General features: G+C 35.5%; 1 protein-coding gene and 1 pseudogene across 1 annotated transcript; both read right to left on the bottom strand.

Annotated features, from left to right (window-relative positions):
• Window positions 1-28696: 28696 nt before the first annotated feature.
• On the bottom strand, window positions 28697-35255 carry LOC121100810 (annotated as a pseudogene).
• An 11006-nt stretch (window positions 35256-46261) lies between these two features.
• Window positions 46262-47257, bottom strand: LOC103680798 (olfactory receptor 2T8-like). Its single transcript, XM_008710279.1, has one exon. The coding sequence runs from the start codon at window positions 47255-47257 to the stop codon at window positions 46262-46264; it is 996 nt and encodes a 331-aa protein (XP_008708501.1).
• Between the last annotated feature and the right edge of the window lie 16901 nt (window positions 47258-64158).

The raw sequence follows: 64158 nt of genomic DNA, 5'->3' as shown, positions 1-64158 counted from the left end.
AAGAAAGAAAGAAAGAAAGAAAGAAAGAAATATCCCAGACGCACAAGCTAACCTTATATCTAAAGGAGCTGGATAAAGAACAGTAAATAAAACCTAAACCAAGCAGGAGAAGAGAAATAATGACGATTAGAGCAGAAATCAATGAAATAGAAACCAGAAAAAACAGTGGAACAGATCAATGAAACCAGAAGTTGGTTCTTCGAAAGAGTTAATAAGATTGATAAACCTTTGGCCAGACTTACCCAAAAGAGAATGAAAAGGACCCAAATTAATAAAATCATGAATGAAAGGGAAGAGATCATAACTAACACCAAGGAAATAGAAACAATTATTAGAAATTATTACCAATAATATATGCCAACAAATTAAACAACCTGGAAGAAATGCATGCTTTCCTAGAAACTTACAAACTACCAAGACTGAAACAGGAAGGTACAGACAATCTGAACAGACCAATAACCAGCAAGGAAATTGAAAGAGTAATCCAAAGCCCCCCAAAACCAGAGTCCAGGGTTTGATGTCTTCCCAGGGGAATTTTACTAAACATTTAAAGAAGAAATCATACCTATTCTACTGAAGCTGTTCCAAAAAATAGTAATAGAATGCAAAATTCCAAACTCATTCTATGAGGTCAACATTATCCTGATCCCCAAACCAGGCAAATAACCCATCAAAAGGAAGAATTACAGACCAATATCCCTGATGAACATGGATGACAAAATACTCACCAAATCATAGCCAATAGGATCCAACAGTACATTAAAAGGTGATTCACCATGACTAGGTGGGGTTTATCCCTGGGATGCAAGAGTTCAACATTCACAAATCAAACAACATGATAGAACACATTAATAAAAGAAAAGACACAAACCATATCATCCTCTCAATTGATGCATAAAGAGCATTAGACAAAATACAGCATCATTTCCTAATTAAAACTCTTCAAAGTACAGGGAAAGAGGAACACACATCAATATCATAAAAGTCCATCCATGAAAAGCCCACAGAGAATATCATTTTCAATGGGGAAAAACTGAGAGCTTTTCTAATAAGGTCAGGAAGGCGACAAGGATGCCAACTCTCACCATTATTGTTCAACATAGTACTAGAAGTCCTAGCCTCAGCAATCAGAAAACAAAAAGAAATAAAAGGCATTCGAGTGGGCAAAGAAGTCAAACTCTCTCTTCACAGATGATGTGATACTTTATGTGGAAAACCCAAAAGAACCCACCCCAAAATTCCTAGAACTCATATAGCAATTCAACAACATGGCAGGATACAAAATCAATGCACAGAAGTCAGTTGCATTTCTATACACTAACAATGTAACTGAAGAAAGAGAAATTAAGGAATTGATTCCATTTACAATAGCACCAAAAACCATATGATACCTAGGACAAACTTAACAAAGAGGTAAAGGATCTATACTCTAGAAACCACAGAACACTTATGAAAGAAATGGAAGACACAAAGAGAAGGAAAAACAATCCATATTCATGGATTAGGAGAATAAACATTGTGAAAATGTCTATGCTGCCCAGAGCAATCTACACTTTCAATGCAATCACTATCAAAATACCATTGACATTATTCACAGAGCTGGAACCAAAAATCCTAAGATTTCTATGGAACCAGAAAAGACCCTGAATCACCAGGGGAATGTTGAAAAAGAAAACCAAAGCTGGGGGCACCACAATGCCTGACTTCAAGCTATATTGCAAAGCTGTGATCATTAAAACAGCATGGTATTGGCACAAAAGCAGACACATAGATCAATGGAACAGAATAGAGTACCCAGAAATGGATCCTCAACTCTGTGGTCATCTAATCTTTGACAAAGCAGAAAAGAACATCCAATGGATAAAAGTCTCTTCAATACATATTGCATGGTGCACTGGGTGTTATACACAAGTAATGAATCATGGAACTTCACATCAAAAACTAGGGATATACTGTATGGTTACTAACATAACATAGTAGAAAATTATTATAAAAAAGTCTCTTCAATAAATGGTGCTGGGAAAATTGGACAGCTATGTGCAGAGGAATGAAACTGGGCCGTTCTATTACACCATACACAAAGATAAAATCAAAATTGATGAAAACCTCATTGTGAGAGGAATGCATAAAAATCCTTGAAAATAACTTAGGTAGTAACCACTTCAACACCGCCCACAGCAACTGCTTTCAAGACACATCACTAAAGGCAAGGGAAACAAAAGTAAAAATCATCTTTTGGGACTTCATCAAGATAAAATGCTTCTGCACAGCAAAGGAGACAGTCAATAAAACAAAGAGGTAACCCATGGAATGGGAGTAGATATTTGCAAATGACATTTCAAATAAGTGGCTGGTTATCAAGATCTATAAAGAACTTCCCAAACTCAACACCCAAGAAACAAATAATCCAGTCAATAAATAGGCTGAAGACATGAACAGACATTCTCCAAAGAAGACAAGCACATGGCTAACAGACACATGAAAAAATGCTCCACATCACTAGCTATCAGGGAAATACAAATCAAAACCACAATGAGATACCACCTTACACCAGTTAGAATGGCCAAAATTAACAAGACAGGAAATAACAAGTGTTGGCAAGGATGTGGAGAAAGGAGAACCCTCCTTACACTGTTAGTGGGAATGCATGTTGGTAAAGCCACTCTGGGAAACAGTATGGAATGTTCTTCAAGACATTAAAAATAGAGCTACCTTATGATCCAACAATTGCAATACTGTGTATTTACCCAAAAGACACAGACATAGTGAAGAAAAGGGCCATATGCACCTCAATGTTCATAGCAGCAATGTCCACAATAGCCAAACTGTGGAAGGTGTTGCAATGCCCTTCAACAGATGAATGGATAAAGAAGAAGTGGTACATATATGCAATGGAATATTACTCAGCCATCAGAAGGGATGAATTCTCACATTCACATCAACATGGATGGAACTAGAGGGGTTTATGCTAAGTGAAATAAGTCAAGCAGAGAATTAGAATGATCAAATAGTTTCACTCATATGTGGACTATAAGGAATAGAGTGGAGGCCTAAAGGGGAAGGGAGGGAATACTGAACGGAAGAAATCAGATAGGTAGACAAAGCATGAGAGTCTCTAGACTCTGGGAAACAAACTGAGGGTTAGAAGGCAGGGGGGTGGGAAGATGGGGAGTGAGGTGATGGGTATTAAGTAGGGAACACTTTGTGATGAGCACTGGGTGTTATATACAACTAATGAATTCACTGAACACTACATCAAAAACTTTCTATGTACTATATGCTGGCAAACATAAAAAAATAAGAATTGTAACGAAAGATATCTACTTGTATTAGTGATAAAAGTATAAACTACTTAAAATTAACAATACTGCAGGACTTATATGAAGAAAAGTATTAGTAATTTATTGAGAGGAAAAGTGTCTCAATAAACAAACAAAAAAAGTTGTATAAAAAGACAATGGAATATTAGTCAGCCATCACAATTGCCATTTTCAATGACATGGATTGAACTACAGTGTATTATGCTAAGAAAAATAAGTCAGTCAGATATAGACAAAGACCATATGATTCCACTCATATGTGCAATTTAATAAATGAAACATGTACATAGGGGAATGGAAAAAGAAAAGAGAAAAGACACAAGTATAGAAAACAAACTGAGTATTGATGGAGCAGTGATGGGTGGAGCACGGGCTGAATGGGTGATGAGTATTAAGAAAGGCACTTGTTATGATGATAATTGGGTGTTATCTATAAATGACAAATCACTAAATTCTACTCCTGGAACCAATATTACATTACATGTTAACTAACTAGAATGTAAATAAAAATTTGTAACAAAATAAAAATAAAAATATACTTGGCAAGGGACTGTCATTTTCAACTTTGTCTGTTGTTACCCTTTCATGGGACAGATGTATATATGTGTTTGCTTGTTTATTTGGGTTTTTTTTTTCAATTTTTTATTTGGTATTCTTACCAAGTCACATCCTTGGCTGCCCATCTATCTTGCTTTTATGAATACTGTGGTCTATTTTTTTCACTAAAGTTTCCTGTAGGCCTGGATTTGTCAGTTATCATTCAGTCCTTAATTCTCATTATGCTAACCATATCTACATTCCAATTGCCAAATACTCTGACATCCTAGAATACCATCATTCCTACAGACACCATGACAGCCCCTCCCACTGTTAACTCTGGCTGCAGAAAACAGCCACATTTTTTTTTCAAAGTTGTATCATCTTTTCACTAGAGTCTCCCTTAAGGTCATAGTAAAGGGGAGTGGTGATCAAGGCTCTCCTAAGATACACAGTCAGTTGTGGGTGCTTGGGTCTCACACAACTTATCTGATTTAATGTTTCCAACAACCGAAGGTTTCTGAGCCTCCCTTAGTGCACTCCTACAGCAGTTCTGGCATCTCTGATATTTACACTGGATACATTTGTCTCCAAACTTCTATTACATTCCAGGTTTACACCAAAATTTTATATCCTGAGTCAAGAAGAGTGCTTGTATAATAAGTAATTGTCCCCTCAGGGCACCTGAGTAGCACAGTCCATAGGCGGCTGCCTTCGGCTCAGGGTGTGATCCTGGCATTCTGGGATCGAGTTCCACATCGGGCTCCTCCGCTGGGAGCCTGCTTCTTCCTCTCCCACTTCCCCTGCTTGTGTTCCTTCCCTCGCTGGCTGTCTCTCTGTCACATAAATAAATAAAATCTTAAAAAAAAGTAATTGTCCCCTAAACAGACATATGATATGATTACTCCCAGGCCAGCACACTCAAGAAACAATCTCATATGCAGCACACAGGTTTTGGATAATATTGTCTATCCAGATCTTGATACCTTCCCTCAGAGCAAATATTGTATTCTGATGCCACCTGTCCGTCTAGACCTATGAGGAATAATGGGGAGAGATCATCAGAGAGAGTTATCGGTATTTGAAACACCTGCTTCAGGTTAGGTATTAGATAAGTGTCCAAGCAAAAGAAAAAATTTTCATTTGCCAAAGGTGGTCGGACTCCCCTGGTTTTGTACATTTCTAAAAAAAAAAAAAAAAAAAAAAAAAAAAAAACCCACAAAAAAAACAAAAAACAAACAAAAAAAAATTGTAAAGGTTTTCAGACTTGTCTCCTTCATGGGTACTGATGAGGGACACAGGTCTTATTTTCTACCAGGATTGTGATTTTGACATAGGAGATTAGTTGAGAATGTAAATACAGCATCCAGTGAAGTTCTTCATTCTTATAGTTAAATCTTGCAACCTCTTTGAAATGGGCCACAGCAACTTTTTTCATGACACATCTCCAAAGACAAGAGAAACAAAAGAAAAAAAATGAACTTTTGGGACTTCATCAAAATAAAAAGCTTCTGCCCAGCAAAGGAAACAATCAAAAAAACTAGGAGGCAGCCCATGGAATGGGAGAAGATATTTGCAAATGACACTACAGATAAAAGACTAGTATCCAAGATCTACAAAGAACTTCTCAAACTCAATACATGTGAAACAAATAATCAAATCAAAGAATGGGTGGAAGATATGAACAGACACTTTTCCAATGAAGACATACAAATGGCTAAGAGACACATGAAAAAATGTTCAAAATCATTAGCCAACAGGTGACAGTGTGGAGGTCCCTTAAAAAGTTAAAAATTGAGCTACCCTATGATCCAGCAATTGCATTACTGGGTATTTACCCCAATGATACAGATGTAGTGAAGAGAAGGGTCATATGCACCCCAATGTTCATAGCAGCATTGTCCACAATAGCTAAATCATGGAAGGAGCCGAGATGCCCTTCCACAGATGAATGGATAAAGAAGATATGGTCCATATATACGATGTAATTTTTTTTTAAAGATTTTATTTATTTATTCGACAGAGAGAGACAGCCAGCGAGAGAGGGAACACAAGCAGGGGGAGTGGGAGAGGAAGAAGCAGGCTCATAGCGGAAGAGCCTGATGTGGGACTCGATCCCGTAACGCCGGGATCACGCCCTGAGCCGAAGGCAGACGATTAACCGCTGTGCCACCCAGGCGCCCCTATACGATGTAATATTACTCAGCCATCAGAAAGAATGATTATCCAACATTTGCAGCAACATGGACAGGACTGGAGGAGATTATGCTAAGTGAAATAAGTCAAGCAGAGAAAGACAATTTTCATATGATTTCACTCATTTATGGAACATACAAAATAGGAAGATCAGTAGGAGAAGGAAGGGAATAATGAAGGGGAGGTAAACAGAAGGGGGAATGAACCATGAGAGACTGTGGACTCTGGGAAACAGACTGAGGGCTTCAGAGGGAAGAGGGGGTGGGCGATTGGAATAGGCTGGTGATGGGTATTAAGGATGGCACATATTGCATGGTGCACTGGGTATTTTACGCAAATAATGAATCATGGAACATTGCATCAAAAACTGGGGATGTACTGTATGGTGACTAACATAACAAAATAAAATTATTATAAAAAATAAATCTTGCATTTGATTTTTGTCATATTTTCCCTTTTGCTTGACAATGAGGATCTCTCCACAGCTGACACAGTCACACTCTGCCTTTTTTAGAATGTCTTAAATTAGCAATTCAATTCTTTGAACTTCACATTTTGTCTTTTCAATATTCAATCATTTTTAACAAGAACTAAGTTACTGCAAAATTCTTATAATTTTTATTGCCCCACCTTATTCAAGTGCAACAACTACCATATACCCAAAATTCTAATATTTCAGCTATGTCTCATCTAGTTTAGCTACAGGGTAATTGTTCCTTCATCCATGGGCATCAGCACCAAACTCATCACCAACAGTGATGTCTTTATCCCAATTCAAGTGTCTTTATTCAGTGTCCCTCTTTCTAAAAATTCCCTTGTCCCAAAATCCCCACAAACAAAGCCTGAGGAGAAGGCTTGTATCCTACTATTTCCTTGGAAACAACCATCCTAGGACTCAATAGCAAAAAGGAGAAGAGGAATGAGCAGGAACAAAAGCGGCATCAGTAAGGATGTATATTCCCAGCCAGCTACCAACAGATGTCATTAATGATTCAATTTCATAGGACACTTTCTCTAAATCCATAGAAAATTCATGTAGAAAAGTCAAGAACTGGGGATGTACTGTATGGTGACTAATATAACATACTAAATATTATTTTAAAAAAGTATTTCTAGAAAGAATAAAAGAGGAGTTATGCATAGAATTTCATCTCATGAATCCATATTTCAGTTTTGCATATGCATGGGCACCAAGCTTGTATTGTGATATTTGTGACTTTGGTATAACGAAGGAAGCTTGAGGAAGGTAACAACAGGAGTACAGTCCAAGTATGTGGTGAGGTAATATTGGATTGAACTTGCATGGAAATTTATTCTCCTGAAAACATAGGTAACTTTGATAAATCAATAAGGTAGCTTGAAGATAGCTTAGAACTCAGTTCTCCTCTGGCTTTTCATTTTAACAAAAAGGAAGAGCAGCAGGTTGGCTTACTTAAATAAATAAGTTGGGCCAAGAATGTAAAAATATATCTTTAGGATATATCAGAGAAAGCAGGTAAATTCTTTCAATATCATCTCTGCCATTTTAGATTATGTTTCCAAATGATGAGAATTATCAGTGCAGGAGATAAGCCAGGGTATTTTGTTTTAGGAAATTGCTTGCCTGAGAATGCATGAGGTAGCTAGATATTTATGATTAATGCATTGCTATAGGAAAAATACATTTCACTTTGCCTCTTATCCTAAAACATGATTGCATGGGTATATTTGCCTAGACGGTCCCTCATATTTTGTATTCTACCATGAGTATAAAATACAACTGTGACATGATACATTGATTTAATGACTCAACTAATGTTTGATATCCAAGTTTCGAAAAAAGAAAAAAAATATTTTAATTTTTATGGAAAAAACTTTCATTTACTTTAGAGTCTGTGTGTGCTCCTGAGGTCATGTTTTTTCACTCTCAGAGGGGAATCTATACAATTTCAAGTTTGCTTGTGAATTTTGGAAGAAAGGAAATAGATGAAACTCAGCATAATTAAAGAAACTACACAGTCAGGTTTAGATCTTCAAGCAACTAAATGGGTTTTGGAAAAGAAAAACAAGCCCCCCAAATCATAGTAGTTACAAAGGGTCTTTTTGCCTAGCATTCAGCATGGTGTCTATTTCTATCAGAGAGGTCATCTATGTGAGTAGCTATGGGTAATCAAAGAGGGAAGTCCTTGGATCCCCAGTTCATGACTTAAACAAATGTGCAATGCCTTAACACTTTGATGCCTATCATTGTAAGTGAATATATCAGTAATATAGTACAGCACTTAAGAGATGAAAAGGATCTCAAAAGTCAACTGGTTTGATAATCTTTCTTTTCTTCCTTCCTTTCTTTCTTTCTCTTTCTTTCTTTCTTTCTTTCTTTCTTCTTTCTTTCTTTCTTCCTTCCTTCCTTCCTTCCTTCCTTCCTTCCTTCCTTCCTTCCTTCCTTTCTTTCTTTCTTTCTTTCTTCTTTCTTTCTTTCTTCTTTCTCTTCAAATATAGTGCAACTGAATTAAATGACTCACTAAGATTGTCTGAGAGATTCTTGTTTCATTTCTTTAAATGTTCACATATTAAATTATTAAGAAGCAAAACAGACGAATAGCATTTCTCCAACATTCTGGATATGGGAGATTACCACAGAAGCCCTCCTAATCACTACTGGGTTTGTTGGACCTACAATATAATCTAATACACGTGTGTAATTTTATTTAGATACATTTTAAAACGTGTTGAGAGGGGTTGTGGAGTATTCTGCTACTCAATATATCTTTATAAAATTGGTAAACAGAAGTTTAAAAGCATTTCCAACTTCCTGGAAATCTAGATAAGTTATGATAATTTTTTATTTTTTTTTCTCTCACATTACTGGGGAAGGGATGTTCACTAACAAAGATAACAAGGCATTAATCATACACATTTATGTGCTCTAAGCATGAAAGAGAAATGTCTTAATTGAAAGAACAGTGTTCAGGGGCTTATTAAATCAGGCCTCTGGGATAGAGGTGAAAAACTTTTAATGAGTTTGTCTAATCTGAGCACCCACAGAGCCTTGTTAAATAACCTCCCAATTAGCAAGAGTTAAAACTTTATATTTCCCCTTAGAAATTGTGGTTAATTGGATCTTTGATTTATTAGGGGAATTGAGGATAATTCTCTAGGATCTGTAGGAACCCTTAATTAGCAAATTCATCGGACAAAGCTGTGTGGTTGCCATGGTAACACTTGCAGAGGACTAAGTCTCTTAGTAACAAAGTGTCCTCTTTCTGAATTGTACACCAAACCAGTCAACTAACCAGCCTCTGCTTGATACATAATCATTACCAGTTACATAATAAGTTTTTAACAGTATAGCAATGTATCCTGCTGTCTGAATATAAAAACATGAGGCCCAAATGGGTTCATTCAACCTCACAAATAAAAATTAGACTGATTTATCAGTATTAAATAAAAGTCCAAATTTCTACTTCAAAATACAATCACTATACCATTCATTGTAATGAATTGATATATGTGTAAAGGAAATATCATAAAAACGTGCTTCCTAACAACATAAGGAAAATTTTTTAAAAATATGCTTCACAGAAATATGCTGAGAGAATGTACTTCATATCATATATCATATCCATGAAATGATAGTGGATGAGTTTCTGTCTGTGATGAGAGATTTCTTCCAGAAAATCATCAAGATTACTAAAGATCCAAATAGATAATTATACCTAAGTTTATACCATCTTATCAATTTTATCAATAGAAACGACGTATTTGTATCAAATTCAGAATACTTTCATGGAAGAGATAATAATTAATATAAATTGGAATATTTGCAATATACAGAAAAGAGTAGAAATAAAACACATTTAGAAAACTAACACCTAGGTTAATCTCACATAAATTTGTATTTGTTTATGATAATTTTAAACATAAATATAAAAAAATAGAAATGAGGACCATTGGTGCTCTTTCAAATCCTTTCTTTGTTTTTTTTTTTATTTTAATGTTTTTTTATTATATTATGTTAGTCACCATACAGTACATCCCTGGTTTCTGATGTAAAGTTCGATGATTGATTAGTTGCGTATAACAACCAGTGCACCATGCAATACGTGCCCTCCTTACTACCCATCACCAGTCTATCCCATTCCCCCACCCCCTCCCCTCTGAAGCCCTCAGTTTGTTTCTCAGAATCCATAGTCTCTCATGCTGCATTCCCCATTCTGATTACCCCTCCTTTCTTCATCCCTTTCTTCCCCTACCGATCATCCTAGTTCTTATGTTCCATAGATGAGAGAAATCATATGAGAATTGTCTTTCTCTGCTTGACTTATTTCACTTAGCATTATCTCAACCAGTGCCATCCATGTTGTAGCAAATGTTGAGAACTCGTTCTTTCTGATAGCGAGTAATATCCCATTGTATATATAGACCACAACTTCTTAATCCAGTCATCTGTTGAAGGGCATCTTGGCTCCTTCCACAATTTAGCTATTGTGGACAATGCTGCTATGAACATTGGGGTGCATATTGCCCTTCTCTTCACTACATCTGTATTTTTGGGGTAAATACACAGTAGTGCAATGGCTGGGTCATTGGGTAGCTCAATTTTTAACTTTTTAAGGGACCGCCACACTGTTTTCCAGAGTGGCCATACCAACTTGCATTCCCCCCAACAATGTAGGAGGGATCAGTCTCTCCAGCAACAGTTGTTTCTTGCCTTGTCAATTTTTGCCATTCTAACTGGCGTAAGGTGGTATCTCAGTGTGGTTTTGATTTGAATTTCCCTGATGGCTAATGATTTTGAACATTTTTTCATGTGTCTCTTAGCCATTTGTATGTCATCATTGGAGAAGTGTCTGTTCATATCTTCTGCCCATTTTATGATCTCTTTATTTGTTTCTCACATATTGAGTTTGAGAAGTTCTTTGTAGATCTTGGATACCAGTCTTTTATCTGTAGCATCATTTGCAAATATCTTCTCCCATTCCATGGGCTGCCTCTTAGTTTTTTTACTGTTTCCATGGCTGTGCAGAAGCTTTTTATTTTGATGAAGTCCCACAAGTTCATTTTATCTTTTGTTTCTCTTGCCTTTGGAGATGTATCATGAAAAAGGTTGCTTTGGCCAATGTCGTAGAGGTTGCTGCCTATGTTCTCCTCTAGGATTTTGATGGATTCCTGTCTCACATCAAGGTCTTTCATCCATTTGGAGTTTATCTTTGTGTATGGTGTGAGAGAGTGGTCATGTTTCATTCTTTTGCATGTAGCTGTCCAATTTTCCCAGCACCATTTACTGAAGAGACTGTCTTTTTTCCACTGGATGTTTTCTCCTGCTTTATCAAAGATTAGTTGCCCAAAGAGCTGAGGGCCCATTTCTGGGTTCTCTATTCTGTTCCATTGGTCTATGTGTCTGTTTTTGTGCCAGTACCAAGCTGTCTTTGTGATCACAGCTTTTAGAACAGCTCAAAATCTGGCATTGTGATGCCCCCAGCTTTGTTTGTCCTTTTCAACAGTTCCCTGGTGATTCAGGGCCTTTTCTGGTTCCATAGAAATTTAAGAACTATTTGTTCCAGTTCTTTGAAAAATGTCAATGATATTTTGATCGGGATAGCATTGAAAGTGTCGATTTCTCTGGGTAGCATTGACATTTTAACTATGTTAATTCTTCTGATCCATGAGCATGGAATATTTTTCTATCTTTTTGTGTTTTCCTCAATGTCTTTCAAGAGTGATTTATAGTTTTTAGAATATTGATCTTTTACGTCTCTTGTTAATTCCAAGGTAACATATGGTTTTTGGTTCTATTGTAAATGGGATGGATTCCCTAATTTCTCTTTCTTCAGTCTTGTTATTCGTGTATAGAAATGCAACTGATTTCTGAGCATTGATTTTCTATCCCGCCACATTAGTGAATTGCTCTGTAACATCTAATAGTTTGGGAGTGGTTTCTTTTGGGTTTTCAATACAGGGTATCATGTCATCTGTGAAGAGAGACATTTTGACTTCTTCTTTTCTGGTTTGGATACCTTTTATCCCTTTTTGTTGTCTGGTTGCTGTTGCAAGGACTTCTAGTACTATGTTGAATAGTAATGGCGAGAGTGGGCATCCTTGTAGTGTTCCTGATCTTAAGGGAAAGGCTTCCAGCTTTTCCCCATTGAGAATGATATTTGCTGTAGGCTTTTCATAGATGGTTTTTATGAGTTTGAGGAATGTACCCTCTAACCCTATATTCTGAAGGGTTTTAATCAGGAAAGGATGCTGTATTTTGTCAAATGCTTTTTCTGCATCAATTGAAAGGATCATATGTTTCCTGAGAGCGGCCAGGGCAATGAAATTTCTCACATACCAAGGCAAAGGTGTCAGAATTACATCAGACCTGTCTACACAGACCTGGAATGAGAGAACAGGTTGGGGGGGGGATTTTTAAAGCTCTTTCAGACAAAAACATGCAGCCAAGGATCCTTTATCCAGCAAGGCTGTCGTTCAGAATTGATGGAGAAATAAAGACCTTCCAGAATCGCCAGTCACTGACCAATTTTGTAAACACAAAACCAGCCCTACAGGAGATATTAAGGGGGGTTCTATAAAAGTAAAAAGGCCCCAAGAGTGATACAGAACAGAAAGTCACAATCTATGGATACAAAGACTTTACTGGCAACATGGCATCATTAAAATCATATCTCTCAATAATCAGTCTCATTGTAAATGGCCTAATTGCTCCCATAATGACACCAGGTTGCAGATTGGATAAAATGACATGACCCATCCATTTGCTGTCTACAAGAAACTCATTTTGAACCTAAAGATACATTCAGATTGACAGTAAACGGATGGAATACCATCTTTCACACCAATGGACCCCAAAAGAAAGCTGGGGTAGCAATTCTCATATCAGACAGATTGGATTTTAAACTAAAGACTATAGTTAGAGTTACAGAAGGGCACTATATTATTCTTAAAGGATGTGTCCAACAAGTGGATATGACAATTATAAATATATATGCTCCCAACAGTGGAGCAGCAAGATACAGAAGCCAACTCTTAACCAGAATAAAGAGACATATAGATAAAAATACATTAATAGTAGGAGACCTCAACACTCCACTATCAGCAATACACATATCACCTAAGCAAGAAATCAGCAAAGAAATGAGAGCTTTGAATGCCATACTCGAGGAGTTGGACCTCATAGTTATATATAGAACACTACACCCCAGAACCAAAGAATACTCATTCTATTCTAATGCCCATGAAACATTTTCAAAATAGACCATATTCTGGGTCACAAAACAGGTCTCAACTGATACCAAAAGACTGAAATTATTCCCTGCATATTCTCAGACCACAATGCTCTGAAATTGGAACTCAACCACAAGGAAAAATTTGGAAGAAACTCAAACACTTGGAGACTAAGAACCATCCTGCTCAGGAATGACTTGATAAACCAGGAAATCAAAAATCAATTTAAACAATTTATGGAGACCAAAGAGAATGAAAACACAATGGTCCAAAACCTATGGGATACTGAAAGGCAGTCCTAAGGGGGAAATACAGAGCCATCTAAGCCTCACTCAAAAGAATAGAAAAATATAAAATGCAGTTTTTATATTCTCACCTCTAGAAGCTGGAACAGCAACAGAGGGACAGGCTTAACCCATGCACAAAGAAGCAGTTTACAAAGATTAGAGCAGAAATCAATGAATTGGAAACCAGGAGTACAGTAGAGCAGATCAACAGGACTAGAAGCTGGTTCATTGAGAGAATCAATAAAATTGACATACCACTGACAAGACTTATCCAAATAATAGAGACAAGACCCAAATTAATAAAATTATGAATGAAAAGGGAGAGGTCACAACCAACACCAATGCAATTGGAAGGATTATTAGAAATTTTTATCAACAACTTTATGCCAATAAATTAAGCAATCTGGAAGTGATGGAGGCCTTCCTGGAAACCTATAAACTACCAAGACTGAAACAGGAAGAAATTGATTTTTTAAACAGGCCAATTAATTATGAAGAGATTGAGTCAGTGATAAACAACCTTCCAAATAACAAAACTCCAGGCCTGGATGGTTTTCCTGGGGAATTCTACCAAACATTCAAAGAAGAAATAATACCTATTCTCCTAAAGCTATTTCAAAAAATAGAAACAGAAGGAAAGCTACCAAACTCATTCTATGAGGCCAATATTACCTTGATCCCCAAACCAGGCAAAGACCCCAACAAAATGGAGAATTATAGACCGATTTCCCTAATGAATATGGACGCCAAAATCCTCAACGAGGTCCTGGCTAATAGAATCCAACTGTACATTAAATGATTATCCATCATGACCAAGTGGGATTCATCCCTGGGATGCAAGGGTGGTCCAACATTCGCAAATCAATCAATGTGATACATCATACCTTTCTTCATTTTTAACCTCTTTCTAATGGTATTACAGTAACCATTAGCAGAAAATTGGTATTAGTCAACCCCTGTGTGTGGTAAATACTACAAGTTTTCTTTTTCTTTCCTGTACTTTCCTTTTCTCCCTTCCCTTCCCTTCCCTTCCCTTCCCTTCCCTTTTCTTTTCTTTTCTTTTCTTTTCTTTTCTTTTCTTTTCTTTTTTTCTTTTCTTTCTTGAGTTATTTTAAAAATTTTTAATATATTTTTTTTATTTTTTAAATTTACTTATTTTTCTTTATTTTATTATTATGTTCAATTAGCCAGCATATAGGAAATCATTAGTTTCTGATGTGATGATCAACCATTCATTAATTGCATATATCAAGCAGTGCTCATTACCACATGTGCCCTCCTTAATACCCATTACCTGATTATCCCATCCCACCACCACCTCCCTTCCGTAAACCTCAGTTTGTTTCCCAGAGTCCAGAGTCTCTCATGGTTTCTCTCCCTCTTTGATTTATTCCCATTCGGTTTTCCCTCCCTTCCCCTGTGGTTCTTTGCACTATTTCTTATGTTCCACGTACAAATGAAACCATATGATATCTGCCTTTCTCTGCTTCACTTATTCACATAGCATAATCCCCTCCAGTTCCATCCAACTCTTTGAGGAACCTCCATACTGTTTTCCAGAGTGGCTGTACCAGCTTGCATTTCCACCAAAGTGTAGGACAGTTCCCCTTTCTCTGCATCCTTGCCAACATCTGTTGCTTCCTCACTTGTTAATATCAGCCATTCTGACTGGTGTGAAGTGATATCTCATTGTGGCTTTGATTTATATTTCCTGATGCTGAGTGATGTTGAGCACTTTTTCATGTGTCTGTCATTTGGATGTTTCTGTTGTTCATGTCTTTTGCCTATTTCTTTATTGGATTATTTGTTCTTTGGGTGTTGAGTTTGATAAGTTATTTATAGATTTTGGATATTATCCCTTTATCTGATATGTCATTTGCAAATATCTTCTCCCATTCTGTCAGGTGTCTTTTGGTTTTGTTGACTGTTTCCTTTGCTGCGGAGAAGCTTTTGATCTTGAAGAAGCCCCAATAGTTAATTTTTGTCTTTGTTTCCCTTGCCTTTGGCGATGTGTCTAGGAAGAAATTGCTGTGGCTGAGGTCAAAGAAGTTGCTGCCTGTGTTCTTCTCTTGGATTTTGATGGATTCCTGTCTCACATTTAGGTCTTTCATCCATTTGAGTCTATTTTTGTGTATAGTGTAAGGAAATGGTCCAGTTTCATTCATCTGGATGTGCTTGTCCAATTTTCCCAATATCATTTGTTGAAGAGACTATCTTTTTAAAAAGATTTTATTCACTTATTTGACAGAGAGCGAGAACACAAGCAGGGGGAGCAGGAGAGGGAGATGGAACAGCAGAAGTAGAGGTAGAGGGAGAAGCAGAGGGAGATGGAGAAGCAGGGGGAGAGGGAGAATCAGGCTCTCCACTGAGCAGGGTGCCTGATGTGGGGCTCAATCCCAGAATTCCAGGATCATGACCTGAGCTGAAGGTAAATGCTTAACCAACTGGGCCACCCAGGCACCCAAAGAGACTGTCTTTTTTCCATTGGATATTCTTTCCTGCTTTGTCAAAGATTAGTTGACCATAGAGTTAAGAGTCCATTTCTGAGTTCTCTATTCTGTTCCATTGATCTGTGTCTGCATTTGTGCCAGTACCATACTCTATTAATGATTACAGCTTTGTGATAGAGTTTAAACTCTGGAACTGTGATGCCACAAGTTTGGTTTTCCTTTTCAATATTCCTCTAGGTATTTGGGGTCTTTTCTGGTTCCATAAAAAATTTAGGATTATTTTTTTCCATTTCTTTGAAAAAAAAAACTTGATGGTATTTTGATAGGGATTGCACTGAATGTATAGATTGCTCTAGGTAGCATAGACATTTTAACAATATCTGTTCTTCCAGTCCATGAGCATGGGACATTTTTCCATTTCTTTATCTTCCTCAATTTCTTTCATGAGTATTCTATAGATTTCTGAGTACAGATCCTTTGCCTCTTTGGTTAGATTTATTCCTAGGTATCTTATGGTTTTGGGTGCAATGGTAAATGGGATCGACTCCTTAATTTCTTTTCTTCTGCTTTGTTGGTGTATAGAAATGCAACTGATTTCTGTACATTGATCTTATATACTGCCACTTCATTGAATTCTGTTATGAGTTCTGGCAGTTTGGGAGTGGAATCTTTTGGGTTTTCCAAATAAAGTATCATATCATCTGCAATGAGTGATAGTTTGACTTCTTTCTTTGCCCATTTGTTTTTTGTTTGTTTGTTTGTTTGTTTGTTTTTGGTCTGATTTATGAGGCTAAGACTTCTAGTAACATGTAAAATAGCAGTGGTGATAGTGGACATCCCTGCCATGTTCCTGAACTTAGGGGAATAGCTCTTCAGTTTTTCCCCATTGAAAATTATATTCACTGTGGATTTTTCATAGATGGCTTTTATAGTATTGATCTATGTACCCTCTATCCCTACACTCTGAAGAGTTTAAATCAAGAAAGGATGCTGTAGTTTGTCAAATGCTTTTTTTGGATCAATTGAGAGTATCATATGATTCTTGTCTTTTCTCTTACTACTGTATTGAAAATCTATCAACTGTTTGGATATCATATTTCAATAGTATTTTTTTATTATGTTATGTTAGTCACCACACATTATTCACCAGTTTTTGATGTAGTGTTCCATGACTCATTGTTTGCGAATAACACCCAGTGTTCATTTTAATATGTGCCGTCCTTAATACCCATTACAGGGCTAAACCATCTTCCACCCTCTTCCCTTCTGAAACTCTCAGTTTGTTTCCCGGAGTCCAGAGTCTCTCATGGTTCATCTCCCCCTCCGATTTGCTGCCCTTCATTTTGCCCTTACTTCTCCTAATGCCCTCCATGCTATTCCTTATGCTCCACATATTAGTGAAACCATATGATAATTGTCTTTCTCTGCTTGACTTATTTCACTTAGCATAATCACCTCCAGTTCCATCCATGTCAATGGGAATGGTGATTATTCATCCTTCTGATGGCAGAGTAATATTCCATTGTGTATATGGACCACATCTTCTTTATCCGTTCATTGTGTTGAAGGACATCTTGTCTCCTTCCACAGTTGGGCTATTGTGGACACTGCTGCTATGAACATTGTGATGCATGTGCCCCTTCTTTTCACTACATCTGTATCTTTGGGGCAAATACCCAGTACTGCAATTGCTCGGTTGTATGGAGCTCTATTTTTAACTTTTTGAGGAACCTCCATACTGTTTTCCAGAGGGGCTCTACGAACTTGCATTCCCACCAACAGTGTAAGAGGGTTCCCCTTTCTCCGCATCCTTGCCAACATTTGTTGTTTCCTGCCTTGTTAATTTTTGCCATTCTGACTGGTGTAAGGTGGTATCTCAGTGTGGTTGTGATGTGAATTTCCCCAATGGTTCATGATGTTGAAGATTTTTCTTGTGTCTGTTAGCCATTTGTATGTTTTCATTGGAAAAGTGTCTGTTCATATCTTCTGCCCATTTGTTGAACATTTTTGCATGTGTCTGTTAGCCATGTGTACGTCTTCTTTGGAAAAATGTCTGTTTATATCTACTGTCCCTTTCTTGACAGGGTCATTTGTTTTTTGGATGTCAAGTTTGAGAAGTTCTTTATCTTGGATATCAGCCCTTTATCTGTAGTGTCATTTGCACATATCTTCTCCCATTCCATCGGTTGCCTCTTTATTTTGTTGACTGTTTCCTTCACTGTGGAGAAGCTTTTGATCTTGTTGAAGTCCCAATAGTTAATTTTGCCTTGATTTCCCTTGCCTTTGGTGACATGTTTAGGAAGAAATTGCTGTGGGTGATGTCAAAAAGTTTACTGCCTATTTTTCTTCTCTAGGATTTTGATGATTCCTGTCTCACATTGAGGTCTTTCATCCATTTAGAGTTTATCTTTGTGTCTGGTGTAAGGGAATGGTCAAATTTCATTCTTCTGTATATAATTGTCCAATTTTCCCAGGGCCATTTACTGAAGAGACTGTCTTTTTTCCATTGGATATTTGTTCCTGCTTTGTTGAAGATTAGTTGATGATAGAGTCAGGGTCCATATCTGGGTTCTCTATTCTGTTCCATTGAGTCACCAAAAAAAAAAAAAAAAGATGGCTGAAGCATAGGGGACCCTATTTCAAGAGATCCCCTGAATTTAGCTAGACATCAACAAAATCATTCGGAACACACACAAAATCAGCCTGAGATTGAAGAATATCTGGATCTCTATAAACAGAATATCTCTGATGGTCTCGAGGTATGAAGTGGGGAGCCATGATTCTGCACACAGGTATTGGAAGATAATCAGAAGGGGAGGGAGCCATCATTAGCTGGCACCAGGATGGTGATATAATACTGGAGCACAAAAAGATCCTATGATGTGGACTGGGCACAGACTCACAGACCAGTGCAGAGGGGAAAGGACTTTAGTGCAGCTCCCAGATAGGATCTAGGAGCTGTGGGTGAGCATGCATGAACTGGGGGTGGTTTGTGGTTTTAGAAGTACAAGGAGCAGAGATGTGCCCAGCCTGGGGATCGACCTCTGGGAGTGTTGCTGTAGGGCCACAACTGGGGAGGCTGTGCTTGTTAGCAGCACAGACAGAAACATATACAATGTGGCCTAGAGAGCTCAGTGAAGATCGGACTGCAATTTCTCTGTTCTGAGACACAGGTTTGGATGTGGTCACTTCTGCTTTGACTCTCTGAAAAGATGCAGAAAGCCAACAGGGAAAGCCACCAGAGAACAAAAGCTCCCCCCCAAAAAAAGTTTTTTTCTCTGAACCCAATCCCCCAACAGGGGGCAGGGCAACTCTGACCAAGCAGGGGAAGCCCCTCCCCCAGAAGACTGGCTGGAAGAACAAGAGGAAGACAACCCTAAGGTCCCTGTAAACAGGTGCATCTTGCTTGGGTCATGGTTAATACTTTGGACTTTGTACATTCCCTCAAACACACCTCATCAGAATTACTAAGAAGAGGAACCCCCAATGACAAAAAGAACCAGAGACAGTGGCCTCTGCCACAGAACTAATGGATATGGATATAAGCAAGATGTCAGAATTAGACTTCAGCGTAACAATTATGAAGTAGATATCTGGACTTGAGAAAAATATTAACAACAATATAGAATATTTAAGGGCAGAAATATGATCTAATCAGGACAAACTTAAAAATTCTATGAATGAAATGCAGTCTAAGCTGGATACTCTGATCTCTTGGGTAAACGAGGAAGAAGAACAAATTAGTGAGCTAGAATATAAGATGATAGAAAAGAAGGAAACTGAGGATACCTGGGAAAAACAGATTAAAGCCCAAGGTATTGGACTGAGAGAGATTAATGATACCATGAAATGTTCCAATGTCAGAATTATTTGGACACGTGAGGGGGTGGAGAGAGAGAGAGGGAGAGGTCTAGAAGTTATATCTGAGCAAATCGTAGCTGAGAACTTCCCTATTCTGGGGAAAGAAACAAGCATTCATGATAAAGAGGCAGAAGAGGCAGAAGAATTATTCCATCTCATTGCAGGATCAATGAGAACAGACTGATGCCCTGACATATAATAGTGAAATTTGCAAATCATAGATCCAAGGAAAAAAATCTTGAAAGTGGATAGGGGGAAGAGATTGCTTATGGAGGGAGGGACATCAGAATAACGTCAGACCTCTCCACAGAGACCTGGCCAGGCAGAAAGGGCTGGCAAGATATATTCAGGGTAATAAATGAGAAGAAAATGCAGCCAAGGATACTTTATCCAGCAAGGCTGTCATTCAGAATGGATGGTAAGACAGGGGTCTTCCAAGACCAGCAGAAACTGAAAGAATACGTGACCACCAAGTTGGCCCTTCAAGAAATATTAGGGAGGGTTTCTATAAAAGTAGAAAGACCCCAAGAGAAATATAGACCAGAGATTTACAGAGACAATCTATAGAAACAAGGACTTCACAGGATACATGATGGCAATAAAATCAGATCTTTCAATAATCACTCTCAACGTGAATGGCCTAAATGCTCCCATGAAACACCACGGGGTTGCAGATTAGATTCAAAGACAGGACCCATTCATATGCTATCCACAAGAGACTTATTTTGAACCTAGATACATCCAGACTGAAAGCGAGGGATGGAGAACCATTTTTCATGCCAACAGACCTCAAAAGAAAGCTGGGGTAGCAATTCTCATATTAGACAAATTAGATTTTAAGCTAAAGACTGTAGTAAGTGATACAGAAGGACACTATATCATTCTTAAAAGGTCTATCCAACAAGAATATCTAACAATTGTAAATATCTATGCCCCCAACATGGGAGCAGCAAGCTACATAAGCCAACTGTTAACCAAAATAAAGAATCATATTGATATTAATACTTTAATAAAAGGAGACCTCAACACTCCACTCACAGCAATAGACAGATCATCTAAGCTGAAAATCAACAAAGATACAAGAGCTTTGAATGACACACTGGACCAGATGGACTTCACAGATATATACAGAACATTCCATCCTAAAACCACAGAATACTCATTCTTCTCAAATGCACATGGAACTTTATCCAGAATAGACCACATACTTGGTCACAAATCAAGTCTCAACTGACAGCAAAATATTGAGATTATTCCCTGTATATTCTCAGACCACAATGCTTTGAAATTAGAACTCAATCACAAGAAAAAAATTTGGAAGGGATTCAAACACTTGGAAGCTAAAGAACATCCTCCTTAAGAATGTTTGGGTCAATCAGGAAATCAAAGAAGAACTTAAACAATTCATGGAAACTAATGAGAATGAAAACACATCAGTCTAAAACCTATGTGATACTGCAAAGGCAGTCCTAAGGGGGAAATTCATAGCCATCCAAGGCTCACTCAAAAAAATAGAAAAGTCCCAAATGCTCAAGCTAACTTTACACCTTAAAGAAGTGGAGAAAGAGCAAAAGATAAAGCCTAAGTCAAGCAGGAGAAGAGAATTAATAAAGATCAGAGCAAAGATCGATGAAAGAGAAACCAGTAACACAGTAGAGCAGATCAATGAAACTAGAAGCTGGTTCTTTGAAAGAATTAATAAAATCGATAAACCCCTGGCCAGACGTAGCCAAAAGAAAAGAGAAAGGACACAAATTTATAAAATCATGACTGAGAGGGGAGAGATCATGACTAACACCAAAGAAAAAGAAACAATTATTAGAAATTATTACCAGTAACTATATGCCAACAAATTAAGCAACCTGGAAGAAATGGATGCCTTCCTGGAAACTTACAAACTACCAAGACTGAAACAGAAAGAAATAGACAATCTGAATAAACCAATGGCTAATAACGAGATTGAAGCAATGATCAAAAACCTCCCAAAAAACAAGAGTCCAGGGCCTAGTGGCTTCCAGGGGAATTCTACCAAACATTCAAAGAAAAAATAATACCTATTCTCCTGAAGCTGTTTCAAAAAATAGAAACAGCAGGAAAACTTCCAAACTCATATATGAGGCTAGAATTACCTTGATCCCAAAACCAGGCAAAGACCCCATCAAAACAGAGAATTACAGACCAATATCCCTGATGACTATGAATGCCAACAATCTCAACAAGATCCTAGCCAATAGGATCCAACAGTACATTAGAATGATTATTCACCACGACCAGGTAGGATTTATTCCTGGGATGCTAGGTGGTTCAACATTCACAAATCAATCAATGTGGTAGATCACATTAATAAGAGAAAGATATGATCCTCTCCATTGATGCAGAAAAAGCATTTGATAAAATACAACATCCATTCCTGATTAAAACTCTCCAGAGTATAGGAATAGAGGGAACATTCTTCAATATCATAAAAGCTATCTGAAAAGCCCACAGGGAATATCATTATCAATGGGGGAAAGCTGATAGCTTTTCCCTTCTCAGTTTCCCCTTATTAAGATCAGGAACACGACAAATTTGCCCACTTTTGCCACTATTGTTTAACATGGTACTAGAAGTCCTAGCTTCAGCAATCAGAGAACAAAAAGAAATACAATTATTTTTATTTATTTATTTTGAATAAAAGTATTCAAATTAGTGAAGAAGTCAAATTCTCTCTCATCACAGATGACATGATAGTTTACATGGAAAACTCAAAAGACTCCACCCCCAAATTACTAGAACTCATACAGCAATTCAGTAATGTGACAGGATACAAAATCAACTCACAGAAGTCAGTTGCTTTTCTATACATTAACATTTAACTGTAGAAAGAGAAATTACAGAATTGATCCCATTTACAATAGCACCAAAACCCATAAGATACCTTAGAATAAACCTAACCAAAGAGGTAAATGATCTATATGCTAGAAACTACAGAACACTTATGAAAGAAATTAAAGAATACACAAAAATTTGGAAAAACATTCCATGCTTATGGATTGGAAGAATAAACATTGTGAAAATGTTTATGCTGCCAAGAGCAATCTATACATCCAATGCCATCCTGATCAAAATACCAACGGTATTTTTCAAAGAGCTGGAACAAACAATCTTAAAACTTGTATTGAACCTGAAAAGACCCTGAATTACCAAGGAAATGTCAAAAAAGAAAAACAAAGTTGAAGGCATCATGTTGCCTAATTTCAAGCTATATTATAAAGCTGTGATCACCAAGACAACATGGTACTGGCACAAAATCGATAGTACTTTTTAGAAGGTAAAATGCAAACAATAATTGTCCGTGGAGTGATTACAAAAAAATAATAAAGATAATATGATGATGTCAAGCTTTATTAGTGGGCATACTGAAATTTGTGAGAACAGAGAGGAAGGATATAGCTTCCCTATGTAAATGACAACAGATCTCAACCTTAAGAACAGTGAAAACTATGAATTATTCCATCAAAAAACTTTATGTAGAATAGTGCATCATAAATTGAAGATACAGGCAATTCTATACTTGATATAATTGTGATGTTTAAACTTCTTCAGAGGACTGCATTAACTGTAATTTGAAGGAAACATAGAGTTAGGTAGTAGTTGTGTTGTATGATCCTGCAGAGGTAGGGATGTACAAGCTAGAGGAGATCCTTGCTTATCATAGTAAGGAAAGTAACATCATCAATATTTATTAAGATAGATAACTCCAGAGCAATTTCAAGTCATTCTAGAATTAACATAGTTAGAATGTCCATGCTACCCAGAGCAATCTACACTTTCAATTCTATTCCAATCAAAATACCGAGGACATTTTTCAAAGAACTGGAACAAATAGTCCTTAAATTTGTATGGAAAGAAAAGGCCCCAAATCGCCGAGGAACTGTTGAAAAGGAAAAACAAAGCTGGGGGCATCACAATGCCAGATTTCGAGCTGTACTACAAAGCTGTGATCACAAAGACAGCTTGGTACTGGCACAAAAACAGACACATAGACCAATGGAACAGAATAGAGAACCCAGAAATGGACCCTTGGCTATTTGGGCAACTAATCTTTGATAAAGCAGGAAAAAACATCTGGTGGAAAAAAGTCTCTTCAATAAATGGTGCTGGGAAAATTGGATAGCTACATGCAAAAGAATGAAACATGACCAATATCTCACACCATACACAAAAATCAACTCCAAATGGATGAAAGACCTCAATGTGAGACAGGAATCCATCAAAATTCTAGAGGAGAACATAGGCAGCAACCTCTACGATGTCGGCCAAAGCAACCTTTTTCATGACACATCTCCAAAGGCAATAGAAACAAAAGATAAAATGAACTTATGGGACTTCATCAAGATAAAAAGCTTCTGCACAGCCAAGGAAACAGTCAAAAAACTAAGAGGCAGCCCACGGAATGGGAGAATACATTTGCAAATGATGCTACAGGTAAAAGACTAGTAACCAAGATCTACAAAGAACTTCTCAAACTCAATGCAGGAGAAACAAATAAACAAATCAAAAAATGGGCAGAAGATATGAACAGACACTTTTCCAATGAAGACACACAAATGGCTATCAGACACATGAAAAAATGTTCAAAATCATTAGCCATCAAGGAAATTCAAATCAAAACCACACTGAGATACCACCTTACGCCAGTTAGAATGGCAAAAATAGACAAGGCAAGAAACAACAATTGTTGGAGAGGATGTGGAGAAAGGGAATCCCTCCTACATTGTTGGTGGGAATGCAAGTTGGTACAGCCACTCTGGAAAACAGTGTGGAGGTCCCTTAAAAAGTTAAAAATTGAGCTACCCTATGATCCAGCCATTGCACTACTGGGTGTTTACCCCAAAGATACAGATGTAGTGAAGAGAAGGGCCATATGCACCCCAATGTTCATAGCAGCATTGTCCACAATAGCTAAATCGTGGAAGGAGCTGAGATGCCCTTCAACAGATAACTGGATTAAGAAGTTGTGGTCCATATATACAATGGAATATTACTCAGCTATCAGAAAGAACGAGTTCTCAACGTTTGCTGCAACATGGGTGGCACTGGAGGAGATAATGCTAAGTGAAATAAGTCAAGCAGAGAAAGACAATTCTCATATGATTTCTCACATCTATGGAACATAAGAACTAGGAAGATCGGTAGGGGAAGAAAGGGATAAAGAAAGGGGCGGTAATCAGAAGGGGGATGAAGCATGAGAGACTGTGGACTCTGAGAAACAAACTGAGGGCCTCAGAGGGGAGGGGGTGGGGGAATGGGATAGACTGGTGATGGGTAGTAAGGAGGGCACATATTGCATGGGGCACTGGGTGTTATACGCAACTAATGGATCATCGAACTTTACGTCGGAAACCGGGGATATACTGTATGGTGACTAACATAATATAATAAAAATCATTAAAAGAAAAAAAAATTCAAGTCATTCTATATATAAAGAGAGATTGCGGACAAACGATTGTGCAAGGAGACTATAGCTAAAATGGTAATCTTCAGATTCCTGTAAGTTGTGAGAATAAGTGAGAATGACTATTTAGGATCCTCCCCTGGAAGTCAGTTTTAGGAAATTTGAAAGATGCCTGTTAAAAGACAAAGAAAGAAGACAAAAGATGCATTTGTGCACTGTTGCCACCACATTATCTTTATTATTGAATTGTAGAATTGGCCTTTCTACACAGCTCTTGGCCACATTATGTAATCAGGCCTTAAAGGCACCAGTGTTTGTACACTGATTTTACAAACTTCATGATACTGTCTTTCTCATTCACTCTCTTTCCTTCTCTGTCTCTCTTTCTACCCACTTCTTTTCACTGTGTCTATCCAATAGGTGTCATAGGCATTTTTGTGTGTGTGTGTGATTTAATCAGAGCACAGACCAAATGTTTTCTACTTTTTCATTTATCATGTCTATTTTCCCAGACATTGTACCTAAAACAAACTTATCGTATATTCCTGTATCTCACACATAATGGCTCCTGTAAGTAGATAAAGGGTCTTCCCGTTTAAACATAAAGTCTACAACCCATTTATCATTATTTTCTACATGGACTGTCTTTGGATATTCCTTTGAGAGTGAACATTTCAATATCTATGGTAGAACTCAAATGTTCACTTCTGTGCCTGACTTATACCTGTGGCCAAAATATATATCTATACTTTGCGTTAGATTCTTTATTTGCACCTTTATCTTAGGAATGGGTCACTGAAATGAACAAATAAACAAAAAACAGAGCAAGTACACAACCTCTAAATGAACATGAATCCAACAAAAATAAATTCTTGAACTTTTCAGGGGGATCATCCATCACATGGTTCTGAGGTATAAATTGCACCCAGAAGGGGCAATGGTTGTATTCTCACAGCACTCATTCTCAGGCTGTTGTTGGACATTTTTTATGGTTGTAGAGTTTCAGATATGATTCACTTATATATTTAGAGATTATGTAAGGTTTTAAAGTATTTTTAGTAAACATTATCAGTTAAAATTGGACTAAATTCATGTCTTTCTCCAGTTAGAATCTCTAACTGATAATATAGGATTCCAAATTCCAATTTGATTCAGTTGGAAAATCTTGTAGAAAATACTCCAGTAAAGAGAGCTTGAGGATCTGGAGTAAGACAGTGATAACAGTGATTGAAAAAGATTATAAAATACTTGAGTAGAAAAAAGTTGAGGAAATTGTTTCATTGATTAGTTTATTGCAATGAAAGAACAGATTGCTTATATTCACTTGTGATTTTCTTATTGGCTTAACATTTTGTGTGAAATGTGTCTGTGTGTTGCTCACAATGTATTAAGTCCTTGGTAGGTATTTGGTCATTGTGGAGCATTTGTATTTTTCATGCTTTTAATGTTTTTTTACACTTTTTCAGATATCTTCAAATTTTATAGTCCTGTAGCCAAGTTAAAGAGATGAGTTAAATCTTTCAAAAATAAGCAGCTATTATGTTTTCCCACACTAATGGGGCGTTATCATTCATTTACTTGTGTTGAAAAAATTCCACTTACTTTATTTTTTTATTTTTTTTAGTTTATTTATTATTTTTTAATGATTTTTTAATTATATTATGTTAGTCATCATACAGTACATCCCCGGTTTCCAATGTAAGGCTCGATGATTCATTAGTTGTGTATAACACCCAGTGCACCATGCAATACGTGCCCTCCTTACTACCCATCACCAGTCTATCCCATTCCCCCACCCCCCTCCCCTCTGAAGCCCTCAGTTTGTTTCTCAGAGTCCATAATCTCTCATGCTTAATTCTCTTTAAATTTGGAGAGATGCAAATTATAACCAACTATCATTCTATAAGTCAAGTTTTTAATCAGTTACTGCTCTATTAAATGCTAAATGCTTAATTGCCATAGTGATAAAAATGTCCAAATTTACATGATCTTTTTAAGTCTCTCCCATTGTTGATAGAACGTAAATTGGCACAGTGATTATGGGAAACCATATGGATGTTCTCAAAAAATTAAAAATAGAACTACCATATGATCTAACACTCTCGTTTCTGTGTATATATCCAAAGAACATGAAATCACTATTTCAAAGAAGTATCTGCACTCCCATGTGTATTGCAGTGTTATTCACAATAACTAAGACACGGGAACAACGTAAGTATCTATCAGCGGATGAATGGATTTACAGGAGTCATAAATATGTATACAATGGAATATTATTTAGGTTTGGATAAAAGACAAAACAACAACTTTTTCACTGTGACAGCATGGATGAATCTGGAGAACATCATGCTTAGTGATATAAGTCAGAAACAGAAAGAGAAGTATTGCATGATCTCACTTATATGTGAAAGAAATAAAACTTTTTTTAAAAAGATTTTATTTATTTATTTGACAGAGATAGACACAGCCAGTGAGAGAGGGAACACAAGCAGGGGGAGTGGGAGAGGAAGAAGCAGGCTCATAGCATAGGAGCCTGATGTGGGGCTTGATCCCATAACGCCGGAATCACGCCCTGAGCTGAAGGCAGACGCTTAACGACTGCACCACCCAGGCGCCCCAAGAAATAAAACTCTTAATAAAAGACAGTATAATGTTCTTTCCAGGGTCTAGCTGGTGGGTAAATAGGGAAATTTTACTCAAATAATGCAAAGTTTCAGATGTGCATGATGAAGAAATTCTGGAGCCTTAATATACAATAAAAATGACTATAGTTAACAGTATTATATCACATACTTGAAGTTTGCTAACAAAAAAGTTCTTAACTGTTCTCTCACACACACAAGTAACTATGTAGGGTGATATATATGTTAATTAACTAAATTGTGGAGATGATTTCACAATGTATATCAAATTATGACATTGTATACCATAAAATATACTTTATTTGTCAATGATGTCAATATAGTTTAAAAAGTATAAATTATTATGCAAATATATAAAGTATTTCTTTCCAATTATGTTATGTTCATCATAAATTATTTATTATTTTTAGGTCCTAATTTACTAATTTTGGTTAAAAAAAGAAAAAATATTGTAGAAAAAATATTGTAGAACTGATATGCTGAATGACATCATTAATTTAGTCAGTTTTCATTTTCCATTTAACATGTTAGTAAAATAATTTTGCCCACAAGTTTAGTGGGAAATGCATTCCCTTTAAAGGATCATAAAGAAAAACAAAAATAATGCCTTGGAAAATAAAATTATTACAGAAGCCTCAATTTATTCAATTTTCTATATTAGTTTATGTTCTTTCACTATAGGCATATAATATTTTCTTCACAATGCTGTACAGCTAAATTGACATATAACTGAGGCTTGAAAACTAATGTATATTGTCTACATTTTCACTGAGTGGATTCTCTGAATCAATTGTCTCAGAGCCCCGATCAACTTCTTGTTTCTTAGGCTGTAGGTGATGGGTCTGAGCATTGGGGTCAGGATGGTGTAGAAGACAAGCAGAATCTTGTCCTCTGTTGGCGATTGGAGGAATCTAGAGCATAGATAAGTATAAACAAAGGGGGGATAAAGAAAGTCACTATAGTGATGTGGGTGCTGCAGTTTGAATAGGCCTTCTTCCTCCCTTCTGTTGATTGCATGTGTCAGATTGCATGGAGAACTCAGCCATAGGATAGTACAATAACAATGAAAGGAAACATAAGGAAGAAGGTGGAGCTTACGAACACTGTGTACTCTTAGATCCAGGTGTCCATGCAAGCCAAAGTCAACATGGCCAGAACATTACAGAAGAAATAGTTGATGGCTCTGGACTGGTTAAGGGATATGGAGAATATATGTTGTGTGGGCAAAGGAGTTGATCAAGCTCATTATCCTGTTATCATCAGCACACATACTCAATTGCTCATACAAATGGCATAGTGAAGAGGAAATCAAATAGCCACATAATGATCATAGGCCATGGAGGCCAATAGTAATCCTTCTGCACTAGCTAAAGTCAAGAAGAAGAAACTCTGAATTCCACACCTGATGAAAGAAATAGACTTGTTTCCAGAGAGAGAATCAGAACCCATCTTGGGGACAATGGTGGAGATGTAGTTCAGGTCCATGAGGGAGAGCTGACTAAGTAGAAAATACATGGGTAGGTGGAGATGACTGTCCAGGAGGATGAGGATGATCATGGACAGGTTGCCAAACAGAGCCATTAAGAAAATGAGAACAATGAGAATGAAGAACAGGCCAATTCTTGAAGGTGAAATAACCCCAATAAGATGAAATCAGAAGTTTGATTGTAATTTTCATGGGGTATTAATTCTTATTTTTTCCCTAAAAACAGACACAACAGTAAATTAATATAGAACAGAATGCTATTTTTATTTCATTATTTCATTCACATTTTGATTTACTCATTGAATATTGCAGCTTCTAAATGAAGAATAAACTTAATTACTATGAATAAAGATCCTCAGTTTTTGCTTTACAGGTAAAATCTTCATGAGGCAAACATCTGTGGTCAAAATATTCTTTACAAATCTATGAATTTGTAAGAATAATATATTTCTCAGTGCAAATCATTTGAGCATTGACTCTTGATTTTGGCTCAGGTGATGATCTCAGGATTGTGAGATTTAGCCCAACATCAGTATCTCCAGTCAGTGGGAAGTCTGATGGAGGTGCTCTCTCTTCCTCTCCCTCTTCTTTTCCTTCTGCATCTCCTCACTTATCAAATAAATAAATAAATTATATATATATATGTATATATATGTAAATATGTATATATATACATTTTAGTTTATTTTCTATTGCATTATATATATGTATATATAAATATATACATATAAATTTATATATATTTTTTAGTTTATTTTCTATTGCACTATGCATATATGTATATATAAATATATATATACAAATAAATATATATTATATTTTAGTTTATTTTCTATTGCATTATGTATATTTTTCTATAATAACATCATTAAGATATATACTTTTTATTTTCCTACATAAATTCAGTTATCTTCAAAGACAGAACTTATAAGTTAAATGTATGCATACTAAATAAATGTAAATGCATAAATTATAGACTCAAATTTGAGTAAATTTTGTTTACCTTTAGGGGATAATTTTTATCTTTTATATTTAAACCCTAATATCTCAGAAACTTCAGTAGCCTATTAGGTCATGTGCAATCTACATTCCTTTTTCTGAGTCCTCCTCCAAAAGATTGTCATAACAGCTCTTTAGATATCAATTGTCATTATTTGTTTCTTTGTTCCACTGGCCAGACTTATTCAAAAGAATAGAGAAAGGACCCAAATTAATAAAATTATGAATGAAAGGGGAGAGATCACAACCAAAACCAGTGAAATAGGAAGGATCATTAGAAACTTTTATCAACAGTTTTATGCCAATAAATTAAAAAACCTGGAAGAAATGAATGCCTTCCTGGAAACATATAAACTACCAAGACTGAAACAGGAAGAAATTAATTATTTAAACAGACAGATAAATTATGAAGAGATTGAAGCAGTGATCAAAAACCTCCCAAAAAACAAGAGTCCGGGGCCTGAGGGATTTCCCAGGGAATTCTACCAAACATCCAAAGAAGAAATAATACCTATTCTCCTGAAGCTGTTTCAAAAAATAGAAACAGAAGGAAAACTACCAAACTCATTCTATGAGGACAGTATTACCCCCATTCCCAAGCCAGGCAAAGACCCCTTCCAAAAGGAGAATTACAGACCGATATCCCTGATGAATATGGACACCAAAATTCTCAACAAGATCCTAGCTAATAGGATCCAACAGTACATTAAAAGGATTATCCAAAAAGACTAAGTGGGATTCATCCTTGGGATGCAAGTGTGGTTCAATATGCACAAATTGATCAGTATGATAGATCATAGCAACAAGAAAAGAGTCAAGAACCATATGATCCTCTCAATAGATGCAGAAAAAGCATTTGACAAAATACAGCATCCTTTCCTGATTAAAACCCTTCGGAGTGTAGGGGTAGAGGGTACATTCCTCATTCTCATAAAAACCATCTATGAAAAGCCTACAGAGAATATCATTCCCAGTGGGGAAAAGCTGAGAGCATTTCCGTTAAGATCAGAAACACGACAAGGATGCCCAGTCTCACCATAATTATTCAACATAGTACTAGAAGTCCTTGCAACAGCCATCAGACAACAAAAAGGGATAAAAGGTATCCAAATCGGCAAAGAAGAAGTCAAACTGTCTCTCTTCGCAGATGACATGATACTCTATATGGAAAACCCAGAAGACTCTACCCCCAAACTTCTAGAAGTTATAGCGCAATTTAGTCATGTGGCGGGACACAAACTCAACGGTCAGAAATCAGTTGCATTTCTATACACGAACAATGAGACAGAAGAGAGAAAAATTAGGAAATCCATTCCATTTAAAATAGCACCAAAAATCATATGTTATCTCACAATTAACTTAACTGGAGATGTAAAGGACCTGTATTCTAGAAACTACCAATCACTCTTAAAAGACATTGAACATCGGTAGGAGAAGGAAGGGAAGAATGAAGGGTGGTAAACAGAAGGGGAATGAACCTTGAGAGACTGTGGACTCTGGGAAACAAACTGAGGGCTTCAGAGGGAGGGGGCTGGGGGATTGGGATAGGCCAGTGATGGGTATTAAGGAGGGCACATATTGCATGGTGCATTGTGTGTTATATGCAAATAATGAATCATGGAACATTGCATCAAAAACTGGGGATGTACTGTATGGTGACTAATATAACAAAATAAAAATTATTAAAAAAAAAAAGAAAAACATTGAAGAAGACTCAAAAAGATGGAAAAATATTCCATTCTCATGGATTGGAAGAATAAGCATAGTTAAAATTTCTATGCTACCCAGAGCAATCTACATTTTCAATGCCATCTCAATCAAAATACCAATGACATTTTTCAGAAATCTATAGCAAATCTCTATTGGCAAATACCATTTATGTAAAGCCATTTTCTTCTTTTAAAAAATGATTTTTTTTAATTTATTTGACAGAGAGAGAGCACATACAGGAGCTGGTGGAAAGGTAAGCAGAGGGAAAAGCAGGCTCCCCACTGAACAGAGAGCCTGACATGGAGTTATGTCCCAGGACGTTGAGATCATGACATGAACCAAAAGCAGGTACTTAACCGACTGAGCCACCCAGGTGTCCCAAAGCCATTTTCTTCTGCCTCCTCACTCAAGTTTTGAATGCTTTAATTAAAATAGACCCTTTCTCTGAGAATCTATAATCCAATTTCATTTTTACTTCCATGTATGTTCAAGTTCTCTTGAAAGATGTATGTTATCCATCTGTTTCTCAATATTACATAACATTACACATTGCTTTATGGCATGTTTCTTACTTATTCCTTTTTTCCTATTTTGTTGTAATGCATTTGAAACTTTTTTCATTTGTAGGTAAGTGTGAGAGTATAAGCACATATATTTAAAACTACTCTGTCATAAACCCCAAGGGCATGATAATAAAGAAATAAATACCCTTTTTTGTATCATGATTCAAAGGGGCACATGCAACCCAAAGTTTATAGCAGAGATGTTCACAATAGCCAAAATATGGTAAGAGATATCCATTGACAGATAAATGGATAAAGAAGAACTGGTACATAAATACAATGGAATATTATTCAGCCATCAAAAAGAAGGAAATCTCACAATTTGCAACAATATGGATGGAACTAGAGGATATTATGATAAACAAAGTAAGTCTGTCAGATAAAGACAAATATCATATGATTTCACTTATATGTGGAATTTAAGAAACAAAACAAATGAACATAGGGAAAGGAAGGAAAAATAAAATATAATGTAAACAGAGAGGGAGGCAAATCACAAGAGACTCTTAACTCTAGGAAACAAACTGAGGGTTGCTGGAGGGGTGGGGGTGGGGGGCTGGTGTAATTAGTTAATGGGCATAAAGAAGGTCACTAGATGTAATGATCACTGGATGTTATATGCAACTGATGAATCACTAAATTTTACCTTTAAACTAACAATACATTATATATTAAATAAGTTGAATTTAAAATAAAAAGAAAGAAATACATTATGAATTTAAGGAAAATGGGAAAAGAAAATGGTGTAGAGGGGTAAGAGAAGAAAGAGTTCAGGACCTTTTGGAGAAAGGTATTTTAAGAAATAGTTCTACATTTAAAAGGAGAAGGAGAGAGTGGGTTGCCTGGTGGCAAGATCAGTTAAATGTCTGACTCTTCATTTTGGCTCAGGTCCTGATCTCTGGGTCCTGGGATTGAGCCCTGCATTGAGCTCGAGTGCAGTCTGCTTGAGATTCTCTTCTCCCTCTGCCCCTCCCCCACACACTCTCTCACTCTTTCTTTTTAAGATAAATAAATCAAATCTTCAAAAAAAAAAAAAGGAGAAGGAGAAATATAATTCTGAGAGTCTTCTTCACGGGAATGAGTGGAAGCATTTTCCTGCAGAGGGAATACTATCAGCAAACAAGCTCAGTATACCATTAGAAGTTGTTAAATCTATAGCACAAATTTATATATATATATGGAAGTGTCAGATAACAATAAATGACTTCTGGAAATTAAAAATGTAATAATTAATATAATAAATTAATTAAAAGTTTCAAAAGATAAACTGGAGAAAATTGACCAGAAAGTAAGCAAGAATAAAAAGGAAATATAAAAAGTTTGACACTAAAAAAAAAAATGCCTGACAGCTCAGTTGACATCAGACTCTTGATTTCAGCTCAGGTTATGATCTCAGGGTCCTGGGATTGAGCACCATGTCTTCACTCCTGCTTAGCTGAGAGTCTGCTTCTCTCCTTCTCCATCTCCCTCTACCCCTCCCCCCAATGACACTCTAAATCAATCAATCAATCATTTTAAAAATAAAATCAATTTAAAAAAATATAAAATAATTAGAGCATTAATATAATTCAATTTACACATATGGGTATTCTTTTTTTTTAAAGATTTTATTTATTTATTCGACAGAGATAGAGACAGCCAGCGAGAGAGGGAACACAAGCAGGGGGAGTGGGGGAGGAAGAAGCAGCCTCGTAGTGGAGGAGCCTGATGTGGGGCTCCATCCCACAATGCCGGGATCACGCCCCAAGCCGAAGGCAGACACTCAACCACTGTGCCACGCAGGCACCCCACATATGGGTATTCTTAAAAATGCATATGTGATAATAATTAAGAAGTGATATTATCAACAAAAACTTTTCTCAGAACTGTTATACATGAGGTATAATATTTAAATACAATGCAAAGAACACAGAAGCACAGAAAATAAGTTATTTATTATTTTTTTAAAATTCTGTCTTGTAAACAATTTCTTGACAATTCTTAATATCAGCCAGAAAGTTATAATCTTAAACTTCTTTAGATAAATTATAATGATATAATTAGAAGACTTACATTCAGTAATAACCAATAAAATAGTGTCAGGTTTTGCAATAATCTTATATTTTTATATAAAACCAATAATTTCCAGAAAATGAAACAATGCCATAAATGCATGTCCCCAAACATACAGTGGGATGTAACTGTGATGAGAGCATGGGAGGAGAGAAAGAGGATAAAAGTGGTGATATAGAGAAGGAACAGCATCTCATTCACAGTGGCCTCATTTACAAACCACGAGTGGTGATGGGTAGTAAGGAGGGCACGTATTGCATGGTGCACTGGGTGTTATACGCAACTAATGAATCATTGAACTTTACATCAAAAAATATAAATAATAAAAATCAAGCTTTAGAAGGTAAACATACTGTTTAAAATATCAAGAAAATATTGGAACAAATTACAAAATAATTTAAGTATTCACCTTGGGTGTCAGTAGGAGTGGGTTATAGGACAATCACTTTACCTTGTGGTTTGTCGATGCCATGTAACACATTATTTGAATAAAATATTAAAGTCATATACAAATTATTTCAAAGATAGTAATGTCTATGTACTTAAATTATTGCGTATGTGAATCTCCACATACAATGTATAAAAAACGACAGCAGGTCCTGGGTCTACATGGAACAACTGATTTTCAAATTTTGTGCGTCATTTGACAACTTGCAGAGGAAAATCTAGGAGAGCTATTTTATTTTCCTAAAATGTCATTTGTATTAAGTATGAGACCAGAATATTAGATTGATATCATTGGGTATAATTTACATCCATAACTTCAATTATTGACAAGCTTGAAAATGTAATATTTATAATTACCAATGGAATTAAGATTGTTAGTATTCTTGTTGTTTGTAGTACATATATAGGGCTGATATGACAGAGATTCCCTTAGGTAGTTGATATTATCCCAGATTAATTCTGAGAAAACAACACAGAACCAAAATAATAAAAGGAAAGTCAAATTTCTTCTTTAATTCCATTGTCACATGACTGCCAATGCAGAATCTTTTTGAATTATCTATGTTCCCCTGTTGTATGTGCTAATAACCTACATGTGATATTATTTAAAGAAATGTTGCATCTGAAAGGGAAGCAACCTCAGCCAGTAGATACCTATTTCAAGGTCTAAAGTAAAGATATTTTTTTCTTTTACAAAAATGAATTACATATTCCCCTTTCATTTTGCTTTAGTCCAAATGAAATACAATGAGTAATATATTTACAAACCATTGACAAAAGATTTTCCCATGTCTTGATTTTTTTAGTTCTACTAAGTATACAAGGGTGAAAATCAATCAAGTGGTTTCTTATTGAGTTGGTGAAACAAGTCTTGAACCTGAACAAGGCCTATACACAGAGAATATAGAACTATGAGCTTTTATTTGCCATCTCCACTGGACAGAATCTGTCTTGTGTCAATATTTGTGCCATAATTAAATTTCATTTAAACCTGAACAATGGCTCTTGAGGTAGATCTAACCTAAAAATTTTATAGATGATAGGGGCGCCTGGGTGGCGCAGTCATTAAGCATCTGCCTTCGGCTCAGGGTGTGATCCCAGTGTTCTGGGATTGAGTCCCACATCAGGCTCCTCTGCTAGGAGCCTGCTTCTTCCTCTCCCACTCCCCCTGCTTGTGTTCCCTCTCTCACTGGCTGTCTCTGTCAAATAAATAAATAGAATCTTTAAAAAAATTTTTATAGATGATAAACCAAGATTCAGATTTTATGTAACTTTTCCTGGTTCCCCTCCTACTAATTTAGCTTCTAGATGAATAGATACAGATATTTACAGCTAAGATTGTATTTAAATTGATAAACTGTCTTATCCTTCAAAAGATAATTCTGACATTAGTGGATATTGTTTAAACTTGTCAAAACTAAAAAATAAATACAAAAAAATGAATGATCTTAAAATAGAAATTCAGTATAGATAAAAGTGGGTCATGAATATATATGACATTTATGCCCAAATAAATTGATTTAGTTTTTAATTTTTGCTCATTTTAAAATCTTCTTCTGTTTCTTCTGTTGTGTTCATCCCATTGTCACTTGTCCTTATAAATATCCAGCTTTAATGAATGGTGTAGTGAATCAAGACATCATTTCCAGATCCTCCAAATGAACTGCAATTCATGCCTTGCCCCCAGTACCAAAATGTCCTAGGTGATACTGATTACCAAAAATACAAGAACAAAAACAAAAAAGCACCCATATTATCTCCTCTGTAAATCAAGTTGCAAATGTGCATGTTTAAGACATATTCAGTTTATTCCTACACCATGATGAGGAAAATTTCCCAATTGCTGCATGAGTTTCAAAGTGATGGGCAATTATCATCAGATGAATTCAATAGCCATTATATTGCTTGCATAGATACATTTTTGTATGCTTGTATTTAGTTAAAATGAAAACTGAAAAAAAGCCTCACATTAGCACTTTATACATCTACAGAAGAAATATATATATTTCTGTTTTATTTTGTTTTTTCATGTTTTTTAAAAAAATTTTATTGTTATGTTAGTCACCATAGAGTATATCCTAAGTTTTTGATGTAGTGTTCCATGCTTCATTATTTGCATATAATATCCAGTGCACTATGCAATATGTGCCCTCCTTAATACCCATCACCAGCCTATCCCAATCCCCCACCCCTCTGAAGCCCTCAGTTTGTTTCCCAGAGTCCACAGTCTCTCAAGTTTCATTCCCCCTTCTGTTAACCCCATCGTTCATTTTTCCCTTCCTTCTCCTACTGATCGTCCTGCTATTTCTTGTGTTCCACAAATGAGTGAAACCATATGATAATTGTCTTTCTCTGCTTGACTTATTTCACTTAGCATAATCTCCTCCAGTCCTGTCCATGTTGCTGCAAATGTTGGGTAATCATTCTTTCTGATGGCTGAGTAATATTCCATTGCATATATGGACCACATCTTCTTAATCCAGTCATCTGTTGAAGGGCATCTTGGCTCCTCCCACAATTTAGCTATTGTGGACAATGCTGCCATTAACATTGGGGTGCATATGGCCCTTCTCTTCACTACATCTATATCTTTGGGGTAAAAACCCAGTAGTGCAATTGCTGGGTCATAGGGTAGCTCAATTTTTAACTTTTTAAGGAACATCCACACTGTTTTCCAAAGTGGCTATACCAACTTGCATTCTCACCAACAGTGTAAGAGGGATCCCCTTTCTCCACATCCTCTCCAGCATTTTTTGTTTCCTGCCTTGTCAAAACTCCAAATGGATGAAAGACCTTGATGTGAGACAGGAATCCACCAAAATACTAGAGGAGAACATGGGCTGCAACTTCTTTGACATGGGCACAGCAACTTTTTTCATGACACATCTCCAAAGGCAAGAGAAACAAAAGAAAAAAATGAACTTGTGGGACTTCATCAAGATAAAAAGTTTCTGCACAGCCAAGGAAATAGTCAAAAAAACTAAGAGACATCCCACGGAATGGGAGAAGATTTTTAGAAATGACACTACAGGAAAAAGACTGGTATCCAAGATCTACAAATAACTTCTCAAACTCAATACATGAGAAACAAATAATCAAATAAAAAAAAAATGGGCAGAACATATGAACAGACACTTTTCCAATGAAGACATACAAATGGCTAACAGACACACGAAAAAATGTTCAAAATCATTAGCCATCAGGGAAATTCAAATAAAAACCACATTGAGATACCAGAAGAAATAGATTTGTATTTATTTTATTTTATTATTATTTTATAATAATATTTTTATTATATTATGTTATTCACCATACAGTACATCCCTTGTTTTTGATGTAAAGTTCCATGATTCATTAGTTGTGTATAACACCCAGTGCACCATGCAATATGTGCCCTCCTTACTACCCATCACCATCCTATCCCAGTCCCCTCCCCCCCTCCCCTCTGAAGCCCTCAGTTTGTTTCTCAGAGTCCATGGTCTCTCATGCTTCATTCCCCCTTCTGATTACTCCCCTTTTCTTTATCCCTTTCTTCCCCTACCGATCTTCCTAGTTCTTATGTTCCATAGATGAGAGATATATATTTTTTAAATTAGCCTTATTACAATGATGAAAAAAGTGATTCCTATAAAGATAATTATTCAAGACCGTGTAGTGATACAGTGACAGATCTGCTTGAGTGACCTCCAGAAGCTGGATGATGCAGTTTCCCCTGAAGAAAAAAAAAATGTTGTTGTGTTTTTTTGTTGTTGTTTTGTTTTGTTGTCTACACCACCTTGACTTTGATGAAAATAAATTCCAAAGGAAGATCTTACTGGTTACTAAATAAGTTTGGTCACATTTTTCTGATCATTTAAATTGGTACAGCAAGAATGTAAAAATACCAAAGAAGCCTTAAGTTGGATTTCTTGTAAGTTTATCAGATTAGACTTTAAAATCGTCTAATTGTAAAAACTCTCCTTTTGATTTCACATCATTTTGGGTCACTCCCTCTCTTCTCAAGATCCCTGAAAGAGTCTACAGTGCTTAAATTTCCCAAAAGGAACTTTCTTATTCACCGGTAAGGGAGGAAGCTTATTAAAAAAATAAAAAGTACCAGTTCAGATTCCCAGGAGAACTTTGAATTCATTGGCTTCATAAAATCTGCCATATTTATTTGAAATGTTTCATCATACTTGTATTTGCATATCCCTAGATAATAATTATTTAGCATTGACATCAGTCACCTAGAATTTACAGCATAGTGAGATGGCTTTCAGAGATTCCAAATCAGATAACCCAAAAGAGTGTCCCCTGGGGTGTTGGCAAGCATAGTTCTACACATTATCCTTTCATGGAATCTTACATAAGATTACACATCCTTTCAAGTGTTTCCACTAGATTCTACTATAAAAAAGACAAGGAATATATAGTTTGTGTACTTTAGTTACTTAGAATTAGTAATTTTATTACACATTGAAGAAACATGTGATTTAATTGTTTAAAAGGGTATACAGCTTCATATATTAATGAACCATACTCATATTTGTGTACCTCTAAATGATATGCTTTTTTTACTTTAAATTTCAGTTACTTCAACATTTATTTTATTTAGTTTTTTATTATTATATGTTAGTGACCATACAGTACATCATTAGTTTTCGATGTAGTGTTCCATGATTCATTGTTTGCGTATAACACCCAGTGCTCCATGCAATACATGCCCTCCTTAATACCCATCACTGGGCCAGCCCATCCCCTCAACCCCTCCCCTCTAAAACCCTCATTTTGTTCTCTGATGTCCATAGTCTCTCATGGTTCATCTCCTCCTCTGTTCCCCCCCCTTCATTTTTCCCTTCCTTCTCCTAATGATGTCCCTGCTATTCCTTATGTTCCATAAATGAGTGAAACCATATGGTAATTGTCTTTCTCTGCTTGACTTATTTCACTTAGCATATGGAATCTCATGTGATGAATCAGCATTAAAAGGTAAATAAATAGGCAAATAGGTAGACAGATACTTTGAGAGATGAAAAGAAAATAATTACACTTTGAGTCTGGATTCAGATTAAAGATATGTCTGCTCTGTATTATTGCACAAGCAAGTTACAGATTGTTTGGAGTCCAAACTATATCTAGCTTTAGTTTTGAAACTTAACAATATGAGCTTGGATTAGTAAATTTAACTCTATGAGTCTCATCTACAGATGAGCAAATCAAAACCACAATGAGATATCCACTGACACCTGCTAAAGTGGCTATTATCAAAAATATAAGTTTTGGCCAGGATGTAGAGAAAAGGGAATCCTTTTGCAGCATTCTTGGGAATGTAAATTGGTATAGACACTATGTAAAGTATATGGGAGTTCCTCAAATAATTAAAATTAGAAATATCATATGATCTTTCAGTCCCACTTCTAGGTATATATCCAACGGAAGTAAAATATGTATCTTGAAGCAATATCTGCACTCTTATGAATTTTTCAGCATTATTTCCAACAGTTAAGATATGTAAAACACACACACACACAACTAAGGGTCCATCAACAAGTGAATGGATAAAGAAAGTGTGGAATATGTATTAAACCCAAAAGACTCCACCAGGACTGCTAGAACTGATAAACAAATTCAGTAAAGTCTCAGGATACACAATCAAAGCACAGAAATGTGTTGCATTTGTATACACCAATAATGAAACACCAGAAAAATAAATTAAGGAATCAATCCCATTTACAATTCATTCAAAACAATAAGATACCTAGGAATAAACCTAAGCAAAGTGGTGAAAGACCTGTAATCTAAAAATTATAAAACTCTGATGAAAGAAATTGAAGAGGACACAAATAAATGGAAAGGCATTCCATGCTCCTGGATTGGAAGAACTAATATTGTTAAAATGTCTTATACTAACCAAAGCAGCCTACACATTTAATTCAATCCCTATCAAACTACCAACAGTATTTTTCACAGAGCTAGAATAAATAACCAAAGCAACCTTGAAAAAGCTATGTAAAGTTGGAGGCATCACAATTCCAGACATCAAACTGTATTACAAAGCTGTAGTGTTTAAGACAGTATGGTACTGGCAGAAAAATGGTCACATAGATCAGTAAAACAGAATAGAAACGCCACAAATGAACCCACAACTCTATGATCAACTAATCTTTGACAAAGCAGGAAAGACTATCCAATGCAAAAAAAGACAGTGTCTTCAATAAATGATGTTGTGAAAACTGAACAGCAACATGCAAAAGAATCATACAGTGGAATTGGATGACATTATGCTAAGTAGAATAAGCCAGATGCAGAAGTACAAAGACTTCTCAATTACACTACCATGTGGAATCTAAAATGGTCAAACTCTTAGAAGTAGAAATGACAGTCATCAAAAGGTGAGGGGAGGGAGAATTTGGGGAGACTTGGATCAGAGGCTGTAAAATTTCCATTATGCAAGATAAGTAAGTACTGAAGATCTCATGCACAACAATGTGAATATAATTAACAATACTATACTTTATAGTGGAAATATCTAGGAGCATTAATCTTAAGTGACCTCACTAGCAAAGAAAGAAAGAAAGAGAGAGAGAGAGAGAGAGAGAGAGAAAGAAAGAAAGAAAGAAAGAAAGAAAGAAAGAAAGAAAGAAAAAAGGAAGCTAACTATGTAAGTTGATGGACATATCAATTGGATTGATTATGGTGATTATTTCACAATGTATACATATACTAAAAACTCAAGCTATACATTTTAAATATATATAACTTGTATTTAGCAAAAAATACTTAAATAAAGCTGGAAGAAAAAAAAAACAAGAGTTATTATAAGATTGTATAAGATAATGTTACTTAAAATGTTCTTTGTATAAGTTATCACTGAAAAAGAGCTGTGGCATTTACTATCTTTATTATCATCATCCAGCAACATCAAGAAAGGTACCATCAAATTATTTTCATCCAACACCTGATATGCCTAGATTCATTATCAGTATAGTTCCCAAATCATTTCTGTGTGTCATTTCCATCTGATTTTCACAAAGTATCCTCAATTTCTAATGTAGATCTCATTTCACTAGAAGTTCAGTTATACATACACAGGATTAAAAGATAAAACACCAAACTCAAACTCAGAAACCAGTAAAATTAGTCACCATTTGTGTTTGGAAAAAAAATCGATAACTAATATATCTACTATTTCCACAAAAACTTGAATTATTTCTAGGTGTCCTTTAAATTTAGAAATATATAATTGCCCCAGAAATAGACAAATTTTGATTTTACTATTTTACCTTTCTTATGGTTTAATTTTACATTTTTTAATAAAATTGAAAGAAGGAATCATTTAACTAGAAGTAACAGATTCATATAAATTAAAACAATGTGTAACAATAATAAGTTTGCCCTGGCAAACATGTAACCATTGTGCTCATTGGCAAAAATTCCTCAGAAAGAACAGGAGGGGGAGACACGGGCTTCCAGTTATTAAATGAGTAAATCACAGGAATAAAAGCACAGCATAAAAATATAGTCAGTTATATCATAATAGTGTTGTATGGTGTTAGATGGTATCTACACTTATGGTGAGTATAGCATATGTAAAAACTTGCCAAATCACTATGTTCTACACCTGAAAGTAATGCAACATTATGTGTCAACCATACTCAAATAAAAAATGTAAAAAAAATAAAATAAAAAAATAAAACAAACCACATACACACACACACACACACACACACACACACACACATATACATGTAAGAAAGGAAATTCTACTCTCTACTGTTGTTATTGAGGATTTGGACTCTTACATGTCAGTTTTGTTCATCAAATTTTATGTAAGCCCATGTAAAGCCTATGGCATTAAGACTCAATCCCATATTTTACAAGGACCTTCATATCCTTTCCCATTCAGACACCATATTTATGAACTAACTCCAAAATCACTTCTTATTGTAAAAATAAAGCCGTTCCTACTCAAACACTACTTAAAATCTTCTACCTCTGGTTTTGACCCACTTTTACATAGAGTAAGTCACTAATTTCTTAAACAGATCACCTTAAAATTATAATGATTTTAATCTAGACAGTAATCCTAACTGCCAGAATTAATGCAATGGCATCAACATTGACATGAGCACATCATATGCTTGCATGAAAAAAGTTCTACTTCTGGAGAGTGTAAATCAGGTTACACATACCATACTAAAGCACTCTACACCTAACTACAATTTTTCCCATCTCCAGAAGATTCATCACAGGCTCTGTGGACAATGCAGCTCCCCTTTCTTGATAAATATGATTTATATTTCAAATAAAATTGTTTCTCAAAATATGTTGGCTCAATTAAGGGACAAATAAATTCTTCTCATATTTGAATTTTATTTTGTATCCATATAAAATTTTGTATACATTTTGTGACACAGAATTATTACTACTCTTAAAGTGACCATATTTTCATGAACATGGCATCATTTAGTATAGACCTTAATCTTTTTCAGCATAAATCGAGGAAAGAAGTTCATAGATAATATCAACCATTGACTATATTATCAATTTAACTGTTTCACTGCTAATTTATAATAGATTTTTTAGGAGAAACACCAATCCTTTCCAAGATACAAACACACAATCTTTCAAATACATTTCCATTAAATGAAATTTTATTTTTGAAATCCCTTGGGTGTGAGATACCTTAATATATCAATTGCTTACTTTAGTGGTTTAAAAAGAGCAGTTCTTAATTAATTCTAATCTAATTTTTCTAAGCACTTGTAGAGGATTATTATCTCTTATGTAATAAATTAAAATAAAAAACAGTTATGACATGTACTCTTTGTTATCTCCCAATTTTTCAACATCACTGGGTTGAATAGCTGACAGGGATCCTACTGTTATCATATGAACAAAGTCATTTTTCTGAACAGATTTCTTTGAATACCTTCCAAACAAATATATATATTCATCTCCTATCCCTGCACTTGACATCTTAGATATTTAACGAAAACTCAGCAGCAACCATGATTCAAGTTCTTTAGGTAGAGATTAAAGAAAATAACCCTTTTCTGTGTGTGTGTGTGTGTGTGTGTGTGTGTGTGTGTGTGTGTTCACTTGTGAAAGCCCGCTGAGACTTGAATGATATAGTTTAAGTCACTAATAGCTCAAGATGGCCTCAGGCCAAGATTGGAAAGGAGTTCTATTAATTTATTTACATGTTTTCAAAGATGTGTTTAAGGTCAATTCAGTGGGGAAAAATATATTTATTCAGATTCTTCCAATACTATTATGTCTCTAAAGGTTTATGGAGTCATAACTTTTATATATTGTTATTCAGTAATTGCATAATAATGTGTAAACATATTAATTTATTTGGCAGTTTGTAGAACACTGGCTTAAAAATTAGATACATTATAATGAAAAGTGATACATTTTATATAAACAAGCAGAATTCTTAAAATACTACACAATTCAGATATAATCATTAATTTAGTGTAGATATTTATTTTTGAATTATTCTCATTAAGTTAGAGATTACCATTAAGTTATAAAACATGTTTTACATTTTAAAACAGATAACAAAATGATAGTACTACTTTGATGGACTACTATTTAGATTATATAATAATTCATTTTTATTGCAGATAACCCCTTAAATGTTCTTAGATTTTGTATGTACTCTAGTATTTGCATCAGTGATACATTTTTCTTGGGAAAGGGGTACCACTAGTCTAATTTAAAGGGTTCTTTTCTAACTTATTTATGATAAAATATATATTACAAAATTGACAATGTTAACCATCTTTGTGCAACTCAGTGACATAAATGCATTCATATTTTTGTTCAATCATCATCACAATCCACCTCTGGCGTATTTTCAACATCCCAAACAGAAGTTTCTCACCTTATAACAAAAAATTCCACATTTTCTCACCCTATAATCCTACTAACAATTCTTTCTGCCTCCATTAATTTGTCTATTCTAAGTACCTCATATAACTGTAACCATACAATATTTTCCTTTTCTGTTTGGTTTATTTCACGTAGACAAACTTTCTCAAGATTCATCCATGTTGTAGGATGTCTCAGAATTTCATTCATTTTAAGTGCAAATAATAATCCATTGTGCATATATAACACTTTTCATTTCTGCATTCCTCCTCCTGTAGGCATTTTTTCTTACCTCTTTAGCTATTGTGAATTATGCTGTTATAAATATTTGTGCACAGATATTTGCTTGTTTCCACTTTCCATTATTTTTGTTTATATCTAGAAGAATAATTACTAAATCACATGATAATTCAATGTTAAATTTTCAGAGAATTGTCATACTGTTTTTCACAGCACCTGACCATTTTACATTCCCATCAAGGATACACTAAGAGAAAAAGAAAGAATGCACTAAGATTCCAATTTCTCCACATTCTTGTCAGCATTTGTTATTACTAATAATGTTTAATAGTATCTTTCATAATGGGGGAAAGGAATATTTCATTGTGGTTTTTATTTGCATTTCCCTAATGACTAAGATTGTTGACTATCTTGTCATATGCTTATCAGACATTTGTATATATTCTTTGGAGAAATGTGTATTTAAATCCTTCACCCATGCTTTAACATGCTTGTTTTTTAGATTTATGAGTTACTTATGTACTCTAGGTGCTTATTCTTTACATGACATATTTGCTTCAATTACATGAGCTATCTTTTCACTTTATTAAAGGGTGGTTATCAGAGGGGATGTAGGTGGGGGTGGGTTAAATAGGTGATGGGGATTAAGGAGGTCATTTCTGGTGAGTGCTGGGCATTGTATATAAGTGTTGAATCACTAAATTCTACACTTGAATATTACACTGTATTCTAAGTGGAATTAAAATAAAAAGTTGAAAAAGAAAAAAAAACAAAGTCAAGAAAAATTTTTAAATACTATAAAATAATTATTATACATAAAAAAGATCCAAAGTAGATAATTGTAGACACAACTATTCAAATTAAAATAGTAACAGTTATAGATATAATGCATAAATAACTGTTTCCTAGGAAATTTCACACAATTTCTTTTGTATAACCTTGAAATTTGGGGCAAATCAATGTAATCTTATTCATGATTTAAGGTAGGACACTGACTCATACACTTTCTCAGGGCCCCCTTGACATCACCATTCCTCATACTGTAGATGATAGGGTTCAACAAAGGAGTGAAGATAGTATAGAACACTGACACTATTTTATCATGGTTAGCTGACCTGTAGGATTTGGGTCTCATGTAGATAGAAATAGCAGCTCCATAAAAGAGTCCCACCACAGAGAGATGTGAGGAGCAGGTGGCAAAAGCCTTCTTGCGGGCTTCTCTAGAATGCATCTGGAGAACTGCAGCAAAGATGAGACTATAGGAAATCAGGATGAGAGAAAATGGGACCAGGAGCATTAATACACAGCAAATGTACATGACATTTTCAAAGACTGATGTGTCAGCACAAGCCAAACGCACCAGAGTAGGAGCCTCACAGAAGAAATGATCGATCTCATGTGCATCACAGAATGGAAAACTCAGCGTAGCAGCAGCCTGCATGAGCCCATCAGCTGCCCCCAGGAACCAAGACCCCACAGTTATTCTCAGGCATAATTGCCAGCTCATGAGAACGGCGTATCTCAGTGGGTGGCACACAGCCACATAGCGGTCATAGGACATGGATGCTAAGAGGAAGCACTCGCCCCCTTCCAAAGTGATGAAGAAGAAGATCTGCAACCCACAGCCAGCAGGGGACATAGACTTATTGCCTGTCAAGTAGTCAGCTGCCATTCTGGGCACAATGGTGGAGACCAGCATCATATCCATGAGGGAGAGTTGGCTCAGTAGGAAGTACATGGGAGTGTGGAGCTGGGCATCCTGGTGAATCAGGAAAATCATGAGGGCATTGCCCACTAAGGAGGTGATGGCAATTATCAGAACCATCACAAAGAGAAATAGGTGGGTTTCTGTGTGGTTAAAGAGTCCTAGGAGAATGAAATCTGAGGTGGTGTTCCAAATGTTCATGATTTCAAACAGGAGTGACACTGCATATGAAGAAATAGATGACAGAGTTTTCATCATTTCAATGTTCTATCTCAATTACATTTTTCATGCAAAGTATTTGTGTGAAAATATTTTAAAAAACTATTCCAGATACTTCATCTGTGATTTGTAAAGTCTTTTTAACTTGGACATAATTTTAATTTCATTTTTATTTTTCATTTTCTTTACAAGTACTTCTCAGGTTTAGTTTGCTTAATTGATATAATGAATAAAATTTCTTGATGAATTGAGAATACGTTGTAAGCATGTTTTCATGCTACCTATCAACATAATGGTCAAGGATGAAAATATTCAGTTTGTTATTTATATTTGTGCTTGCTTTTATCATGCATAGTCAACATTCTTACAAGCTGAATTAAATCAATGGGTTCAGCAATATAAAAGCTATGTTCTGTACAGAAGAATGAAACTTGGGGCACCTGGGTGGCGCAGTCCTTAAGCGTCTGCCTTCGGCTCAGGGCGTGATCCTGGTGTTCTGGGATTGGCTCCTCTGCTGGGCTCCTCTGCTGGGAGCTGCTTCTTCCTCTCCCACTCCCCCTGCTTGTGCTCCCTCTCTTGCTGGCTATCTCTCTCTGTGTCAAATAAATAAATAAAATCTTTAAAAAAAAAAAAAAGAAGAATGAAACTTGACCATTCTCTCACACCATACACAAAGATAAACTCCAAGTGGTTGAAAGCCCTTGATGTGAGATAGGAATCCATCAAAATCATAGAGGAGAACATAGGCTGTAGCCTCTTCAACATTGGCCACAGCAACCTCTTTCATGGCACATCTCCAAAGGCAAGGGAAACAGAAGCAAAAATGAATGTTTAAGACTCCATCAAGATAAAAATCTTCTGCACAGCAAAGGAAACAGTCAACAAAACAAAGAGACAACCCACAGGATGGAAGAATATATTTACAAATGACACTACAGATGAAAGGCTGGTATCCAAGATCTATAAAGAACTTCTCAAGCTCAATACCCAAGAAACAAATAATCAAATAAAAAATGGGCAGAAGGGACGCCTGGGTAGCTCAGTCTTTAAGCGTCTGCCTTTGGCTCAGGGCGTAATCCCGGCATTCCGGGATCGAGTCCCACATTGGGCTCCTCCACTGGGAGCCTGCTTCTTCCTCTCCCACTCCCCTGCTGTGTTCCCTCTCTCGCTGGTTGTCTCTCTGTCACATAAATAAATAAAATCTTTAAAAAAAATGGGCAGAAGATATGAACAGACACTTTTCCAATGAAGACATACAAATGGCTAACAGACACATGAAAAAATGTTCAACATCACTAGCCATCAGGGAAATTCAAATCAAAACACCATTGAGATACCATGTTAGAACGGCAAAAATTGATAAGGCAAGAAAGAACAAATGTTGTAGACGATGTGGACAAAGGGGAACCCTCTTATACTGTTGGTGGGAATGCAAGTTGGTACAGCCACTTTAGAAAACAGTGTGGAGGTCCCTCAAAAAATTAAAAGTAGAGCTATCAATAGAAATTGCACTACCAGGTATTTACCCCAAAGATATAGATGTAGTGAAAAGAAGGGCCATATGCACCCCAGTGTTCATAGAAGCATTTTCCACAATAGCCAAACTGTGGAAGGAGCCAAGATGCCCTTCAACAGATGAATGGATAAAGAAGATGTGGTCCATATATGCAATGGAATATTACTCAGCCATCAAAAAGAATGATCACCCAACATTTACAGCAACATGGATGGGACTGGAGGAGATTATGGTAAGTGAAATAAGTCAAGCAGAGAAAGACAATTATCATATGGTTTCACTCATTTGTGGAACATAAGGAATAGCAAGGAGATCGGTAGGACAAGGAAGGGAAAAATGAAGGGGGGGTAAACAGAGGGAGAAATGAACCACAAGAGACTATAAACTCCAGGAAAGAATCTGAAGGTTTTAGAGGGGAGGGGGTGAGGGGATGGGCTAGCCCGGTGATGGATATTATGGAGGGCACATACTGCATGGAGCACTGGATGTTATATGCAAACAATGAATCATGGAACACTACATCAAAAACTAATGATGTACTCTATGGTCACTAACCTATCATAATAAAAAACAAAAAAAGCTAAGTTCTTGTTAAATAGGGTTACTCATATATAACATAGCACAATTTATTGAAACCTACCAAAATCTGATAGTTTTTCCTGACATTGATTATTCTGGGAAGACATTTTTACTTTCCGAAGAAGAGAAGTTGTATTTTCAGGTGTAGGAACTGGAAGGAAGTAGTCTGTAGATAGAACCATAACTTAACTTGGAATTGTTAGTGTATTTAGTTTGACTTTATCAAGTTATGCACTGAATATATAATTACTTTCTTAGAATATGTTCCCCAATGCAAGACTATAATACTAAATGCAACATTTCATTACCTGTATAAAGGGATTTTGTGTAATGATATATTTCCCTTCAAAGCCACAGAGGCACAATCTTCTTTGGGTAAATAAGAGAAAATAAATGTGTCAGTACCCAATATAGATATCAGTTCATTTCTTCTTCAGGCCCAAGAGAATCTAAATCTCTAAAGGCATTCTCTTTGCTGATCTTCTAGTACTGAAACCGTTCTAGCTTGTTGAATGAATAGGATCATGCTTGAAGAGATGAAGATGCTAATTCAATCTCAAATATATGGTCTAATTCAATGGAATGGCATGACAGGAATCCACCTCTTCCATGGTCATTTGATTTGCTCCCAATTTACAGATGCCTCCTGTACTGGAATGCCAATCAAGACACAGAAAGTGCAAAAATGTCACTCCAACCCTAACTCCATTGCTTCAGCATCATCATTGTACTGATAGCATTCTACTTCAGGTTGTTAGTTGGTTGTTTCAAAGTTAAAGATAGAAACACACTTCTCCTCATAGATATACTCTGCATTTCCCAAAACTTTGTTATCTGCACACCCTCAAATCTGTAGCATTTGCAGTGCACCTAGGAACTATATGAATTTACTAATTGTGGGTCTCTCTAGTGCCTTCCTGAAGGATATCCAATCCCTCCTAACTCATTTATTTAACTTGAAGCCTTCTTATTTTAATTATTCTAAACTCTCTCATTCTTGAAAAATGGTAAAATTTAAAACTCGCTTAAAGTTCTGCAATATCTGTAATATAATAACTGCAGGATGTTGAGTGAGATTCTTAAAATAACTCTTGCTATCATCTTACCCATGTTTAAATGTACTGTCACTACACTGGCATTATGTATATTCAACATTATTCTGTAACCATGACCAATATATAACAGAAACTCTGTGCCCATTAAACAATGATTTCCTGTTTCTTCCTGTCCCTGGGATCTGGCAACCACCATTCTGTTATTCTGGCTCTATGAATTTGACTACTATAGGATCTTTAGTTTAGTGGTATTACACAGAATTTGTCTTTTTATGATTGGCTTATTTTACTTAACATCATGTCATCAAAACTTGTTCATGCTGTAACATGACAGAATTTCCTTCCTTTCTAAGTTGAATAGTATCCCTTTGTATGTATATACAACATTTTCATTATTAATTCATTCCATCTATGGACATTTGGGCTGCTGTCATTCACTTCAATTGTATATTAAAGGATAAATTAAGTGGATTTTTTTATAATATTTTTTTATTTTAATGTTTTTTTATTATATTATGTTAGTCACCATACAGTACATCCTTGGTTTCTGTTGTAAAGTTTGATGATTCATTAGTTGCGTATAACACCCAGTCCACCACGCAATACGTGCCCTCTTTACTATCCATCACCAGTCTAATATTTGTTTTAATTTTTATAATGTGAACATATATAGCTTAATAATATAGCAATTTGATCTACTTGTTTTTTCCTTTACATGTATGCAAGAGAGATGGATGTGTTTTTAGAGACTCATTACAACAACTAAAATTATTATTTCAACTAGTAAATACTGTTTCTTGGGAAGTTTATAATTTTTGTTCTTTTAAAATTTGGAATTATTAGTCCTTAACTTTTGAATGGAGGTAGGTATGTATCTATGTATTATTCTGAGGTGAAATATATGTATAAAAACAATTCATCATCACAGATCTAATTGTCTTTTCAATATGCTATTTTGTTTATAGTATTTACTGGCAAGATCAGCTAAAAGTGTTAAATAATATCACTGGTAGAAAATTACATTTTTCCAGGAACCATAATGTTAAATTATGTGTTGTATCAAAATTCCTAAGTATATTTTCATATTATATAAGAGACACAATTGTGTTAACTAATTAATATGATAGAAAATTTACACAAAGAGGATTCAGGATATCCTAATTGACTATGCATACAAAGTGGTTGAAAATCCAAATGAGAAATTAAATTATCCTGCAAATAAACTATCTAAAATGGCATCAAGTAGAAGAAAGAAATTTCAACACTAATATAAGATTGAAAATTTAGTATTCTGATTCCCCCCCACTCTGGTTTTAAAGAGAAATCATTTTTTATGTTTTCAGTCTTTTACTTAGAATGGTGCTGAAATTGTGGTATCTTTATGTGAATCATAAACTAATATATTTTTCATTGATAATAGAAGGCACTAATATATACTCCTTTTTTTTCTCATACTGTAATCACAGAAAATTTACGGGATTCTGATAATTTTCCTTCTGTATTTTTCTGATCCCCATTGCCATAACTTAACCTAAAAACTGTGATTTGTTTCCCTCAAAATACCGGGGTTATTAATCAATTTGTTCTGTTGAAAATAAAATAATAACAGCTAAATCATTTATTAGACTGAATTGACAAGTTACTGCAAGAGGTTTAACCTGACAATTACATAGACTATCATACCTTTTAGTTTTTCAAATTGTCATATACCTAAACAAAAAAAAATATTTGTGAAACTACGCAGAGAAAGTAATGTGACTTTGGATTTTCTGGAGTTCAGACCTGATAAAGTACTAAATATTAAAGATGACTATGAGCTACTCACATAGATAAAAATGGTGACTTCAACAAGCTGGAAATGTTTCCTCTCTGAGCTCGGTCATCCTAATGCATCTCTTTGGGAGGAGGAAGGATCTTATAGTCTGGCAGCATCAAACTCACTTGTATCAGTGCATCCAGTGCCCTACTAAGGGGTGTGGCCTATTGACGTCTTTTGCCAAAAATACTATCTTATTAGTATAGCAGACCAGAATAAATCTGAATCTTGGGATGACAAAAATGTTTAATTTTCGAAGATTTTAAAGATCACAGATTTTACATTCTTTCAGAAACTTGTGATTCATTAAAATTAAAATGAGAATCATCTATAATCAAAATGTAAATAAATGTCCGTAAACTTCCTGCACCTGGGTGGCTTACTCGGTGAAGCTTCTGCCTTTAGCTCATTTCATGATCCTGGGTTCCTGGGATCCAGCCTCACAACAGGCTCCCTGCTCAGCGGGGAGTCTGCTTCTCCTTCTGCCCATCCCTCTGGTCCTGCTCTTTCTCTTTCTCTCACTCTCTCTCTCTCTTTCAAATGAATAAGTAAAATCTTTAACAAAATAAAAGTACATTAGGAGTGAATTAAGTAATGCTTGCACTATGTTAAACTTTGATGGGGCAGATAACAGTGCATTATTGAAAGAGAGCTTTTGTCAAAGACAGTAATTAAAGTGATCAAGCCCATGTAGGTTTTAGCTATTTTTTTCTCATTAAACTTAATTTAATTGTTGTGTTGTAAACTTATTAGCTTGTGTTTTTATGATTTTATTTTATTTTACTATTTTATTTTATTTGATATTGTAGGTAAGTTATACAATCTATGATAATAGCAATAACAGAGCAGAATGCATTTATTGTGCCAATCACTTCGCTGTTTGATTTGATATGGGTTCTTTCCAAAGATTTTGTTATTGTTTGTGCCATGTATTTTCAGTTTCCAAGCAAACCTTGGTTCTTGGTGACATTTTTACCACTTCATTTACCTTGGCTTGCCTAAGAAATATGTATGTGTGTGTATATACACACACATACATATATGGAATATATGGAATATCTATGGAATATATATATGGAAATAGATTATCGTGATTGGAGTATGCACTTGTGATGAGAACCAGGCATTGTATGGAAGTGTTGAATCACTGTATTGTACACCTGAAACTAATATTACACTATGTGTTAACTAACTGGAATTTAAAAAAAATTTAAAAAAGATATTAGGATGACATTCCACAATTGTAAAATAAAAAAAAAAAGGTCTCTTGAATGCAATGGTTTATGTAAAATGCTGCCTCTGTACAAATATGAGATAATATAATTGCTTAACCCATGTGAGCTATAAGAATTATCATTTTTTGTTTAGGAGGTAAGCACAGTGTAAATTTTAAACTTCTGCCTTTGGATATTGAATTTTATGACAGTGGCAAATCCTACTCTGATTTAAAACATAATTTACCACGTGAGTGAAATCTACATCTGGACAAAACTACAGGCTCCTAGCTAAGTTTGAGAAGTACATTATAGACAGGTAGTATGTCAAGTTACAAGTAAGACTTGCAGGAAGACTGGAAATATTATTTTCAGTAAATATTCATATTTTTCTGTTTTAAGCTCTGCTGTGCCTCATGACAAAGGGCTGTCAATCAATGCTCTAGTAAAACAGGGTGCCACTGTCTGATGTGGCAAATAGACTGTGTGCTATGTAGATCAAATGCTCTGCAGATTTCCACGGGACAGGAGAATGAGGAACAGATAACCTTCATGTCAGAGGAGGAAAGGCACATAACACTCAGAACTCTATAAGAAAATTACAATGAACTTACAATGACTCTGGGTGTCAAAATTGAGATTAATTTAGGACTGTTTATAAGTGTGTGAGCATAATTTTGGAAAACCATAAAGAGTTGTTACAGACCTCCATTTTAGCAAGAGCAAGTTTTGCAACCACTCTCCCCCTGCAAGCATGCAGGGATGGAGTAGATTTCAGACTCCATCTAGACAAGCTATGTGGAAAACACCTTACAACAGATGCTTTGACCCAGCCAAACAGCAGATACAGAAAGCCACAAACTAGAAGGAAGGAAGCAAAAGAAAGAAATATAACGTTTTTTTTAAACCAACTCAAAGATGCAAACCTTCAAGAATGATATTGCCATGTGGGAAGTTTATTGGGATAGTATTCTAAGGATCAACACCCATGCAATAAAGGAAGTAGAATTGGGCACAGGGAGATGTTGAACTGGGAGGCAGACCATACCAAGTTCTCAGCTACCTTAGGTGGATTTCTGAGATGGACCTTCCATGTGTTCCTGCAATAGGGCCCCCACAGAAGTACTTATCTAATGGGGCCTGCCACCAGGAAGGGATCGTGACCTTAGGCTAAACAGTTTTCCTCAACCAAGATCAATGCTTGCACTCCTGATAGCTGGAACAACAGGTACTTCAGTTCTGTAAGGATAAGGGGAGTATAGGAGCATACAGTCATGCAAGGTACACTCCATGAGCTACACTCCATCAGAAGTCAGAGGGAAGGGGACTCTCGGATGCCATCACACAGGTTGGCTTCCCATTGCACAGTGTGTGCGGATCATGTGAAGGAGTGCACAGGAAACATCTAGCAAGAATGACCAGTTCAATAAATGTGTAGTTTCCTTCCAGTATAAAGATACAGAGAAGTTTGGCATTTTCCCACAAGGAACATGCTGGCATGAGGAGCTCAAAACATCTGCTGGCAGGTCTGTTTTTTGGTTTAGAGGAACTATTAATATGTCTCTGATGAAAGTATCATTCCTGAACTGGGAACCTGGAACTCTATCCAAAAAGCAAAGGTACATGTGATGGATAGCACATATTTCCAATATGCTTCAAGTGTAAAGAGAAGGGTAATCCATTATACAAAAGTGTTCCCTTGTCTCAGCTCAGATTCTGAAACCAACAGCTCTCAAAAGATCTCAAGATTTTGATTTTCCTAAGTGTGTCTTTGCTCTGCACTATGGATTCAACTGTGTTTCTCCAAATTACTCTGATCTGCACTCTAAACCCAAATGTGATGGTATTTAGAGAATAGGTCTTTACAGAATTCATTAAGTTATATATGTTATATATTTTCTTGTTTTTATTCATAATATTCAAAATATTCAATCTATATATATTTTTCTTATTTTTATTCATTTATATTTTATTCACTTATGTATTATTTACTATTTTTTTTAAATTTGAGTATAATTGTCATATAATATGATTAGTTTCAGGTGTACAACTTTGTGATTTTACTAGTTATACATTGTGTTATGTTCACCACAAGTGTAGGTAAAATTGGTCCAATTACCTACCTATTAAAATATCATTAACTGTATTCCTTGTGCTGGGCCTTTTTTTCTGTGATGTCTTCATTCCATAGTTGAAAGCCTGTATCTCACACTCTTATTCAGTCATTTTGCCCAGCCCCCACTCACTTCCCTCTGACAACCATCAGTGTCTTCTCTGCATTTATAGTTCTTATTCTGGGTTTATTTTTATTTATTTATTTTTATTCATTTTTTCTAGATTCATCTTATGAGTGGAATTATAGGGTATTTGTCTTTCTCAGTCTGATTGGTTTCACTTAGCATAACACCCTCTATATCCACCTATATTGTCTCAAATGCATGATCTCATCTTTTTCTCATGTCTGAGTAATATATTTCATTGTGTGTGTGTGTGTGTGTGTGTGTGTGTGTGTATGTTTTGTGTACACATCCTCTTTAGCCATCTGGCTATTGATGCATCCACATCTTATCTGTTGTAAATAATGCTGCAATAAACATCATCGTTCGTATTTCTTTTCCCAAATCAGTGTTTTCATTTTCCTTGGGTAAATGCCTAATATTGGAATTGTTGATCATATGGCATTTCTATTTTTAATTTTTTGAGGAACATCCATTACATTTTCCACAGTGGCTGCACTGATTTCCATTCCCACCAACAGTGTAGAAGACTTGCTTTCTCTCCACATCCTTGCCAACACTAATTATTTCTTCTTTTTGATTCTAGCCATTCTGACAGGTGTGGTTTTGATTTCCACATCCCTGATAATTAATAATATTGAGCATGTTTTTTTATATCTGTTGGCCCTCTGTATGATCTGTGTGTCTTCCTTGGAAAAATGTCTATTCAAGTCCTCTGCTCATTTTTAATCAGATTATTTGTTTTTTGTGGTTGAATTGTATGATTTTTTTATATATTTTGAATATTAACCGCTTAATGCATATGTAACTTGGAAATATCTTCTCCCATTCAGTTGGTTGTCTTTTTGTTTTGTTGATGGTTTTCTTCACTGTCCCAAAGTGTTTATTTTGGTTTAATTCTAGTAGTGTATTTTTTGCTTCTATTTCCCATCCCTGGAAAATATTCCTATGCTAATTTCTTTTTTTTTTTTTTAAAGATTTTATTTATTTATTTGACAGAGATAGAGACAGCCAGCGAGAGAGGGAACACAAGCAGGGGGAGTGAGAGAGGAAGAAGCAGGCTCATAGTGGAAGAGCCTGATGTGGGGCTCGATCCCAGAACGCCAGGATCATGCCCTGAGCCAAAGGCAGACGCTTAACAGCTGTGCCACCCAGGCGCCCCTCCTATGCTAATTTCAAAAACCTTACTACCTATATTATCTTCTAGGAGTTTCATGGGTTCCTCTCTCACATTTAAATCCTTAATCTATTTTGACTTCATTTTTGAGTATTATGTATGAAAGTTGTCCAGTTTCATTCTTTTTGGTGCAGCTGTCCAATTTTTCAAGCATCTTTAATTGAAGAGACTGTCTTTTCCCCATTGTATATTCTTGCCTCCTACGTTGTAGATTAACTGGCCATACAAGCATGGATTTATTTTTGGGTTCTCTATTATGGCCCATTAGTTTATGTGTCTATTTGTGTACTAGTTTAATACCCTTGATTACTACAGATTTGTAGTATATCTTGAAATCTGGGATGGTGATATATCCAGCTCTGTTCTTCTTTCTCAAGATTGCTCTGGCTACTCAAGGTCATTGTGTCTCCTTATGAATTTTCAAGTAATTTGTCATAATTCTGTGAAAATGCTATTGGTATTTTCATAGGACTTATATTAAGTCTGTAGATTGCATTGGGTAGTAGTATCTTTTCATTTGTTTGTCTTCTTTAATTTCTTTCACCAATGTTTTATAGTTTTCAGAGTATAGGTCTTTCATCTTCTTCATTAAATTTATCGTAGATATTTTGTTCTTTTTGGGAAGTTGTAAATAGAATTGTTTTCTTAATTTCTCTTTCTGCTATTTTTTTATTAGTGTACAGAAAACAACTGGTTTCTCTGTATTCATTTTGCACCCTACAAATTGAATGAATTCACTCATCACTTCTAAAAGTGTTTTGTTCAAGTCTTTAGTGTTTTCTACATATAGTATTATGATGTCTCCAATTGATGGCAGTTTAATTCCTTCCTTCCTGATCTAGATAACTTTTGTTTCTTTCTCTTGTCTGATTGCTGTGGCTAGGACTTCTAGTACTATATTGGCAAGGAAGTGGCATAGTAGATATGCTTGTCTTGTTCCACATCTTTGAAAAATAGCTCAGTATTTCACAATTGAGTATGGTGTTAGCTGTTTTGTCATTGTCATTGTTTACTTGTTTCTTTGGTTTTGCCTTTTTTTTTTTTTTATAAAGCCTTTGCTCTGTTGTGGTATGTTTCCTCCAAACCTACTTTGTATAGTTTTTATTATGAATGAATTTTGTAAAATGCTTTTTCTGTACCTATTGAGATGATCATATGGTTTTTATTCTTTGTTTTCTTGATATGAATTGCAAAGATTGAATTGCAAATATTGAACAATTCTTCCATCCACTTGATCGTGATGAATGATCATATTAATGCATTGTTAAATGTGATTTGTTAATATTTTGTTGAGGATTTTTGCATCTCTGCTTATCAGGGATATCATTCTATAGTTTTCTTTTTCTGTAATGTCTTTATCATATCTTGCTACCAAGGTAGTGTTGGCATGATTTAATGAATTTTGAAGTTCTACTTCTTCATTTTTTTTAATTTTTTTTAATGTTTTTTTTTATTATATTATGTTAGTCACCATACAGTACATCCCTGGTTTTTGATGTAAAGTTAGATGATTCATTAGTTGCATATCTTCTGTTTTTTTAAATCATTAAAATAGGTATTAAATCCTCTCTAAATGTTTGGTAGAATTCACCTATGAAGCTAGTTAGTCTTGGATCTTCATTTGAAGGTTGTTTTATTTTTTCAATTTAGTCATTGTTAATTTTTTGAGTGTAGTTGACACACGATTTTACATTAGTTTTAGGGGTACACCATAGTGATTTGACAATTTTATATATTATGTTATGCTCACCAAAAGGATAGCTACCAACTGTCCCCATACATCACTGTTACGATATCATTGACTGTACTCCTTATATTGTCTTTTATTCTCATAACTGGAAGCCTATATAACCCATTCCCATTCATCTATTTAGCCCAATCTTCTGTCCTCCCCTCTTAAAAATAGAAATACTATATAATAAAATAATGCCAATATTGGCTATTTACGCAAAGAAAACAAAAATATTAATTTGAAAAGATATACACATTCCTGTATTTATTACAACATTATTAACAATAGCTAATACATGGAAGCAATCTAAGGGTCCACCAAGAGACTAACAGTTAACAGATATAGATAGATAGATGATAGATAGATAGATAGATAGATCTATATATATATATAACATCTCTGTTAACATATACATATACATATATATACACATACACACACACACACACGCACAATGTCCAGAGGGTTTTTTTTTTAATTACTGATACAATTAAATTACCAATAATTAAACACCCCAAATTCTATTTCTTCCTAATTCAGTTTTGGAATATTGTTTATTTTATGAATTTATCCATTTCATTTAGGTTGTCCAATTCGTTTCCATGTTATTGCCTAGTATTCTCTTATAATTCTTTGTATTTCTGTGGTGTTGATTGTTATTTTTTTTTAGTGTCTTATTATATATATGATATTTATTTATTTATATCTCCTCTGATACTTATTTCCTTCCTTGTATTCACCTTGAGTTTTTTTTCTTTTTCTAGTTCCTTTAGGTGTAAAGTTATATTGTTTATTTGACATTTTTCTTTTTTTAAATTTTTTATTATGTTATGTTAGTCATCATACAGTACATCATTAGTTTTTGAGGTAGTGTTCCATGATTTATTGTTTGCATATAACACTCAGTGCTCCATGCAATACGTGCCCTCCTTACTACCCATCATCAACCCAGCCCAATCCCCCACCCACCTACCCTCTGAAATCCTGTTTGTTATTTATTTTTTTTAAGATTTTATTTATTATTATTATTTCTTTATTTATTTTATTTATTTGAGATAGAGTGAGTGAGAGGACACAAGTGGGGGAAGAGGGGTAGAGGGAGAGGCAGAAGCAGACTCCCTATTGAGCAGGGAACCAAATGTGGAGGTCGATCCCAGGACATGGGGATCATGACCAGAGCTGAAGGCAGATACTTAACTGATTGAGCAACTCAGGTTACCTGAGATTTTTTTTAAAAATTTTTTTGAGGTAGGCCTGTATCACTATAAATTTCCTTCTTAGAACTTCTTATGCTGTATCTCCACAATTTTGACCACCTTGTTTGCATTTTCATACAATCCTGTTTGTTTTTAAAAATTTTTTCTTTGATTTCTTTATTGAGCCAGTGTTTGTTTCATAACTCGCTGTTTAGCATCCATGTGTTTTTGTGTTTATTTGTTTGATTTTTCTTGTGATTCATTTCTAGTTTCATACCTTTGTGGTCAGAAAAGATGCATAATATGATTTCAAACTTTTAAAAGTTTATTCAGGCTTGTTTTATAGCAAAAAATGTGGTCTATGTTTGGGGCTGTTTCATGTGCATTTGAAAGGAATATGTGTCCTGTTGTTTTCAGAGGGAATATATATATATATATTATATATATATATATATATATATATATATATATATATATATATATATAATATATATATTATATATATATATATAAAGCTTACCTGGTCTAATATGTCCTTCAATGACACTCTTTTCTTATTGATTTTCTGCCTAGGTGATTCATCCACATTGATGTGAGTGGGGTGTAATGGTCACCTCTTATTATTGTATTAGTATCAATTTCTCCTTTTCTGTCTGTTAACATTTGCTTTATGTATTGAGGAGCTCCAACGTGAGTTCACAGGTATTTATAATTTCAATATCCTTTGGTTGGATTGACCACTTTACCATAATGTAATGTCATTCTTTGTCTGTTGTTACAGTCTTTTTTTAAGTCAATTTTGTCTGATACAAGTATTGCTACCATGCCTTTTTTTTTTAACTTTTATTAACATGGTATATATTTTCCCATTCTTTCACTTTCCATCTGTATGTTTCCTTAGATCTAAAATATGTTTCTTGTAGTTAGATATAGGTGGGTCTTATTTTTTATCCATTCTGCCATCTTATGTCTTTTTATTAGATCATACAGACTATTTACATTCAAAATAAGTATTGATAAGAATGTGACTTATTGAAATTTTGGGGTCTTTTTTGTAGTTGTTTGTGTAGTTCTTTGTTTTATTTATTTATTTATTTATTTATTTATTTATTTTGTAGGCTCTATGCCCAGCATGGGGCCCAATGCAGGGCTTGAGCTGCCGACACTGAGATCAAGATCTGAGCTGAAATCAAGAGCTGGATGCTTAACCAACTGAGCTACCCAGGCACCCCCTCTCTGTTCCTTTCTTCCTCTCTTGCTCTTTTATGCCATTGAATGCATTATGTAGTGTTATGTTTGGATAATTTTCTTTCCTTTTTTTTTTAAGATTTTATTTATTTATTTGACAGAGATAGAGACAGCCAGAGAGAGGGAACACAAGCAGGAGGGAGTGGGAGAGGAAGAAGCAGGCTCATAGCAGAGGAGCCTGATGTGGGGCTCGATCCCATAACGCCGGGATCACGCCCTGAGCCGAAGGCAGACGCTTAACCGCTGTGCCACCCAGGCGCCCCTGTTTGGATAATTTTCTATATTTTTTGTATGTATTATATATTTGGAGTTCCTGGTCATGATGAGATTCAGACATGTATGATCCTAAGTGCACAACATTCCATATTAATTGGATAGTCATTTAAGTTTGAACACATTCTTTTTTTTTTTATAATGATTTTTTATTATATTATGTTAGTCACCATACAGTACATCCCCAGTTTTCGATGTAAGGCTCGATGATTCATTAGTTGTGAATGATTTTTTATTATATTATGTTAGTCACCATACAGTACATCCCCAGTTTTCGATGTAAGGCTCGATGATTCATTAGTTGTGTATAACACCCAGTGCACCATGCAATATGTGCCCTCCTTACTACCCATCACCGGTCTATCCCATTCCCCCACCCCCCTCCCCTCTGTAGCCCTCAGTTTGTTTCTCATAGTCCATAGTCTCTCATGTTTCATTTCCCCTTCTGATTACCCCCCCCCTTTCTTTATCAATACCCAGTAGTGCAATGGCTGGATCATAGGGTAGCTCAATTTTTAACTTTTTAAGGGACCTCCACACTGTTTTCCAGAGTGGCTGGACCAAACTTCATTCCCACCAACAATGTAGGAGGGATCCCCTTTCTCCACATCCTCTCCAACAATTGTTGTTTCTTGCCTTGTCTATTTTTGCCATTCTAACTGGCGTAAGGTGGTATCTCAGTGTGGTTTTGATTTGAATTTCCTTGATGGCTAATGATTTTGAACATTTTTTCATGTGTCTGTTAGCCATTTGTATGTCTTCATTGGAAAAGTGTCTGTTCATATCTTCTGCCCATTTTTTGATTTGTTTATTTGTTTCTCGTGTATTGAGTTTGAGAAGTTCTTTGTAGATCTTGGATACCAGTCCTTTATCTGTAGTGTCATTTGCAAATATATTCTCCCATTCCGTGGGCTGCCTCTTAGTTTTTCTGACTGTTTCCTTGGATGTGCAGAAACTTTTAATCTTGATGAAGTCCCATAAATTCATTTTATCTTTTGTTTCTCTTGCCTTTGGGGATGTGTCATGAAAAAGGTTGCTTTGGCTGATGTCGTAGAGGTTGCTGCCTATGTTCTCCTCTAGAATTTTGATGGATTCCTGTCTCATATCGAGGTCTTTCATCCATTTGGAGTTTATTTTTGTGTATGGTGTGAGAGAGTGGTCAAGTTTCATTCTTTTGCATGTAGCTGTCCAATTTTCCCAGCACCATTTATTGAAGAGACTGTCTTTTTTCCAACGGATGTTTTTTTCCTGCTTTATCAAATATTAGTTGCCCAAAGAGCTGAGGGTCCATTTCTGGGCTCTCTATTCTGTTCCATTGGTCTATGTGTCTGTTTTTGTGCCAGTACCATGCTGTCTTTGTGATCACAGCTTTGTAGTACAGCTCGAAATCCGGCATTGTGATGCCCCCAGCTTTGTTTTTCCTTTTTTGCAACAGCAATCAGACAACAAAAAGGGATCAAAGGTATTCAAATCGGCAAAGAAGAAGTCAAAATGTCTCTCTTCGCAGACGACATGATACTCTATATGGAAAACCCAAAAGAAGCCACTCCCAAACTATTAGAAGTTATAGAGCAATTCAGTAACGTGGCGGGATACAAAATCAATGCTCAGAAATCAGTTGCATTTCTGTACACGAATAATGAGAACGAAGAAAGAGAAATCAGGGAATCCATCCCATTTACGATAGCACCAAAAACCATACGTTACCTTGGAATTAACTTAACTTCTTTATTCTAGAAACTATAAATCACTCTTAAAAGACATTGAGGAAGACATAAAAAGATGGAAAGATATTCCATGCTCATGGATCGGAAGAATTAACATAGTTAAAATGTCCATGCTACCCAGAGCAATCTACACTTTCAATGCTATCCCGATCAAAATACCGAGAACGTTTTTCAAAGAACTGGAACAAATAGTCCTTAAATTTGTATGGAACCAGAAAAGACCCCGAATCTCCAAGGAACTGTTGAAAATGAACACATTCTAAAAGAACATATCTTCTTACATGTTCCTCCAGGTTTTATGTATATATTGTCATATTTTACATCTAAGATGATAAAAATTCATCATTTTCATACTTCTAAACATGACCTTTCCTTTTCTGCTTCAAGAAATTCCTTTACCATTTCTTCTAAGGCCAGTTTTGTGGTATTGAACTCCTTTAACGTTTGTTTTAGCAAACGTTGGCATTCCCACCAACAGTATAAGAGGGTTCCCCTTTCTCCACATCTTTGCCAACATTTGTTGTTCCCTGTTTTGTTAATGTTAGCATTTCTGACTACTGTTAGGTAGTATCTCATTTTCATTTTGATTTGTATTTCCTGATGCCAAGTGACATTGAACATTTTTTCATTTGTCTGTTGGCCATTTGTATGTCTTCTTTGGAGAAATCTCTGCTCATGTCTTCTGCCCATTTCTTGACTGTATTTCTTGTTTTGTTTTGTTTTCTGGGTGTTGAGTTTGATAAGTTACTTACAGATTTTGGATACTAGCTGTTTATCTAGTAGAAGACATTTGCAAATATCTTCTCCCATTCTGTAGGTTGCCTTTTAATTTTGTCAAATGGTTTCTTTGTTGAGCAAAAGCTTTTTATCTTGATGAGGTCCCAGTAGTTCATTTTTGCTTTTGTTTTCCTTGCTTTTGAAGATGTGTCTAGCAAAAAGTAACTGCAGCCAAGGTTGAAGAGGTTGCTGCCTGTGTTCTCTAGGATTTTGATGGATTCCTATCTCATATTTAAGTCTTTCATACATTTGAGTTTATTTTTGTATATGGCGTAAGAAAATGGTCCAGTTTCATTCTTCTACATGTGGCTGTGCACTTTTCCCAACACCATTTTTTTTTAAGATTTTATTTATTTGACAGAGAGAGAGAGACAGGCGGTGAGAGAGGGAACA

The sequence above is a fragment of the Ursus maritimus genome, unplaced genomic scaffold, assembly GCF_017311325.1.
Source record: "Ursus maritimus isolate PB19 unplaced genomic scaffold, ASM1731132v1 scaffold_5, whole genome shotgun sequence".
In the NCBI taxonomy this organism is placed as follows: Eukaryota; Metazoa; Chordata; class Mammalia; order Carnivora; family Ursidae; genus Ursus; species Ursus maritimus.
The sequence above is the reverse complement of the archived record's forward strand: the minus strand, read 5'-3'. Positions and strand labels throughout refer to the sequence as shown.

Bases quoted from the DNA above. Each gene is read 5' to 3' on its own strand.
- LOC103680798 (XM_008710279.1), bottom strand. From the start codon at position 47,257: ATGATGAAAACTCTGTCATCTATTTCTTCATATGCAGTGTCACTCCTG.